The 72,089-nt window shown below is 35.2% G+C and overlaps 2 protein-coding genes and 1 long non-coding RNA gene across 5 annotated transcripts; 1 reads left to right on the top strand and 2 right to left on the bottom strand.

The window, feature by feature from the left end:
• Positions 1-10,592: 10,592 nt before the first annotated feature.
• LOC111992972 (xyloglucan galactosyltransferase XLT2) lies at positions 10,593-12,690 on the bottom strand. Its single transcript, XM_024024822.2, has one exon. The coding sequence runs from the start codon at positions 12,560-12,562 to the stop codon at positions 11,048-11,050; it is 1,515 nt and encodes a 504-aa protein (XP_023880590.2). The 5' UTR covers positions 12,563-12,690; the 3' UTR covers positions 10,593-11,047.
• A 21,585-nt stretch (positions 12,691-34,275) lies between these two features.
• On the bottom strand, positions 34,276-60,949 carry LOC136071548 (uncharacterized). Of its 3 annotated transcripts, none has more exons than XR_010632844.1 (4): positions 60,602-60,949; positions 60,015-60,111; positions 59,426-59,885; positions 34,276-34,333 (listed from the first exon to the last, which is right to left on the bottom strand). It is a non-coding gene; the product is annotated as an uncharacterized LOC136071548 (long non-coding RNA). The 3 variants fall into 3 exon arrangements; XR_010632845.1 differs by lacking the exon at positions 34,276-34,333 and having other exon boundaries at positions 59,381-59,693; positions 59,799-59,885; positions 60,602-60,868; XR_010632843.1 differs by lacking the exon at positions 34,276-34,333 and having other exon boundaries at positions 59,381-59,885; positions 60,602-60,857.
• Positions 60,950-70,136: 9,187 nt separating this feature from the next.
• On the top strand, positions 70,137-71,692 carry LOC112032814 (transcription factor MYB13). Its single transcript, XM_024065588.2, has 3 exons — positions 70,137-70,390; positions 70,788-70,917; positions 71,012-71,692. The coding sequence occupies exons 1-3, from the start codon at positions 70,234-70,236 to the stop codon at positions 71,550-71,552; spliced, it is 828 nt and encodes a 275-aa protein (XP_023921356.1). The 5' UTR covers positions 70,137-70,233; the 3' UTR covers positions 71,553-71,692.
• Positions 71,693-72,089: the final 397 nt, after the last annotated feature.

Raw genomic sequence — 72,089 nt, 5'->3', positions numbered from 1 at the left:
ACATATAACTCACTATAAATCACTATATCATAGTATGTTTAAATCACACTCTGGTTATCTTTCAATTTTGTCTATAAAATAAAATACTATAGAGTACAAATTTTTGCCAGAAAAATTATTGAAATATTGGAGAAAACTAATAACAAGCTTCCCACATTGTGCGGGAACTTGACTAATATTACTAAATTATTCAATCTTAAGCATTAACATTGATAAGTGCAAGAGTTTGACTCATATGCCACATGAAGGAGTATCATAGAACTAAACTTTTTCCGTGCCAAGATCGACTGCAACAACATTCCTAGGAGAAATTGGAGACTCAACTAAGACCAACCCATGTAGTTCAAGATGCAACACGTTTTCAAGATATTTTGAGTTCTTGTTTGGCCCATTCTTGTTGTTGAAACTGTCACAATTACACAAGAACTCAAGGAAAACGGCAGAGAAGAGCAACAAATAAAAAGGAAAAAGATAGCAGGTGGACTGAAGGAAAAGAATAAAATTAAGTTAAAAACGGCAGCGTATTGTTTAATGAAGGCACATGCAAATCATGTGAGTGGACGCAAGTTAGATTCAATTACAAGGAGTCTAGGTGTCATGCATCCAACGGTGCAGTTGAAAGTCAGTTAGATTAGGAAGTTAGTTAGGACTGTTTAAGCATTTTCTTGCCTTTGTTTGAGTATATATAGAAACAAAGCTTAATTAATTGTACACCTTTTCATTCTTCATTTTGTGAATCAATGAGAATTTTCTCTCTCTTCCAGAAACTTCATTCTTTTACACTTGTTCAACAGCACTCCATGATTGAGAATTAAGACTATAAGTCTGTGCGTACCCAAAATAGCTTTAATGGGGTGGGCCTGTATTGGAGCTCACAACTAATTTGTATAGTGGGCTTGGAGTTTCCTACTATGGGTGATCCCTTGCTCAGCAACCCCTTTACACCATCTGGTTTTGATTAACTCCTCTCTTTCTCCTCCCCAAATAACTCTTCGTACTACTGATGTTCTTGCTCTTTTCTCTCAATTTTCTCTTTCCAATTGCCAACCCCCACTCCTCACTCTCTTCTCCTATTTATAGCTTGAGATAAGTGGAGGTATTATGATTACTTCCCGATTTCACTCATGTGAAATAGGAGTCCAATTCCATCACCCCTAAGTGGATGTCTTGTCGAGAAAGGTGGCAGTGGCATTGAAACTAATTCTTGAAACTAATTCCCAACTCCAAAAGCCCACTCGGCAGCGATATTCCCAAAAGCACTACTGGGCAGCCAAGTACAGGGTATCTCCGAGCAATGATACCCTCGACCAAGTTAAAGATGATCGGGAGGTGCTTGCTTTGGGTATCCAAGACAGTGCAGTCTTATTTCAGCTCTTGGGCCTAGATTAGGCCCCAAGGTGTTCGGATCGAGGCTAAAAGGTCCAAAATAGGGACAATGTCATATAATGTATCGCAAGGCTTAGGCCCAAGGCTCGTGGGGCCTAGGGCCCAACCCCGTACAAGTCTTAATTCACAAGTTCGGTAACACTCAAAATCTTTTAATCATCTCAGGACATGTAACGTCCAAAACATAACTTCTTCATATAAGGGAACCAGAAAGTTATTTCACGGCTTCTTCAGGGAATTTCTTAAATTTTCCTAGTATCAATTTTCAAATTACAAACTCTTCAATATTATTACTATAAAGACAAACTAGACCTTCGCAATAGAACGAGTTGGTTGACCGCAGAAGAAAGTCGACATTTATAGCATTTTCAATGTAGGGAATTAACCCAAAATTCCCAAACCTCTGAGAAACAATATAGAGAAAACACACGCCAAAAATAATAATAATCAAACACACACACAAGACAATATTTACATGGTTCGGCAATTTGCCTACATCCACAGAGTTGCAGGAATTTCACTATTATCAGGAAAAAAAAAATACAAAGTGCGGCAATACAGTTTTTTTCTCTCTCAAAAACTACATCAAGGAACCCTAATAATCAAAACAACGGTTTCTATATTCTGCGCACAAAATTCACAACGGGCTACAAAATGGACTACCAAACGGGCTAAAAAATTTTCACAAGCCTCCACTCCATAAACTAAAGCCTCAAAAAATCTCCCATTAAAAATCACGCAACATCATTTCAACTCGGGTCATTATCCGAATCAAATACAACTAGACTCCACAAAGCCCAACATCCAAAAATCTAATCATTGAAACTAGCAGTATGTAACTTGAGGAAAATATTTAAGTACTCTACATCGTAAAGTAGAAGGCTGCAATCTTTATTGCTTTCCATGGATGGTCGGAGGTGATTATTGATAATATATGGCTATGTGATTAGACTATTCCATTCTTTCGAATTTGAGAGAAACCGCACTAGAGATTTGACGGACAGTTTAAAGAGAATGTTTCTGATTATATCTACCGGCTGAGAATCCGAGGTGGACTCTGAAGCCTCCATTCTTGGAGAGAGAAAACTCCAAGAATGAGAGAACCGATTTGCTTAAGTTATATAACTGTGTACTGTGTACTTGATAGTTTGGAATAACTCACCGTTAGTATATCAGAAAAGAGAATGAATAATACATTGATACTTACCGTTTGTCAGTGCTTCTTTATCCTTCTCAATACCCTTCAATAGCAACATCAAAAGCAATTTTTATGGTCCCCAAACCTTTTTGGGTGTCGCATATAAAATTTGAGGTATGATATTAATCACTCTCTCCCTCATCTTACTTACCTCTTCTCTACTATACTTCTCAAGCACGTTCCCTAGAGACATACTACCATTCTTAACCGCCTTGTTGTCAATCAAAACCGAGTAACTTGCGGGTTCACCCTATAAGAACCACTCATATTGATCATAAGCAGTTCGCTCCAAAAAGAAAACCAGAATTGAACTGGCCACAATGCAATCAAACACAGACCTCCTCGTGTATGTATCCCCTCTAGGTTGCAAGCAAAAATCCGAACCTAAAAACGTGTCCAAAATCGCTGAGGCACCATTGTAACACCATGGTCCCACTACAATCCACGACACGGCATGAGGCGTGTACGGATGTCCATAAATAAAATTAAAAATTAAAAAAAAAAAAAATCTGTTGGGCCTTGTTTAAATGAGGCATGTATGTCCATCAAAAAAAAATTGTAAATGAGGCACGCATGGATGGTACAGCCTACAGTGCAACTCAAGCACGACCCTTCCCACGTATAAAAATTAGAAGGACTGAGGCCACAAACAGCCCAAGATAGCCTATTGTGCGGTACAATATTGCGCATATATAATTAAAAGCCCACTTCACGGTCCAAACTCTTTCTCAACAAGAAGTAAGTTAAGTAACATAGCTTAATACTATTTGTGTGTGTAAACTAGTAATGCGCATTAACAAAGCGCTGAAGCTCACAAGAAGATATGGTGTCAAGAAGCGAGAGCTATACAATATATGAAGAAAGATTAATGAATCAATTAGTGCTTGATTCATTAGTGCTTACTTTCAAAGGATTAGGGAAGTCTGAGATAAATTGGCATCTGCGCCAGTCAACATAGAGGAATTGCTATCTATCACGATGAAGGAACTGCCTTGTGAATATCACTCATTCTGTTCCGTTATTCGAACCAGAAATGACCCAATGGCTTACCTTTATGCTTTTTTACTATTAGAGGAACAATCTCTGAAACAATATTGTCTAGAAGTAGACCAAAATGGACTTTATCTAAGTGCACAAAAATATATCAAAGTGAACCGAATTGTACCAAAAGGAACAAAGTGGACCGAATTGACAGAATAGGAATAGGGGGAACCAAATAAGAATTGACTTATTAGTACCAAAGTAGACCGAATGAATCAAACGGGACCAAATTAGACCGAAGTAGACTGAGTAGGACCGAAATAGACTAAATGGACTGAATAGAACCATTGTGGACCGAATGGAGCCAAAGTGGACAAAATGGACCTATTAAGACCAAATAGAACCAAAGTAGAAAAAATGGACCGATTAAGACCAAATAGAACCAAAGTAAATAGAATGGACCGAATAGAATCAAAGTAGAAAAAATTGACCGAATAGGACCGAAGTAGTTTGAATAGGACTAATGTGAACCAAATTAGCAAATGGACTGAAGTGGACCGAATAGAAATTTAGTGGATAGAATGAACTAAATACGACCAAATGGACTAATTACGACCTTATGGACCGAATAGGACCAAATTAGACCAAGGATGACATAATGGACCGAAAAAAACTTTTTAATATTTATTATTTTTATGGTTCATATTTCTAATTTCTAATGTCTATTTGCTTTGTATTTTTTAACTCAAAACTAAAGAGTTTAGCCCAAATATAATAAAATTTCATACTTTTCAACACAAAAATAAAAAAGAAAAAAGAAAAAGAAATTTTGAGCTAAACTTGAAAAGAAAACCTACAAAAAGAATCAACTTAAGGCCCAATTAGTCTAAAATGGACTGAAGGGGACCAAAATTGATGAAGTGGACTAAAGTAGACCTAATTCGACATTTACCTAAATCGACTGAGTGGACTGAAGTAAACTTAATTGGACCGAATAGAAATTGTTTAATTTTTAGGGAGAACACATTATCTTTAACAAATTTTAGGGAAAAAAATTATACATTATATTACAATACAAAATAATTATTTATTTCCACGCATCGCGTGAGTTTACAACCAGTTTTATTAAACCAAATTGCTAAAATTTATTGAACTAAATTGCTACAAAAAATAATAATAATAATAATTGGGGGTGGGGCCATTGGGCCCAAATGTCAATGAATACCTCCATTCCAGGCTACAAAGGTTGAGGTCGTGGTTTTAATAACAATTCCAACAACAATTTTCATGACGGTAATTAATATCAACATCATCCAACATGTGAGATATGTGGTAAAGCTGGCCTGGCCACATCACTCTAAATTGGATGGGCTATTCTTTACAAGGCAGATTGCCACCTGAAAAACTAGTTGCACTTGCATCCTTTACAACATCACAACAATCTTGGCTCAGCTAAACTACATGTTCTTCAAGTTCTCTACAGTCTATACTCGCTGCCATAGACAGAAGAGAAAGTTTATGGCCAAAACTTTTGTCACAACCTTGAAATGTGCGATTATGAATAATGGAAAAAAAGTAATGGTTCTATGTGAAAAGTGATGGTTCACCAAATCACAATCACATATATCATCAAGTTTTGGTAAACTGTGTAATCAAACAATTGAAGATAAAAACCAAGCCGGTGATGAAGTCTCTACATCGACTGATCGACATACAAATCCAGAAAAGCCACTATCATTAATGTTAATACTTAATAGTGTGTGTTTGTGTGTCGGTGTGCGGCACCTAAAGACTAAGATGTCAACTTCAATGAGAGACAATTTCACATGTAAATTACATGATGTAATCAAAGTGAGACCAACCTTGATTGTCGCCGACATTTCATGTACTTAAATTCTTTCAATTTGAAAAGGCATAACTGAGCGACAAAATTAGGACTAAGTTCAGGTTAGTCAATTTTAATACCAAGCCAAGAATAGACCTTTACCCAAGAGGGGAATGACCCATATGTCATAATTGGAAATATGTAAAAAATAGAGCCGTTGACAACAAATATAATCATTTCTTACTAGCAAATTGTGAATTCAAGCTCTTTTAGCTTTCTGGCTCTATAACATTGTACCCAATTGTTACAGTATTAATTTTGGAAAAGGAAGAAAAAGAAGTTGATTTCAAGCAAACTACCTTATTAGCCTAAAATTTAGGGCAATCTAGCATGCCATATATGCTCCTAGTGAAGAGATAAATCGCGTCAAAATTGTCTTTATTTTGAAAATACCTTCTGTGCTAATGACTTTAAAGTTAAATGACACTTCTCGATATTTCTAACATAAATGTATATATTCATATCTTCCATTCTCCCTTTGAAATGTGTCAAAAAATAGAAAATAATTTGTAGGAGCATTGGGCCTCGGAACCCATTATTTATGTATAGAAGGATCTAAGGTCCAAGCCGAGGACAAATGGCGTTTGAAGAGGGGAAATGTTGTTAAAAGAGCCCCTATTGACAAGTGAAGAAGTCAGTTTTGATTATAATAGTCCGGAGGGTTGTGCCGAGGATGAGAGACTCCTCTGCTAACCAAGGCCGAGGTCCGTAAAGGTGACCTGTCGTCCGGGGAAATGTTCCAAGAACACTCAGTTGATATGGATAGGCACTATGGAAACTCAGGACAAGGAAGTGTCCTAAAATATCTTAAGAAAAAGCTGCTGCCACCACATTAAATGCCCTGCAGCTAACTCTCTGGCCGCATTAATGTAGAGGTGATACATGAATAGTGGGTTTCAGCCTTATAGCTACTACATGGAGACTTATGGAAGGTGCTGATAAGACAAGTATCAACACCAACTATCTGACATGCACGTGGAAGGTGGAGATGAAAAGGAAAGACAGTATAAAAAAAGTGAGGAGGCAACGAGAAGGGAGATCGGAAAATTAAGAAAGAAACACTGTAGCAATCTAAAATAAGACTTGTAACCCTACTTAAGAACATTATATAAGAAACAATATCCTCGACAAAGTTCGAGGACATGTTTCTTCAATTCAAACTTATTTATTTTTACTCTTTTGTCATCAATACCTACTTAACTTGCTGTTTGATTAACTAGAGCCCGGTTTTTCAACCCACTCTCTATAAATTCATTGTTTTGAGTTTTTTGGGCCTAAGTCTATCCACTCGTTGGACTAGTAATTCAAATCTGGTTCTTACACAATTTATGCCATTTTTTTGATTCACGACAATGGATATTGGAAACTATAAAAAGTGGTATATTATTTTATTTTTTTTTTGCTAACCAAGTGGTATATTATATATATATATATATATATATATATATATGTGTGTGTGGTTTTGTAGAAATTGACAAATTCAATATATGTGATTGTTAAGTGCTTCCTCAATATTGCATATGATCGCTGTCAATACGGACATCAAGTCTCAAAAGACATATCATCTATGTTAAAACTAAAAATAGTGCAGGAAAATTCTTTTTTGAACGCCCAACTATCTCCTCTCTTTTTTTACCCCCTAGATAATGCCATTTTATTGATTCACTCGTAATTTTTAACTACTATTTTTTTTTTTCCTGTCCTAAACTTGCAGTTGCATCTAAATTATTGCTGCCAACAACAATGACCCTGACTCCTCGATGGAAGACAAAAGTTTGATCTATGTAGTTTTTCCTTACTTTTGAGGGTTTGGCTAACTATATGAATATGAGTAGAGTAGCCTTTTATTTATAATAAAGTATTCATATGAGAAAAAGTATACAAACGGATAAAAAAGATTCCATCAACTTTTATGGCTTTTCTGATAAGTAAACATGGCACCATTTGAAGTATTTTAGATTAACTTTTAATTTAAAATTATCTTTAATTTAACTTATTTTATGATTGAACGTAATTAATCGTAGGATAAGGAGAGTATTTGTTACATGTATCATTTTTTTTTTTTTTTTTGAGAAACTCATGTATCAAATCCTATATCCTGTTTGGATGGAGGGGGGAAGGAGAGAGAGTGAATGAGAGTAGAGTAGAGTTAGCTAAAAATAAGCTAATTTTGTACTAAATTTACTCTATTTTACTCTACTCTCTCTTCCTGTCCCTCAATCCAAACGGACCAAAAGTATGGAGTTTTGCTCATCAAAATATAAAGATTTCTTACATTTTCTTAAAGGTTGAGGAGGTTAGTAATTTACAAGAAATTATTCAATCTACCTGAAAGAACCACATTAGTAGTAAGTAATAACCAGCGTTCCACCCATCCAATAAAAAAATAAATAGTAATTTAAAAAAAAAAAAGACATAGTTGGGATTTAACCACTAATAGGAAGATGAGACGCGCCCATTATGTGCAATGTACATAACTCACTTGGTTAGTTAGATTAAATAAGTCATACATATTGCACATGACAAATACAAATATCATATTCCATTTGGTGGTTGGAGCTAAACTATACCCTAAAAAATTTCATATGTTATAAAGGAGCATAATCACACAACTTCTAAAAATCATAAAGACCAAAATACCCTGCCAATCTAAGCTTTGAACCTCTCAAGAACCACCTTCACAAGAAAACAACAGAGCGACGACGGCTTTCGACATCTCTGCATAGCAATATTCGGTAATTAACGACTATACCCTCGTCTCTATCCGCATTCACTTCCTCTAAATCCTCAATTTATCAACCTCATTTGGGAGGACCCTTAGACACCACCAAGATGGTCCTCCGAGTAAACTAAATAATTCCTTATGGTTTACATTAATTTTAATATCACATTATTTTAGTGAAAAGAAAAGGCATTAAACACATCAAATAAACAGATCCAATACAACTTTGCTAGAACTGTCCGAACGAGGAAAAAAATGGAACTTACATAGTTTAGGGGAGAATCAAAGGCCATAAGCTGTGTATGTTGTGTGCAACACATATTAGTAAGTGTATTTGCACTGGGGACAAAGGGAGACTTGGACCTTGTGGGCAATGGCACTCCTAATTTTTTTTCGTTTTAAATAGTGTATATATATATATATATATATGTATCAATTTTAGTAATTTTATTCTATAAAATTATTATTTGTCCCCTTAACAATATTATTGATTCTTTTAAGAGTAATACTATAGTCACAAATTTTTCTATAACATTTTTACAAACTGTTAAGGTAGTATTTTTTTTTTTTTTTTTGGTTTGCATTAGGACCCACCATTTACATTATTTTTTTTACTTATTATAACCATTCACTTCATTAGCTTTTTACAAACTGTTAAGGTAGTATTTTTTTTTTTTTTTTTGGTTTGCATTAGGACCCACCATTTACATTATTTTTTTTACTTATTATAACCATTCACTTCATTAGCAATTTGTTAAAAAGTTTGTAACTCTAACATTTTCCTTATTTTAAAGCCATAAAAAAAAAATTAAAGACCTAAAATCTAAAACAAAATTACAAGCCCAAAATAATTAGTCCGACAACAAAAATTACCAATAGTAAAGTTAAAAACAATTAAGCTCACTAAAGTCCGAAGCTGTTGCACGTAACAATTAACCAATGTGGGGGTAAGAACCCAAATTTGTATATTGGGCCTTGGGCCTTTTCTGGAGACGTGGGCGTGTCCGAGGATGAGTAAATGATTAGGAGAGGCCCCAAGTTGAGAGTCATATAAAGAAGAAATGGAGGAATATAGTTCGAAGAGGAACTCCTTCTCGGATATGATAAATACTGATCAAATCCATATTTCGACAATCTAAGTGACCTTCCAAGAAGTTTCAACGATAAGGATGAGCCTCATGCACATACAAGAGCGATAGGAACTTAGAAATATCTAAAGAAAAAGCTGCTACCACCGCATTAAATGTACTATAGCAACTTTTCTGACAGCATTTATGTGGAAAATACCCTTGAACAGTGTAGTCTCAGCTACCACAACTCACAGAAAACCAAAAAAGATGTCTGATAGGACATGTAGTCAAGTGAAGGCTTAGATGATTAACAAGTGTAGAGTTAAGATGGTTGGAAAGGAACTATGTATAAGAAAAGACCTCCCATGAGATAGGGGAGAGAAAAAACATGATAAGGAATACTGTAGCACTCCAAATTGTATTTGTAAACCTTCATATTGATTTATACCTAGAAAGATCTCCTCGGACAGTGAATTTATCCAGTCTTGTATATCTTGTTCTTAATTAATTATCTTCTAAATCCATATTAACTGTTATTAACTTCGTTAAGGTCTAACTCTTTAACTCATTCTCTATAAATTTATTGTATTGGGCTTACTGGGCCATCACCCAATTCTTCTTTAGGCTTGGGTTGCAAATTGTGTCCCTACAACTAATTTTATCCAAAACAAACAATCTAGCCCTTTAAAAAAAATTGTCTTTACCAAGCAGTAAATGCACACATCAAACACCCAAATAAATAATAAATAAATATATTTAAAAAATTTATAAAAACAAAAAAACAAAAAAAAACCCTTGGCGATTAAGTGGTAGAATTGGAAGCTGGAGTTACTACACGCAACTAGCAACAAAGCCGTCCTCTTTAACTTAACTTCAAGTTCCGACTCTCTATTAAAGTATTGTACCCTATTATGCTCCCTATTAAAGTGTTGTACCTTGCTTCATTAATAAGGAACATAGTAATGCTGCCAATTTACCCGGAGTTAGCTCCCTGATTAGTGGTTGACTTCTCTTCTCTGTCTCTCTATTGGCTAATTGATCTCCTAAGTCCTAATCTTCATTGAAACCACCAACATGAAGTATAATTGGTATTCATAGTTAACAACCAAAAAATAAAAAATAAAACCCAAAGTTTGGATTAGGATGAAAATAATTGAGAAAACAACAAATTTTAAAAAGAAAAAAAAAATAGGCTTCAGGCTGCACCACAAGTTAATAATTATTTCCCACAAGGTGGAAAATTTTCTTTGAAATTGAAACCTCATTGAATTGTAAATGACAAATTCTGCAATAACAAAATCTTTAAGCAAATTACAAAATGACATACAAAAAAATTGGACGGATTTAAACTAGCTCAAAAAATATATTTATTAATGCACATGATTTATTGATCAACTATAAATTATTCTCTTCTATCCATCCATATACATCAACATCATTGCCCATCAACACTAGCATGGGCCACCAACTTGTCATGCGATGGTCCTCACTCCTCCATCCACTTCCATTCAGTGAATTGGCACTCTCACTTGCACTTCCAAAAAAGTACCCCCAAATGACAAAACCCAGAAATTATATGAGACTCAAGAAAACTGAATCCCAAAGAATACATATTGTAATAAGCAATAAATTACTAACAATATCTATAACCGTATACAACATCATGGGATTTAGTAAAAGAATACATATATCAAATCCCCCAAAAACAAAAACCAAAAAAATAAATTTTAATAACTGGTCACTAATCACTATTACTAATTTCCCAGATTTTCTCTCTCTCTCTCTCTCTCTCTCTCTCTACTCTGTTACCACTTGAATCCCCACTCCTCTTGCTCCTTGAACCGTTGTAGCACACCATCAATGGCCACATCAAACGCGTCCTTTACACTCTCCAACCCTTCTAGGGGTTTCGCATACACTAACTTCGGTATATAATCGATCACTTTCTCTCTCATCTTCCTCACCTCCTCTTTACTATAACGCTTCAGCACGTGCTCCACTAGCGTACCGTTTTTAACCGCGTTACGGTCTATAAAAACCGAGTAACTCTCCGGTTCGCCCGGCAAAAACCACTCGTACTGGTAATAAGCGGATCGCTTCCAGAAAAAAACCGGGATCGAACCGGCCACCATGCAATCGAAAATCGACCTGCGGGTGAAGCTATCGCCTCTGGGCTGCAGGCAAAAATCGGACCTCAAAAACGTTTCGAGGATGGCCGACGTGCCGTTGGAGCATTTGACGCCGCCGCAATCGACGACCGTACACGTGTCGTTGGCGTTCCGGCACTGGGTCAGCAAAAGGCCTCTGAAGTCGTTCCTGATCGCGCCGCGCGTGGCGCCGGCGAAGCAGAAGAGGCTGGTGCGGCGGCGGTTTCGGACGAAGCTTTGCCATTCGGCGACGTCGGAGTCGGACCTGGGGTGGAATCCGGTGGGGTAGGGCACGCCGATGTCGAAGTAGTCCCACGGGTTCCGCTCGATCAGGAGGCGCGTGATGTTGCGCATGCCCGGCATGTAGATACAGCTGGAGCCCCAGTCTTTGTTTTTGGACCGCCGGAAGTCCCACGTGATGCGACCCATCGTGATGAAGTGATCCCAGCCGTTGGATCTTTTGAAATACGGCTGGTCCTGGACCCACTTCAGCATCATCCCGCAGTGACGATCGCGCTCCTCCTCGCTCGAATTCGACCACAGATACTTCCCCACCGCGAGTCCAGCGTAGAACGGAATGTAAAACGCCGTAGCCGATTCCGGCTCCATAACCCGGCATTTGTGCTTCAAGAGCCGGTTGTGAAAAACGATTTCCGAAACGAACTGATCCGTCCAGTACCACGCCGGAGCTAGGTTCTCCGGCACGATCCCGGCAAGTCCCGTTGCCACCGGACCTAGCCCGCCGTTTTCCAGAGCGTCGCAGCGTGAGGTCCACGGGTTTAACCGATCGCAATTCGCGAGAATCTTTGCGTTAAACGCTGCGGGGAGGTCGTACACGAAGACCCGACCCAACCCGCATTGGTCTTGCGGGTCGGGTGAGGTGGAATTGGAAGGTTGCGGCGGTTGGAAGTGGCGGTCGCCGTCGTGGGTGGTGTCGGTGTGGGTGTGGGGGTGGGGGAGAGAGAGCGAGAGAGGGACAGAGCGGAGAGTGAGGAGGAGGAGGACCTGAACGGAGAGGATTGAGAGGAGGAGCCATATGCGAGGGTGGTGGTGGAGAATGGGTTGGAGAATCGCTGAGTTGAACGTGTTCTTGCGGTCCAGTAACTCGGATTGTGTTTTGGGTTTTTTGTGAGGTAATGCTTCCGATAACGCGTTGTTCGAAATGGGAAGCATTAGCGGCAGCTTTTTCCGCTAAAAGAAGAGGAAAAAAAAAACGGTGGCTGTGTTGTTGCGTTTTGTATTGTGTGTCAGTGATAATTTTTGAGAGAGAGAGAAAGAGAGAGAGTGAGTTGGGGTTGAGAAATTGGGGGGTTTGTTTTAAGCTAAATTTAGAACTGGTTTCTAGAGAAAGAAGGTGAGAGGGAAGGACACGTGTACCGTGACATTACCGAAAGATTTGGGTGACCGACAGAAAATAGACTGCTTTTAAACTGACACGTGGCTTTTCGTTTTTCATGCGGGTCGTGGTCTCATGGGTACTTTGGTTCCTGTGCTTTTCACTTTTTTAATTTTTCTCCGTGTTGCGTGATTTTAATCGTTTTGATCGATTTATAGGGTTTTTTTTTTTAATTGAAAAATAATAATTAATTTCGTGAGGTCCACGGGTTTAACCGATCGCAATTCGCGAGAATCTTTGCGTTAAACGCTGCGGGGAGGTCGTACACGAAGACCCGACCCAACCCGCATTGGTCTTGCGGGTCGGGTGAGGTGGAATTGGAAGGTTGCGGCGGTTGGAAGTGGCGGTCGCTGTCGTGGGTGGTGTGGGGGTGGGGGTGGGGGAGAGAGAGCGAGAGAGGGACAGAGCGGAGAGTGAGGAGGAGGAGGACCTGAACGGAGAGGATTGAGAGGAGGAGCCATATGCGAGGGTGGTGGTGGAGAATGGGTTGGAGAATCGCTGAGTTGAACGTGTTCTTGCGGTCCACTAACTCGGGCGGGATTTTGGGTTTTTTGTGAGGTAATGCTTCCGATAACGCGTTGTTCGAAATGGGAAGCATTAGCGGCAGCTTTTTCCCCTAAAAGAAGAGGAAAAAAAAACGGTGGCTGTGTTGCTGCGTTTTGTATTGTGTGTTGGTGATAATTTTTGAGAGAGAGAGTGGGTTGGGGTTGAGAAATTGGGGGGTTTGTTTTAAGCTAAATTTAGAACTGGTTTCTAGAGAAAGAAGGTGAGAGGGAAGGACACGTGTACCGTGACATTACCGAAGGATTTGGGTGACCGACAGAAAATAGACTGCTTTTAAACTGACACGTGGCTTTTCGTTTTTCATGCGGGTCGTGGTCTCATGGGTACTTTGGTTCCTGTGTTTTTCACTTTTTTTAATTTTTCTCCGTATTGCGTGATTTTAATCGTTTTGATCGATTTATAGGGTTTTTTTTTTTTTAATTGAAAAATAATAATTAATTATTGTAGGTCTGTCTTGGGGTGGATTTAAAAAATGGAATATTTAAATCTTGATGGTTTCTAACTTATGGAGAAGACTCATAAACGTTATAAAAATCTGATAACTTAATACATAAATAAAAACATAATCACAAGGATTTGGATTGTATTATTGCTTTTTTTAATGAGCCTTTCATTTTTCATAATTATTAAAATATTTTCCGCAAATATTTCAATCAATGTGACATGTAAGCGAAATTCTTAAGAATAAATAAGGTTTAAAAAAAATTAAGAGCCACTTAAATATAAGATCTCCAATAAAAAAAGGTAACTTATATATATTTTTTTTATTGAATGTGATTTTCGACAAATCTACAATTTAAATTGTATTTTTTTTAGTATATTCTTTATGCGTGCAAATTTTCAAAAAAATCAATCAATATGTTATCAATCAAATATTTAAATTTCAATATTTTGTAATATTAAATTATACATAAAAATGTGTTTGTGGACTGAATAGTAACTAACTTCTGATTTGAATGAAATTTGACATGCATATTAAGAACATAAATAACATGCAATTCAATGATTAAAATTTCAAAATATATAATAATGTTAATTTTTTAATGGAAGTTTGAAAGGCTTTTATCAAAACTAGTTTGCAGAGAAATTTAATTTCAAAACTAGTTTTTAGAGAAATCTAATTGAGGGGGAGACAGTCTCTGAGTTGTGGTTTACAACATTGGTAACGATATCATGACTAAAGAGTATAGACATTTGTTAATTTAGCCAATAGAAGGAGATTGTTTCAAATAAATAAATAAAATTAGATGAAGACATAATATTCAAATGAAATAATGTACATAATTATTAGATATTGAGTGTCTTGAAAAATTGTTAGTTAAAATAAATAAATAAAATAAAAAAGTATGTTCTTATCATAAAATAGAGAGAAAGTTTTTTTTTTTTTTTTTTTTTTGCATAACCTAATATGAATAATCTCATATAAGTTATACATAAATTGTAATGTAATTACTTAATTAGCTACCTTAATTTTCAAAATAAGAGTAGTTGTGTTGATTATTTGTGAAAATAATTCAAGAGTTACAAATTACAATTATTAGTTGCAGGAAGTTTTTGTTTTCAGTGTGGTTAACAAAGCTACAGTGTCACATGATTCCAGAAGTCAGCAATGAGTGGTGAACACAAGTGTTCGCAACTGATCATTTGCTGGTATCTTGATTATCACCGCAAAAAAAGGGCCTCACAGTAGAAGGATCCACCATAGAAAAAGCTGTCCAATGACGCAAACTCCTACCACGTGGACACTAACTGTGGGCCAAAGGTCAAAACCTTAACACCTGTTACACTTTTTTTGTCGTAAACTAGTTCTGGCCCATGAAAATAAACTAAAGCGACATCGTTTACTTCTCAATGAACGTCATGCTTCCTTTACAAAATGCTGTCAAATTAGATGGCTGTAGTCTGTAGCTGACGGGCGCAGCTGTATTGATAGAGGAAGGTAGCTAGCGTACAACCGCTGATAATTGAAACAGTAATTATTTATATAATTTTTGTCATAATTCGTCGCGCAAATGTGAACAAATTGTGAGTATTAAATATATAAATCAAAATAAACTTATCATTTCTTTTAACCACGAATTATCACGCGTGAATTATGACAAAAATCATAAACTTTTTCGTAATATTAGTATTTTTCTTGAGAATTTTGGGGGTCATATCTATAATCTATCACAGTCCAAAGTCTCCAAGAGGAGTACCAATATATAAGAATAGCATATGGGTTTTAATTTAATTACCGACAAAATGGCTTCTAAGGGTTTGATTGAGATTCGCTTATTTTGTTGAAACTGAAAATTTTTTGTTGAAAGAACTATAGATAAAAGTAAAAGTTAACTGAAATAGTAAAGTAAGATTCATGAATATTACTAAAAAGTACGGTGAAATCTATAAATAATAGCAAAAATAAGCTAAATAGTAAAATAAGTTGGCAAAAATAATTTTTGCCAAACACACACTAATTCTATTGTGAAAGTTTGGGGTTTGTGCCAATAATTCTTTGAATATTGGTATATGGCAATGACTATGAGACGCGTTGAATTAACAATGGTTGAGGAAGTGAATCCCAATATTAGAAGGCTGAACATAATGTAGAGAATCAGTCTCTTGTAACTCTCTGTTGTTCGTTTGGTTAAAGGGGGGAATTGGAGGTTTCTGCTCTACTTTGAGATAGATTGCAGTTTAAGGTTGTTTGTTGCTGGTTTGCATGTGTTAATGTTATGCAGTTTTTGCTTCTTGGATAAGAATTATTCATTAAAAGAATTTGTTTTTGGGTCCAAGCAACGGGTGTTATTAGAGTATTTATTAGTAAACCATTTTAGAAAAAATTTGATACCATTTTATGAAAAATATAAAAAATTGTAAAAAAAATTGTCTGTCTACAATATTTTTACAACACTTTCGTGACAAATCCTAAGTTGTAAATTGCTAAAAAGTAATTTTAGTGGTGAATCAAAATTAGAATCAATAACAAACTTTCCTTTTTTTTAAAAAAAAAAAATCACACTTTTGATTCATTGCTTCTATAATCATAATTCACAACAATCATGAGAATTCGTATATGATTTAGTATATTTAAAGTAATGCTAGGACCACAATTTTTGCCACGTATCAAGACGTGAATGGAGGAATTGTGAACTCATCACTTCTACTCCACCATTCATGACTTAGTAAGTGAGCAAATTGTAACAAAAGTTATGATCCTAGCATTGTCTATACATTTATATCTATGTGCTTTTAAAGTTGGACTCTTACCATTTATGGGGTTGCCGGTGAAGGTTTATGAGAAAATGATACCTACAAGTTGTTTAATGATGCAATAAATTTGAGATCTAAAAGGGTGACTTCTAATTATGAGCACCACCATCAAAAATTAAACACATGCAGTTCACAAAATTTCCGGAATTTCTCCAATGGCTCTTATTCCCGTGTTTGTTTGAGAGTGGTTTTCTTGTTCTTGCTGCATCTTAGAGCAATTGTCTTCCATGCTGCCCAATGCCAGATTGGTTTATTGGACCCATGATGGTTCCATTAGAATATTAAACTAGGACTCTTGATAGGAACTTCTAACTAATCCTTTTAAAAATTATAAACCTTGTTATCTGATGTTGATAGTTTATTTGATAGGAACGCGCGGCACCACAATTGGCTTACATGTTTGCTTTGACATGTGTTTTGTAAGCTTATTCATGGTTACCAGTTAATGCAAGATCTACGATTCACATTTATTTTGAAATTAATTCTTTTTGACCACTTATTAAGGTAAACAATATGCTATTCTGTTCTATATTAATATATTCTTTCAATGGTACGCACGAATACTCATATTTGTTGGGTTAGATAGGAATATAAAATGGGTCATGCTAATGAGTGCTATTAATGTAGCGTTTGGTACGGGGTAATGTTTTAGGATTCCCGAGAATGTTTAAAGATTCCCATGTTTGGTTACAAATTACGTAAGGGAATCAGATGCCAGGGGAATCTGGATTCCCCCCTTAAACCCCTCTCAGTGGGAATGTGGATTCCCTTTGAAACAGGTGGGAATCCAGATTCCCAAGCTTAAAGGAAATTCTATTTTTTATAAATTGACAATTTTAACCTTTTTTTTCTTATCATTTAAGCAATTAAGATAAAATATAAAACAAATCATAAATATCTTTTCTCTTGTCTTTATCTTTTCCCGCCAAAACTTCTCTTGACTTTGATCACATTTGTTTCATTGTTGATGAACTACTTTTACTTTTATTGCTACTTTTGTGGTCTTATAGACCTAAACATTGTCAGTTGTTTTGTTATGGATTAAGCTATTTTAAAAATTATTATTTGTTGAAATGTTAGACTACAGTTTTAATGAATGTGTTGCTAATTAATAGTTTATATTTTGTTTTTCATTATTTATTTAGAGGAATAAATTTTTTTTAAAGACTTGGTATTTCACATTTAAATCTAAGGATAGAATGGGAAAAATAAATAATTCATTGAAGATTCCTGGGAATAAACCAAACACTATCATCTCACATTCCTAGGAATCTTAAAGAAATTCCCAATGAAACCAAACATAGGAATAGCTACATTCCTAGGAATCACATTCCTAGGAATCACATTCCTAGGAATCTGGATACCAAGAGTAATGTGGATTCTCCCGTACCAAACGCCACCTTAAGGTATTGGTTAATAATTCATTTTAAGAAACTTTTGACACAATTTTTATGAGAAATAAAAAAAGTTGTCAAAATATTAATTTTTTTTTTTCCATAAAACCTTTCTTTAAATGGATTATTAACTAATACCTTAAGGGCATTTATTAACATTCCCCTCTATATATATATATATATATAGATTCCTCATATTTAATAGAATGGGATTGTCAACATGTAGATGTTATTAATGTAAGGGAGATAATGGCTTCCTTAGGAAGCCTATGTGATCCAAGTAGGGTGTAGGACAAGGAAAATTATTAGGTACTCCCAGAGTATTATAAATGTGTACTTCCTTCTCTCACGTGAATGGTGAGTCCCACTATGAATTTAATTAGTAGAACCCACCATTCATATGAGATGAGGAAATACACATTTATGATACTCTGAGAGTACACAATAATTTCTCATGGGACAAGCTATTCGAAGCATTTTTTTCAGGGGTGGATTGACTCTTTTCTATGACATGATTGTTAGGTCGGCTTTGTGGACCATCATTCTGAGTCGTGGTGATCCCTTGGTCATCAAATATTTTGTACATATTTAGGACTAATTTATAAATTAGTCTTTTGTTTTCTAGTTTTTATGTATAATTTTTTAAAACCCCGTTCTTTTTAAACTATAATTATACTTTAACACACTTTCAAGAAAAAAAAAATCAACAAAAAACTAAATAAACTGATTCTAAACGGACACGAATGATTGCTTATAGGGAAGCCTTGATAGATTGAGCAGTGGTCCACACCCTAGTGGCCTTCTTTTAGGCCAAGGAAGGATTGTGAGGACTCCTTATATATATAAATATAGAGAAATTGCTAACGAATGCCTTTAGGGCATTGGTTAATAATCTATTTTATAAAAGTTTTGACATCACTTTTATGGAAAATAAAAAAAAAAAAAAAAAACTGTCAAAACATTAATTTTTTTTTCTTTTCCCATAAAAATTTTCTTTAACTAGATTGTTAACGAATGCTCTAGCCTCTAAGGGTATTCGTTAGCATGACATGTATATATATATATATATAAGCAAAATTAAGAGAAAATTCAATTAGATTTTAAATTAAAATTTAATTAGATTCTACAATTGAAGTCTAATTTGCACTATGTATTCTAAATTATTTCTTAATTTTTGTGTCAAATGTAGGACTACGTCATAAACATCCATCTAAGTGAATTATTGAGTACAAAAGTTAAGAAGATTAAGGTTAATGAACCTTGAAATTATCTAATCTATGTTGTGTCAATTCATTGAACCCAATAAGATCTTATTAATAAGGCTTTGGGGATTTTTTACTCAACGTGACTCACTAATATTTTTCTCCTGTCTTTTGTACCCGCAATTAGCTTTACCATTCGTTTCCTTCTTGGTAATTTTCTGAAATCTCTCTTCCGCCTCAATATTTTTCTTTTTAATTTCATTTGGATTCAGAGAACAATGCTTTTGTTCTTTCTCTGTTATATGATTATAATGGTTAATGATCAAACAATCATGCTTTCAAATGTGTAAAATTTATCAGATTTGCATTTCACATATTAATCAAATATCTTTAGATTAGGCGCTTTTTTAAGGACATGGTTTAAGTTTCTACCATGTAGGGAACTTAGCTTTCAAAATCAGGCAACTCGACTGATTTGATGAATTTTTCAACAAATGCATTTCTTTTCTTTTCTTTTTGGATTCATCCCAACTAAACTGAAGGCCAAGCTAGATGGGTAAGGCAAGAATTACAAATATCTAATATTTGCACTTCTCCAAATTGATTTAGGAAACTTTGAAAAAATACTTTTGGAATCCCATATTCAGGTTAAATATCTGAAAGCTAGATAGGAATGATGGTAAATGTGTTGAGAGATGTAAACACATGTTGCAATCAGTGGACCTTTAGATATCCTCAAATTTGAAGGTGCAATTTTTTTTTTTAATATATATAAAAAAAAAAAACACTTCTTTAAATTTTGTTATTTTTTAATTTTCTATTTTTATGGTTTTCTTCATCGCATGCGCTCCGCCCGTGCGATGGGGCTAGTATTATTATTATTATTTTTTAAATTAAAAAATTAAAAAAAAAAAAAAAAAAACTATCGGGTAGGGTATTACTCGTACCCAACCTGTCAAATTTAGATGCAAGAAATGCCCATTCCCAATGCCTGAATTTCCTATTGGGTAGGGTAAACCCAAAAACTTCGGGTTGAGTAGGGTAAGGTCCCTAGACCCTAACCCCTAAAGCTAGAATCAACAAGCACCATAGAGATATGAATTCCCCAATTACTAAATATTTGACCATATAATTAGAGAAAGAGTAGTGATGTGGAATCAACACTAATCATTAGAAATTGAAAGTAGTAATTGCATGATAATTAGCATTGTTGCACATGATCCAATGCATGAGACCTACTTCTTAATCATATCATATACAATACTATATAATAAAAGTTGGTTGTTTGTGTGCTGGGGTTATTCAAACTGTTCTTTTGCTTTGGAGTTCTTTTCTACCCTTAGTAGTGCCACCTAAGTTGCTTCTCTTATTCTATTTTCAGTTGTTTTTGTTTGCTGTTTTGTGTGTTCACCATCATGAACTCTTGTAATGGCTGTTTGTGTTGTTTCTTGTTGAATAATAGTCTTATTACTTATCAAAAAAAAAAAAAAAAAGTTGGTCTTAGACGTTGTGGTTGCGCCAAGTAGCTTTACCATATTGCAGAATTTTTTTTTTTAAATTTTAAAAAGAAAAAAAATTATATATAAAAAAAGTCTAATACCTCTTAAATTTCAGCAATGTAGATAGTGTGTAATCTAATTCTTCTTATTTTTTAGTTACTACACTAAAAAAAAAAAAAAGAGGTCTAATGAATCTTAAATAGCAGCAACGTAGACATAGTGTCATCTAATTCTTAAAGTAGTGACTTTTTTTTTAGTGTAGTATTCGGTGGATTTAAGAAAACATTTATATATTAAAAAAAAAAGTCTAATGCATCTTTTAGCAACGTAGTGAATTATAAAAAAAGTCTATTATAAAATTCTATACAACTAATCTATATATATATATATATTAATAGGCAAAATTGAGAGAAAATCCAATTAGATTTCAAATTGGAATTCAATTAAATTCTACAATTGAAGTCCAATTTATGTCGTGTGTTCTAAATTATTTCTTAATTTTTGATCCAAATGTAGTACAACATCATAAACATCCATCTAAGTGGGTGATTGAGTACAAAAGCCAAGAAGGTTATCGTTAATGAACCTTGAATTTATCTAATCTATATTGTGTCAATCAATTCATTGAACCCAATAAGATTTTATTAATCAGGCTTTGGGGACATTTTATTCAAAGTGGCTCACTAATACTTTTCTCTTGTCTTTTGTAACCACAATTAGCTTTACCATTCGTCTCCTTCTTAGTAATTTTCTGAAATCTCTCTTCTGCCTTAATATTTTTCTTTTTATTTCATATGGATTCAAAGAACAATGCATTTGTTCTTTATCTGTTATCTGATTATAATGGTTAATAATCAAATAACCATGCTTTCAAATGTGTAAAATTTATCAGATTTGTATTTCATATGTTAATCAAATATCTTAAGATTAGGTGCATTTTTAAGGACATGGTTTAAGTTTCTACCATGTAGGGAACTTAGCTTTCAAAATTAGGCAACTCGACTAATTTGATGAATTTTTCAACAAATGCATTTTTATTTTGGGGTTCATCCCAACTAAACTAAAGGCCAAGCTAGATAGGTAAGGCAAGAACTACAAATATCTAATATTTGCACTTCTCCAAATTGATTTAGGAAACTTTGAAAAATACTTTTGGAATCCCATATTCAGGTTAAATATCTAAAAGCTAGATAGGAATGATGGTAAATGTGTTGAGAAATGTAAGCACATGTTGCAATCAGTGGACCTTTAGATATCCTCAAATTTTAAGGTGCAATTTTTTTTTTAATTTTTAATTTTATAAAAAAATTACTTCTTTAAATTTTGTTATTTTTAATTTTCTATTTTCATGGTTTAGAATTACTATTTTTTGAATTATTAATATATCCTTCTGGATGTTTGACATTTCAAATATAGTCCTTGAACTTTTTTTTTTTTTTTTTTTTTTAATTTATTTAAACAATTAATCCTTGAACTATTAATATACACTTTTGGATGTTTCACATTTCAAATATAGTACTTGAATTTTTTTTTTATTTAAACAATTAATCCTTGAACATTAGATTTTTTTTTTTCCGGTCAAACACCATGTTGATGTTTTTGGTTAACACATTCATGATATAATTCGTAATGTTATACGGATATATTAACACCAGCCTCATTCAATGCGTGTAATTCAAAGTTTTTTTATTTTTTTTATTTTTTTTTATTTTTTTTTAATTTTTGTGCTACAATATTCCATTCATTTCAAATCAAGGTTTATGCGTTAGTTTAATGAGATTACATATTTGCCAATCACCAAAATAGCTAGGTGTGAGATTTGGTTTAACCCCAAAAACTTAATCTAAGATGTGTGTGTAAATTTAAATTTTTTTAATTGTACCCATGCATACACACGGGGTTATGGTCTAGTACTCCTCCCGTTCCAGTTTGTTTGTCCTCTATCTCCTTTTGAGATGTCTCAAAATATTGTCCTGTTTTTAAAAATAAAATGAATTAATTTACTAATGTTTCTATTATACTCCTATTTTACTTTCAAAACTATTTGAAAAGAAAACTAATAAATATTCAAAAAATCATTTTAATTGGGGCAACCTTTTTTTTTTTTGGAGAAAAAGGTAAGCAAAATTTCATTAAAAGAAACAGCGAACTACAAAAAAGTAACACAAACCAAACTCAAGGAAGATCCGACTGGAAAACGACATCCATGTCCTTGGGTAAGTCTTCTTCCCAAACCTCAAGATCTGCAGATAAAACTGCTTTTTTAGCTAAGTCTTATTCCCATCCCTCCTAACATGTTGGAACATACAACTTCATAGTACTCCACCAAGTCTTTTTATCTCATCAATAATATGGCCAAACAGCAATGGACAGGGGCCACAACACAGCAATGGACAGGGGCCACAACGCAGCAAAGCCTGAATAACAGTAAGACAATCACCTTCAACAATAATGTCGAATAAACTCATCTCCCTTGCAAAGATCATAGCCCTTTGACCCGCCAAAGCTTCAGCCATCTCAACTGACTGCACCTTGCCCAAATTTTGACACAATGCCGCAATAGCTTGCCCGGAATGATCTCGACAAACTACAGAAATACCTGCTAAACCCGATTCCTCAAAATAAGCTGCATCAAAATTTATTTTGTAATGGCCATCAATCGGAGGAGACCAGCAGACCACTAGATGAGGAATAGACGCACCATGGTCCTTAGAATTCACGTTCCAAAATTCATCAACAATCGTTAGTGTGATCACCTAGCTTATGAAGCTTCCAAGATGGTTGACGTTCCCTAATCCGGTTCCAACACTGCCACAAACACCATGCCACAATAGCGAACATAGCTACCTTCCTATTCGATTCAATTCTGAAAACTTCCTCCAATAATTCATAAAAGGTCTGAAACTTCTTATGAGCCAAAGAATGAAAATCCTGGAGCGACATCCATACTGACTGCACCTGATCACAGAGCCACAGACAGTGCACAATCGACTCTGTGCGCTCGCCACAACCATCACAATCCTCTCCAACAGGGATATGCTGAGCTTTTAAGTTCTGTTTCGTAGGCAAAGAGTCCTTTGCAACACGCCAAATAAAATGCCGAATCTTATTAGGAATTCTCATCTTCCAAATTTTCTTCCACACCAACCCATTACTACCCGAAATTGATGAACTCGGCAGAAGAATAGATTCGGCAGATACTAGCATACGGTAAGCACTCCTAACACTATAATCCCCATCACTGGTTAGAGGCCAAATCAAAGTATCTTTAGCCCCATCCTCACATACCTGAATCCTCTCCACCAAATCTGCCTCCCATGGAATTAAACAACTCTCAAGACGACCTGGGTCCCAAACTCTTGTATCAGGGAAGAACAAATCACAAACTCGATGGACTGAAGACTCAGTTCTAGGAGAGATAATCTTGCTATGATTAAGATTAGGCAGCCACCTATGTCGCCACACATCAATCAACTTTCCATCACCAACCCTCCAAATAGCCCCTTGTTCAATATCTCCTTGTGCTTGAAGAATACTCTGCCAAGCATAAGAGCATTTAGGATGAACCTCTGCCTCAAGTATATTACTCTGTGGGAAGTACTTTGCACTAAAAACTTTAAAAGAAGGGAGTCTCGATTATGAAAAAGACGCCGCACTTGTTTATCTAACAAAGCATTATTAAACTTCTAGAAGTCCCGAAACCCCATACCACCAATTGATTTTGATGAGCAAAGAGAACTCCACTTCACCCAATGAATCTTCTTCGCATTACCATAACCCCACCAAAATTTTCAAACCATGGCTTCAATATCTTTACAAAGGCTAACTGGAAGCTTGAATACACTCATTGAGTAGACTGTGATAGATTGGACCACTGCCTTAATCATAATCTCCCGGCCAGCTTGAGACAATAGCTTTTCCTTCCACCCTTGCATACGACCCCATATTCTCTCTTTTATTTGATTAAAGCACGCCTTCCTATTCCTTCCAATAAAAGAAGGTAAGCCCAAATATTTCTGATAATGCCTAATGGCAGGGACATCCAGGGCTACTTTTATGGCTTCCTGAGTTACTTCATCTGTATTCCTGTTGAAACAAAGAGTAGTCTTTTCCTTATTAATCACTTGGCCTAATGCTAACTCATAAAAAGCTAATAGCTCTTAAATTTTATTGCACTCATCTAAAGTAGACCTGTAAAAGATCAGACAATCATCTGCAAAGAATAAATGAGTTAGTTTCAGCCCATTTCGACAAAGTGAGAAACCTTGAATTTCACCATTCACTGCAGCACCTCGTAAGAGTGCATTCAACCCTTCAGCACAGAAAAGAAACAAATAAGGATAAAGAGGATCTCCTTGTCTTAAACCTCGAGAAGGGACTATCATACCCTTCGGCTCCCCATTCACAAGGATAGAGTATGAGATAGTGGTAATACACTCCATAATCAAAGCTAACCCATTTACATGGGAAACCCATCTTAAGAAGAATTTTTTCAAGAAACACCCATTCCACCCTATCATACGCCTTGCTCATATCTAATTTCATAGCTATAAAATCTTTCTTCCCTGTACAACTATTCTTCATATGATGCAAAGATTCAAAAGCAATTAAAATATTATCAGTTATCAATCTATTAGCAATAAATGCGCTTTGAGTCTCAGATATAATGGAATTAAGAATAGGCAAGAATAACTCTTTAAAAAAAAAAGCTAATAAATTTATTTAAGGGTAGTTTTGTAAACTTATACATTTTTATAAGACAGACAAAACAATAAATGATGTTTTCTTAAAAAGTTTGACTTTTCAAATAGGACAAACAAATTAGGACAGAGGAAGTATTAGATTAACATTAGACTTTCTTTTCATTTCAAATTCTTCAATGTGGAGTGCGCACACACACACACACACACACACACACACACACATATATATATATATATCTCAAATTATTCATAATTATTACCAACCAAATGGTTCTTTTGCTCTATTCTTTTCTTCTTCTACTTACAACCTTGCAAGTATGTATTTACTCAACCTTTTTTATTTTTTTATTTATTTTTATCAAATTGAATAGATTTTGTGTATTTTTTGTCAATTGTTTAAGCTAGTTCCCTTAAGTTTAATCCATTTAGAGAATTGTTACAGATTGCATACTTTTATTTTTGTTTGTATTTAATTTTTTATTATTAAAATGTTAGTTTGATTGTTGAGAAAATATATAAGAAATTAAACTTTCATGTCTAATTAACTAAGAAAATAATTTTTGGGTCCAAACACAATAAATCAACAAAATATACAGTCAATATTTTCTTTTTCTTTTTCTTTTCTAGGGTTTTCTTTTCTTCTTGGCTAGTAGAGCTAATATTTAGGCTTTTCTTTTCTTTTCTTTTCTACGTTTTGTGTGTATAGATGTTGAATGTTTAGGCTTTGTAGTGATGTGTATTAATTTATTTATTTTCTATGTTCTTTCGTATTGTGTTGTTTTATATTTTTAAAAATATATATAATATTTCTTCTCTTATAATTTTTAAGTTGATAAAAATCTTAATTTGATTACAATCCAAATTCTTCATCTAATCATTTTCTTATTATATATGTTGATAAAAGAAATATTAATTAAAAAAAAAAAAAAACATTGTACATATTAAAAAGGTCCATCTAATCCATATATTTTAAAAATATATGATAGAGTTCACTTTGATTACAATCCAAATTCTTCATCTAATCTTTCTCTTAGAATCCATTTGGGAATAGTTTATTTAGCTGAAACTGAAAATTTTTTGCTGAAAATACTATAGATAAAACTAAAAGGTAGCTAAAATAATACAATAGGACTCATGAATAGTACTAAAAGTGCAATGAGACCCATGAATAGTAGCAAAAATAAACTAAATAGTAAAAAACAGTTAGTTTATTAAGCCAATGCCAAACACACACTTAAAGTAAAGGTTTAAGTCCATCTAATCCTTATTTTTTTTTTATTACTACATGTTAAAAGATAGAAATAGATTCTTTTGTTTTTTGTTTTGTTTTTTTTTTTTTTTTGTTTTTTTTTTTTTACATTTATTTATCATCAATAAATTTTTTTTTTATTTTGTTTTCTAATAACTAATAAGTACAGAACTATTTTTTTTACACTATTAGTATTTTACTAGCCTTAGGTTTCTCTTCACTTCCAAGTCTATTTCCATACCTTCTCTGTATCTTATTATTTTTAAATTAATTAAAAATATTACTCTCATTATGATTTAAAATTCTAAATTCGTTAGACCTCTTTCAAGTTGATAGCTTGATATATCTTCTATTTTTTGGAGAAGAGAACTCATGCCAATATATAAAATCCTCAAATCCCCCAGTTGATAACTTGATATATCATCTATTTTTTTGGGAGAAGAGAAACTCACGCCAATATATAAATCCCCAAATTCCTAACACATGGCTGGTTTGCATTTCTCTTATTTATTTATTTATTTTTTCTTTTGTTTCTCAAGCTTCTTGTGGTTTTTAATTATAGAAAGTTTAATTTGTTTTGGCTTACCATTATGTTTTGATTTGGACAATTTGCACAATTAGATCTTATGGTAGTGGTTTGTTTAAAAGCTTTTTGTTGCTTGCTTTTGTAAATATTGTATTCTGATCTAATTTTTTGCTAAATACGCAGGTTGGATAAATCATTGTCTATAATGCTAAAGGTATGTTTTATCAATAGAAATAGATTAATTTATTAGAGTATTCCTAACAATGAATTTCTTGATTATTCCTAAATACTTTGTTAAATGATTGTTGCAACATCACATGATTATTTTGATACTTTGTTAAATGATTTTGCCGTCAACCTCACATGAATAACTAAAGAATTATTTGGATTAAACTCTTCACGGTTTACATATTTATTGCCACTATATATGTACATCTCACGTTTAATTAAAAATTTATGTTCTACACTTCTACTTTTATTATATGAGAAAATTTTGCTTTTTTGAATTTTTAGTATGCATCAAGTGATTACCGATTAGGTCATTTTTTTTGGTATGTTAGTATGCATCATGTTTAATTAAAAAACAAGTCTATTTTTTTTTCATATATTATGTCATTTTTTCATATATTATTTCTTGATTAAGCCATGCATTGCATGGGCATAATACTAGTTATATATAAATTGCATGCCTTACTAGTTTTATTATAATATATATATTTCCTTATTAAATATTTTGGTTTCAAACTCATTTTAATCCTTATATTTGGAAATTGTTATTTGAGAAGTGTCACGTTCATAACATTTTCACAACAAATCATTGGTGGTAAGTTGTTATTGATTCTAATTTGAATTCACAACTTAAATTACATTTTTGTCCTCTCATAATAACCAATATCATCCTACCCCTTAGGATTTGGTGGAAAAGTAATGTGAAAATATTGTGGACATAGCATTTTTCTTGTTGTTTACATTGATAATATATTACTAAGATTGACAAGTCTAACCTTCTAAAAACAAAAAAAGATTAACAAGTCAAAGTAAATGTTTACCATTGATTAGATATTTTTTTGGAAAGCACATTGTCCAAGAAGCAAAGAGATGGAAGTAAATACGCAAGATTGGCTCCGGAGCAATGCAACAACAGATAACATTATAATGCAGTTACAACTTCCTTGGCGTATTTACTTTCCTTTTTTTTTTTGTTGGAATTTATGGCTAGCTAGAAATGAAAGGATTTTCAAGCAACAATCCCGAACCCAACACAGTCCTATACACTCCTCAATACAAGTTGTGACTAAATTTCATTTCCTACCAGGTTTTATCAGCCGGCCCTAGGTTAGGATTCCCCACCTTATATATTGGACGAAGCCTCTGGCACCCTATATTAAGTTAAACATTGATGGTAGTCCTATAAATAATTTGAGGTTAGCCAGGGCTGGGGGTATTTTGCGTGACCAGTCGGGAGAATGGATCTCAGGTTTCTCCCTTCACTTGGGCCTCGCATCAAATAATATGGCTAAATTGGCTGCGGTCAGACAAGGTTTGGCACTAGCTTGGGATATGGGTTTTAAGTACTTACAGCTTGAACTTGATTCTAGTGTTGTGCAAAAGTGGTTAACTGATCAAAATGCTACTTATCCTCCTAATATGCTACCTTTAATATATGATTGCAAGAATCTTATGGCTCGGGAATGGGAGGTTCAGGTGTGTCACGTGTATCGTGAAGCAAATGCTTGTGCGGATGCATTGGCGAAGCGGGGAACTCATCAACAACACTTTTTGTCTGTTTATGGGTCATGTCCCAGTTTTGTATATGTGTACTATGTAAGGGATTTGGCTGGCCTCGGAGCAACTAGACTCTGTGCTCGACGGCCTAAAGTTGTGGATGTGTAAACTCTATATATTATAAATAAAACCCCCGTTTCCATAAAAAAAAAAAAGAAAAAAAAAGAAAAAAGAAAAAAAAAGATGGAAGTTATTTCTAATATTTAATCTCATTGAACATGACCTTTAAATCGGATTCCATAGTCTATATACAGCAATATGTCCACAAGTTGTTTCTTTTAAATTTACTTTTTAAAATCTTTCTCAAAAAAAGAAAAAGAAAAAAAGAAAAAAGAAAAAAGAAAAAAGACTTATAAAAATAGTAGTGATGTTTTACTCCCTAATTCAATGCTTTTTTCAGTACATTCGGGGCCTGCATAACATAATGCACCTTGAGAGCTCAGTCAAAGGGAATCATATGGTCATGGGAAGTAAACCAAAAAAAAATTAACTTTTACAGATAACAAAGACTTCAAGAAGAATTATAATCCAAACATAAGAGTGGTACATTCTATAATATAAGGAATAGAAACATAGTCATGGTTTTCCATAATGGTTTGTCAGTAATAATTTTTGTTCAGCACAGTTTTACAATTTTCTAACCTACGGAGTCATGGACATATATGGTTCTTAGGACCTCTACGAAAGCATGAATTTGGCTTTCACTTGTATGGAGAGAATTATTGCTACTTATTCATTTTTTGTAAAGTCAAATATTTTATATCATGATTTTGACTTTCGCTTGTATGAAAAGTATTGATATCACTAGTATAATTACTTTTCACAAAATAGATTAAAGTAATTTTCTCACAAAATTTACTTAAGAATTTATAAGGAAATACGTGAAATAATGTATTATATCAATCTTCCTATTAATTGATAATTGATTTTGTTTGTGCATGCCAACCTTCATATAAGATGCATATTGAAGTAATTGATTTTGCATATTATGGAAAATTTTTATATTTTGACTATGGGTTGAGTGCGCGTGTGTTCATGGCCAAGGATTGACGGGTGGCTTTTGGCAATTTTTTTTTTTTCTTTTTAATGACTTGGCGACGGTTTATGTTATGCTTTTATATATACATCGAGTTGTTTTTTCAACTTGTTCATTTTTTTTTTCTTGATTAGGTTAAACTAGTCATGTGTTCTTCAAAAACTGTTTTTAATGTGGTTGGGACAATAACAAAAGGGAAATCAATTAACTTTAGGTGAATATATAATGAAATTAAACTTTTATGTCAGAGGAGAAAAAAAAAAAAAAACTTTGGGTGAATATAATGAAATTAAACTTTTATGTCGGGAGAACAAAAAAAAAAAAAAAAAAAAAAAAAAAAAAAAAAAAAACTTCACATGTACTTTTGTTTATTATTTTTCCTCCCCTAAGATTGTGTTTTATTTTTTTGGACAGCATATTGCAAGGCTATTGGGCAACATTTTGGACAGTATTTTGGATAGAATTTTGGACTAGTATTTTTGGACAGGATAGATGACTTGGACAATTTTCGTAGTTAACAGTTTAGACAATTGATTGCCCAGCTTTGTAGCAACTCTTTTGGAAATCTTTTGTAACTAATGAAGTTACTCAAGCATGATAAATTCTCAGTGTATGCTTATAATACCTCTATTTAAACACTAAGCATATATGCAAATGATGAATTTTTTTTTTATGCAATGGTACATTTTGTTCCTATATATTAGCTTTTTTTATGTGCATGGAATGGTTATTCAAGCTGAATGATAGTTTTGAATGGTATGGTCAAGTTTAATTATGAATAGTTATATGGCCAACTTGTTCAGCAATTTCCGGCCATTCCCTTCTACCAATGTTGTAAGAGCATATTCAAGTTGAATGATAGTTTTGAGTGGGATGGTCAAGTTGAATTATGAATATTATATGGCCAACTTGTTTAGCAATTTCCATTCCCTTCTACCAATGTTGCAAGAGCATATTCAAGTTAAATTATAGTTTTGAGTGGTATGGACAAGTTCAATTATGAATATTATATGGCCAATTTGTTCAGCAATTTCCATTCCCTTCTACCAATGTTATAAGATTCCCTTCGAGTTGAATGATAGTTTTGAGTGGTATGGTCAAGTTTAATTATGAATATTGTATGGCCAACTTGTTCAGCAATTTCCATTCCCTTTTACCAATGTTATAAGAGCATTCCATGTGAAAATTGAACCCATCACCCCTGTTAAAACCCATCAACCCAAAATCCAACCCATCAATGCAAAATCAAACCTATTAATCAACCTTCTAAAAAAACCAATTAACGAAAAACCCAAAATCAAACACCACCGTGAAAACCCAACGTCACCACTAGCACCATCACAAAAACACCATTGGCACCACCACGAAAACCTAGCTTTACCCCAAAATGTTAGATAAAAAATAATTGACCCAGCAACCACAGTTAAAATAATCGACTAGCAACACCAATATTGGCCCCCACAAAGACCCAAAAAAAGAGAGTGAACCATCAATGTGACAACGAAACCATTTAATGTGACTAAATAAAATAAATGAATTACTGAATGTGACAATATGATCATTTGTGATATTTGTACTAGTTAATGTGACATTGGCACTATCCAATGTGACTAAAAAAAAGAGAATTGCCGAATGTAACAAAAGTATGACCGTGTGTGATTTTGGTATTGTCCAATGTAACGATGGAATCATCTAATATAAGTAAAAAAATTAGGGAACAATTGAATATAAGAAAGGACAAAATTTAGATACAGTACCTTAAGTACTGTTCTTTAGGTTTTCCTCTTAAGATTCATCCATGTAGCTACGTAACTAAAAGTATGGTCATATGTGATATTTGTATTGCTTAATGCGATGATGGAACCGTTAAATGTGAGTAAAAAAATAAAAGAACCACCAAATATGACAACAATAGGATCACATGTAATGTTAGTACTATTAAATGTGACGATAAAACCATTAAATATGAGTAAAAAAAAGCGAACTAACAAATCTAACAAAGTATGGTCATATGTAATGTTGGTACTGCTGAATATGTCAATGAAACTATTAGACATGAGAGGAAAAAAAAAGAACCACTAAATGTGACAATAGTATAGTTATATGTAATGTTCGTACTGTTGAATATAACGATAAAACCATCAAATATGAGTAAAAAAGGAGAACTACCGAATGTAATTAAAATACGGTCATATGTGGTGCTGGTATTGCTTAACATGATGATGGAACTGTCAAATGTGAGAAAAAAAGGAACCACAAAATATGACAAAAGTTCCATCACATGTGATGTTAGTACTAGCCAATGTGCTGAAAGAACTGTCAAATGTGAGAGAGAGAAAAAAGAAGAAGAAGAAAGAATCATTGAATGTGACAAAAGTACCGCTACATATAATGTTGGCACTACCGAGTGACAATTTAACCATCAAATATCAGTAAAAATTAAAGGAACCACTGAATGTTACAAAAGTAAGGTTATTTGTGATGTTAGTACTGCTTAATGTGTCGATGGAATTATCAAATGTGAGAGAAAAAAATGAGGGAACTATTGAATGTGTCAAAAGTACCATCAAATGTGATGATGGTACTACCTAATGTGATAATAAAATCGTTAAATGTGAAAAAAAAAAAAAACCACCTAAAAATATTGTCATATGTGATGTTGGTGCTATTCAATATGACGATTGAATCCTCAAATGTGATGTTTTGATAGCCTGGTATAATAAGTTGACTACTTATAAGTACATTACCCAAAAAAAAAAAAAAAAAATGAAGATACCCTAGAATTACCTTATCTCTATGTATATATTGGTTATGGGAGGGGACCATATATGTAAGCCAGCTTTTATTTTTTATTTTTTTTGGATTTCTTTGAAGTTTGGACCAATTTACTTTTTGAAAGGGAATTAAATATACTTTTTGAAAGTTAAATTTCATATTTTAATTATGTATACCATAAAATAATAAGGTATGAGTCTATTTAGATAGGCTTTTGCGAAAACATGTGTTTTCGATAAAGTCAGTTGTGAAAACATGAGTTATGTTTAAAAAAGGTGTTTGAAGAAAAGTAGCTACTTCGTTCATTGTTAAAATCAAGGGAGTCAATACTGTACCGGAGGCTGTACCGGTTTGGCTAGCGGTACGATATATTTCGGATACCGGTCAATACCGGTGTACCGTTTTGGGTTTACCGCTATTTTTTATATTTATAAATAATATATATATATATATTATAATAAATATAAAATTTTAGCATAAAACATTTCCTCAATTCAGAACTAATTATTCATGGTTTTAGACTTTAGTATCAACTAGTCGCTAACCTGTGTGACGCATGGGATAATCAGTTAAATAACTATTAAAAATAGTTATAAAAAAAAAGCATGTTCTTTGATTACAAATGTAGGATATTCCACATAACACATAAAGGCCACACCTTGGTTGCTTTATGGCAATCAAAACATTATTACCGACATTCCAATAGCTCATAAGTCATAGCTTCAAACCCAGATTTGGGCACAAGATGAGAGTAGGACCTGTAAAATAAGTATTATTAAGTTATTAATATGTAAAGGGAATAATTTATAACAATAATAGTTTTATACTGAATATATATATATATATATATATTTTTGGTTTAGCAGTTATTAGTAGAATGTAATTAGTTTAAATTTCTTTATTAGTTCTATCATTTCAGTAAAAAAAAATCCTTATTAGTTGATTAGATTTCTTTATTAGATAAGAAAAGAAAAGTGAGAGTTATATATTAATCTAAACTCTGTGATTGGTTTTATATAGAATAATTTAAAATATGAACAATAGTAAAAGCCTTAATATTGTTCACATTTATTTCTTTTCTAGTACAATTCCAACAACAAATGAAGCATCAAATTAATAACCTTTACACACATTTTTAACTATTTAGTTTGATCCTTAAAAAAAAAAGGTGGAGTAACATTGAAAGCAAATTTTTACATTGCAAATATTTTGAAGGGATAAGCATAAGTTTAAACGTGATAACTGATAAGTTTACCAAGCATAAAATTTAAAATAAGAACAATAGTAAAAGCCTTAATATTGTTCACATTTATTTCTTTTCCAGTACAATTCTAGCAACAAATGAAGCATCAAATTAATAAGGTTAACAGTTTTATTGATCAGTATAGGGCTAAACTTGTTGCAAAGTAGTTTGATCAGGTCAATGACCTTGTTCACGATAAGTATGGCTACTATCTGAAGCCAAAACAAAATAAAATCATCATTGCATCATCACATCATGTTCACAACAGATAAGTGAATAGAAGGAAAAAAGAATAATTTTTTATAATATTTTGTTTTCTGCATCAAATAGGGAAACAAACACTATTAGAAATACTGAATTGAAGTATTGTATTTCATAATCAAGGAATATACATGTGATGCCTTTATATAGGAGGCATATGTGTGCGGTACAAGTAAGCATATGTGTGTGGTACAAGTAAAGTCTAGTACAAGTGTGCTATACAAGTAAACCAGCTGGGCCTAAAGCCTATAATATACATTAACAGCCCCCCTCAAGCTCAAGGTGGATGTGAGACCAGCTTGAGGTTGTCAACCAAATCACGAGTGCGTCCCTTAGGAAGTGCCTTGGTGAAGATATCTGCAAGTTGATCTTTGGAGGAGACGGAGAAAAGCTTGAGAGCACCATGGACAAGATGAGAACGGATAAAATGACAATCAATCTCGATGTGTTTAGTCCGTTCATGGAAGACGTCATTATGAGCAATATGAATGGCACTCTGGTTGTCACAATAAAGGGGAGTAGCAGAGGATGTGGACACACCCAAATCCTTAAGAAGCCGTCATAACCAAAGGAGCTTAGATGTGGTGTCAGCAAGAGCACGATATTCTGCTTCAGTACTGGAGTGGGGCACGAAAGTTTGTTTCTTATTTCGCCAAGAAATCAAAGAAGAACCAAGGAGAAAGCAATAACTTGTAGTGGACCTATGATCAGTGGGATCTCCTGCCCAATCAGCATTAGAGAATGCACGGAGTACAAGAGGAGACTGAGCTGAGTAGAAAAGGCCATGGAAGAGAGTGCCATTCAAGTATCGTAGAATGCGCAGAACAGCAGCATAGTGAGTCGATCATAGAGCAGACAGGTACTGGCTCACCTGATGAACAGCATAAGAAATGTTTGGACGAGTAACTGTGAGATAAACTAGGCTGCCAACCAATCGTCTGTAAAGAGAGGGATTAGACAATGGTTTTCCCCCCAAGGGTGTCAGATGCGCATTAAGTTCAACTGGAGTGTCAACAGTCTTGCTGTCAGTGAGTCCAGCTCGAGATAAAAGGTCAGATGCATACTTGGATTGAGTAATATAAAGACCATCTGTGGAACGAGTGATCTCAAGACCCAAGAAATAGCTGAGATGTCCAAGGTCTTTCATCTCAAACTGCTGACTAAGAAAATCCTTGAGTTCTTGAATGCCACTGAGGTCATCACCAGTTATGATCATATCATCCACATATAGGAGAAGCAAAATGGTGCCTTTATCATTGCGACGAAGAAATAAGGCAGAATCATAAGGACTGGCAGTGTAACCCAAGCGAAAGATGGTGGAGCTGAACTTGGCAAACCAAGCTTGTGGAGCTTGTTTAAGGCCATAAAGTGCACGTCGAAGGCGACAAACCTTGTTTGTTTCAACAGAAAGACCAGGAGGAGGTTGCATATAGACTTCTTCATGCAGATCCCCATTAAGGAAGGCATTTTTAACATCCATCTGAAAAAGATCCCATTTACTAGCAGTAGCAACAGCTAAAAGGGCACGAACAGAGGAGATACGGGCAACTGGAGCAAAAGTCTCTTCATAATCAATCCCATACTCCTGTGTAAAACCTTTTGCAACAAGACGAGCCTTGTAGCGCTCGATGGACCCATTGGAGCGAGTCTTGATCTTATAGATCCACTTACAACCAACCACAGACTGACTAGGAGGGAGAGTAACCAGATCCCAAGTATGGTTTTTGGTTAATGCATCAATTTCCTCTTTCATTGCTATCTGCCATAAAGAGTCAGTAGAGGCCTCACGATAGGTTTGGGGCTCATGGAGTGTAGCAAGGGCAATGTAACAATGATAGTCAAGTAAATGTGCAGGAATGGATCTTACCCGGGTTGAGTGGCGAGGTGGAATGTCTTGTGGAGGATCTTCAGGCGGAGCAGGAGCAGGGGACCTAGGCTCAAGGTGGGTAGCTCGTCATCAACCTGTTCATCTACAACCTGTCTAGGAGAATCATCAAAAATATCTGGAGATGGAATAGAGAAGTCCAAAGGAGGATTAAGAGTATCTGTAGAAGGAACAGGAGACTCATCTGGAAAGATTTCTAAAACAAAAGAGTTAGTTAGGGAAGAACGAAAATGAGAGAGTTCAATAAACAAGCGGTGTTCCCAAAAGACAACATTACGAGAAACACGAAGACGATGAGAGACAGGATCATAGTACCGATACCCTTTTTGAGTTTCACCATAACCAAGGAAACAACAAAGTCTAGATCGAGGCTCGAGTTTGTTGTGCTCATGAGGCTGAAGAAGAACGAAACAAGCAGATCCAAAAGAGCGAAGGTAATAATAGTCAGGGGGTGACCCAAAAAGGCGCTCATACGGAGTCTGATTATGGATGACAGTGCTTGGAATGCGATTAATGGCATGAATAACATGAAGAGCGGCTTCACCCCAAAATGGGGCAGGAACTTTAGCAGAAAGAAGAAGAGCACGGACAATGTCAAGAATATGACGAAGTTTTCTTTCTGCTCGACCATTTTGTTGAGAGGTGCCTGGATAGGTTAGATGATGTACAGTGCCATAGGAATGTAACAGAGCTTGAAAAGCATATTGAGTATATTCAAGAGCATTATCAGAACGAAAAGTTTTGATATGTTTGGAGAATTGTGTTTCAACCATTTTTGCAAAGTTACTATATATTGGTAAGATTTCAGAACGAGATTTCATAGGAAAGATCCAACTATAACGAGAATAATCATCAATAAAAACAACAAAATAACGAGATCCACCAATACTAGTAACAGGAGAAGGTTCCCAAACATCAGAATGAATTAACTCAAAAGTACTATTAGAGATAGATTCACTATTATTGAAAGGTAAAGCTGGCTGTTTTCTTAACTGGCATGAAGTACAATCAAAATTGTCTTTGGACATAGAACCCAACAGACCCTTAGAAGCTAACTCTTGTACCCGAGAAGATGAGGCATGACCAAGACGAGAATGCCAAAGTGCGAGAGAAGGTAAGGAAGAAACTGCAGCAGCTGCAGTAGCAACAAAGACAGGAGCAACAGGTGGAAGATGAAGATTGTCCACGGGAAACATACGCCCAACCCTAGGACTGGTCCCAAGCTCTTGCCCCATCCTCGAATCCTGCATAATACACCCAGAATAGTAAAAAATAAGGCAATATCCTAGTTCAGCTAATTGTCCCACAGAGCACAAATTATAGGATAGGTTAGGTACATGGAAGACCCCAGGAACAGAGAGGTTAGAGATTGAAACAAAACCTAGACTATTCCCATGCATGGTGGAACCATCAGCTATATGAATATTAAGAGGATGTGGTGCAGGGTCAAGTTTGGAGAATAAGGATGAGTGAGGTGTCATGTGATTGCAACAGGCAGAATCAAAAAGCTAAGTTTGAGACTTACCGGGCAGAACTGAGAGAACAGTGGAAAGATATGCATTACCAGCCATACGAATAGCCTGAGCTATGATCTCCTGTAGTTCAGTAAGGGAGAGGTTGATAGATCCAGAAGACTGGGACTCAGCTGAAATGGAAGGCATCGGCTGAGTAGGCTCAGTATTAGCAACAGCAGCAGTAAATTTGTTGTGACAGTAACAAGTCTCAATGGTGTGGCTAGGACGCTTGCAATAATTGCAGAACTTCTTGTTGGTCTGCTTGCGACAATTGCTAGAGCCAGAAGAATCACTTGATTGCTGAGGTTGCTCAATGAAAGGAGCAGAAGGAGTAATAGCCAAAACATTGAACTTATTCTGGGCTTGAAGGGTTGCAAGCCGAGCTTCTTCTCTAACCAACTCATTTACAGCAGTGTCAAGAGAGGGAGGAGGACTACGATTAAGAAACTGACCTCGGATGGGCTCAAAGTCCTTGTGAAGTGACATCAGGAACTCATAGAGACGAAATTCATCTCTAACTGTAGCATATTGCTGAGCATCTTGTGAGCATGCCCAAATCGGATCAGAAAGGTCAATTTGGTCCCAAATGAAGCGAAACTGATCATAGTAGTCATTGATGGATTGCCCTGGTTCTTGTCGAAGTTGATGCAATTCAACTACCAACTGATATTTCATGGATCCGTGAGTAGTGGAGTACCTTTTGGCCAACATATCCCATGCTGATTTTGCATCATCAAAGCTGCCCAACAGATTGGAGATGGAGGGAATGGAAGTATTCCGAATCCATGTGAGGATCATATGGTTGTGACTATCCCATTCAATCATGCGACCAAGGAAGGCAGCATCTTCTTCACTTGCTCCCTTGACAGGAATGGTAATTGAATCAGTACAGTAATGCCAGAGCATGCGACCCTTAAGAAAACTGCGCATAGCTTGAGACCAAGATAAGTAATTCTTGTTCCCCTCCAATACAGTATTGATGGGGCGAGGAAGAAAAACATCCTTTTTATTCATTTAGAAACACAATATGCAAAAACATACTGTAAAAATGAAATCTACGCGAAAAACTGGGTAAGGAGAACCTGAACTGTAAAAGTCAACTCTGGCAAAAAGTCAACGGTCAACGGTCTGGAATGATGACGTAATCACTGCTGAGTGCTGACGTAAGCAAGCTGACGTGTTGCTGACGTAAGCACTGATGATGTCACTAAGGCTGACGTGGCAAGATGATGATGTCAGCAGACCGTGTCTGGCGCGTGAGGCGTGTGTTCGGCGCGTGAAGGCGCATGCAGGCACGTGGAGGAGCGTGTCCGGCGCGTGAAGGCGCGTGGGGGCGCGTGAAGGATCTTGGCGGCGCGTGGCAGTGACGCCGAGAATTGTAGTGGCGCGTGGAGGCGCGTGTGTGGTCCGATGACGATGAAATTTCACAGAAAAGTAGATCGGAGATATTTCTTTCTGATGGTACAATCTGTGGTCTGATCGGAGAGGCGAAAGCGATGGTGGCGGCAAGGCAGTAGTCTTTGATGTACTGGAGTCGCGGTGGAGGCAGTGGTGCTGCTCACAACAACGGCTGCAGATGACACCCAAGAAGACAAGACTGCTTAAGAGCGGCACACCAAAGGATTAGAGCAGTGGCTCTGATACCATGTTAGAAATACTGAATCGTAGTATTGTATTTCATAATTAAGAAATATACATGTGATGCCTTTATATAGGAGGCATATGTGTGCGGTACAAGTAAGCATATGTATGCGATACAAGTAAAGTGTAGTACAAGTACAAGTGTGCTATACAAGTAAACTAGCTGGGCCTAAAGCCCATAACATAATATACATTAACAAAAATAAAGAATAGCAGAACGTTTAGGTTAGTTTTTGGGCCTTCCTCTTATTTCACATATGGACCCTGATTGTATTGAGAGCCTTTTTGTCCTCTGGAAATTTCTGGGCTCACTGTAAATTTTTAATTTCCTTTCACCTCAAATACTACCTACATCCTACAGAAATTACAAATATCCAGATAGTGTTACCCATCTAAGTTTAAGTTACTAAGTCTTTTATTTAGCCAAGAAAAAAAAAAAAGTTCCTAGTCTTTTATTTATTTAACTGAAACTTTCATTAATCAGCAAAATAAATATCATACATTAAGAATAAGAAAACTCCCAAGAAAAGTTGTTAGGGAGTAATAAAACTGCAAGAGACCTTGAAAATTAGAAACATTAAACAAGAGCCCATTTACAGCAATTGTGGGTTGTCGTATTATAACATCTATTAAGAACTTGAACAAACGAGTTAGTCTATTATCATAATAATTTTCACAACTTTGATAGGACGATGTGGGTTCACAATTTCACTACTCACAAATCGCTACGTGAACAAGTTGTAACAAAATTGTGGAAATAATTATGGTACTGGACTTACTCTAAAGAAAGTAGATTTATCTCTTTAAAGTCTTCAAGATAGACTAAGAGACCGTTTGCCTGGCGCGTTGGCGTTGCACGTTTACGTTTTCAACTCTTTTTTTTTTTTTTTTNATATACAAACTATCAAAAGAAAAAAAAAACACAAAAAATATAATCTATTTAGAAACAACCAGGAACTACCCAACATTGCGAAAGGGCATATACTAGTATTGACAAAGACTTGAACTAAAAAAAGTCAATAACTTCGATTTTTTTCGGGAGTGGTGTAGGTAAGAGAAAATGAAACAAAGATTAATTATCTGATCCCACAGGTAAAGGCAATTCCAATAATGAAACTTCCTACAACTTTCCTTAACTCTCCAACATAAAATTATAATACTTTTCCTCTTCAATTATTGTCTCTCTATTTTTTTCTCTTTCTCAAACTGAGCGCACGGACAGTATTTTTTATACCACCAATCGTTCAAGCCAATTCACATCCTCAAGGTCCTCTCTCATCTCCTATGCATGGTTTTGTGTGAATTCTCTGTTTTTTTTTTTTTTTTTAATATTTATTATAGGGCAAATCACAATATTTATTTCTTTCTTTTGTATTTTTTTTTTTTCATTTGTGTCTTTCGTAAAAAGCTAGAATTTGTTATTTGTTAACTAGTTTGTTAGTATTGTTTATTTAGTTTTAGTTGTATCTCCTGTCTCCTTTTTTCCCTTTTTTTTTCATGGCTTAAATACTATTATGGAGGCCTATTTGCTAAAGTTCTAAATTCCCAATCAAAATTTCATTAGTTATTTGAATGAATCATCTTTTCCTAACCTCATTATGCTTCTTGAATAAATTACTCACTGCAATTTCCATGATTATGTTATAATAGTTTTATGTAATTGTGGCCAAATTCCATCACCAATAAATAATTAATTTGTGAGTAATGTTAGAGAGTAGAGATAAAAGTTTTTGACTTTGGTCATAACTTGATAAAATGGTAAGTTGTGGGAGTTCACTTTAACCTAACATTAATACCACTTTTATTATACATCAACCATAACAAGTCACATATTCCATAAGTAATTATGAAAAAAATTGTCATTAGATTTATTTTTAATTTACTAGTATTTACCATGAAATGTGATGGTAAGGCCAACATCGATCTTAGAGTCTAAAAAAAATGACATTTTAACAGTTGTTAATTAAATTTAGTGCCACTAGCTATTTAAAAGTAGGTGAAAATGCACTTTTAGTCCCTACATTTTGGACCAATTCTCGATTTGGTCCCTAAATTGATTCACTCCTAGATCAGTCCCTAATTTCAGAAAATCATTTTTTATTTTGGTCCCTGCCGTCAACCCAGTAACAAAAAATACATACATGGCAAACACAATGCACTGTATGTATATTAGATGCTGATGTGGCTAATAAAATAAAATAAAAAACCACTTCACCATGCCATGTCATCATCTGATTTAAAATTTTTTTTTTATCAATTTGAAAAAAAATTAAAAACATAAAAATACATAGTTTCAGATTTGAACGTGAATACACAAGAACTTAAGAACATGAACCCAGATCACAAGAACTTAAGAACACAAAATTCCTGGGCATTCAATATCTTTCCCAGAAAATTTCACCAAACATTGAAAAATTCACATCTAAAAGGCCAATGCCTAAGATTTTCATCACAACATTTTATTTCCAGCCAAAACCAGAAATTTTCTAATGAAACAAACACACACAAACCTAGCCAATTCGGCTCACAATAACAACAAACCCAACCAACCTCATATATTTTCCTTAAACAATCATCAACATTTTCCCAAGAAAATCAAGATTTTCTTTCAAACCAAACATTAAAATAGCTCACATTTAATAAACCGATGCTTAAAATGCATACAAAATCCCTATCCTCCATCGAAACCTCCAACAAATCAAACCTATAAACCCAGAAAAACCATCGAATCCACATGAAAAAAGACAAACCCAGAAATTTAAAATAAACACAGCAACAAGTGAACAGCAACAAACACTAAAATAGCTCACATTTAATAAACCGATGCTTAAAATGCATACAAAATCCCTATCCTCCATTGAAACCTCCAACAAATCAAACCCATAAACTCAGAAAAACCATCAAATCCACATGAAAAAAGACAAACCCAGAAATTTAAAATAAACACAGCAACAAGTGAACAGATCAGAAACCCACCGATCAAGCCACATCAAGCCACCGATCCTACAATCCGAAACCCACATGAACAGATCAGACCACCAATCAAAAACAATGGCGGTGACACCCTCGGCTCATGAAGAGAACGTGTACATGGTGAAGCTTGCCAAGCAAGCCTAGCGGTACGAGGAGATGGTGGAGTTCATGGAGAAGGTCTTGGTGGTGGTGGAGAGGGAGGAGCTCACTGTTGAGGAGCGAAACCTTCTCTCCGTGGCGTACAAGATCATGATCGGCGCGAGGCAATCCTCGTGGCGCATCATCTCCTCGATCAAGCAGAAGGAGGAGAGCCACAGCAATGAGGACCACGTGTCCATGATCCAGGACTACAAATCCAAGATCGAGTCGGAGCTCTCCAACATCCGCGACGGAATCCTCAAGTTCCTTGACACCAGACTCATCCCTTCTGCCACCACCGGTGACTCCAAGGTCTTCTACCTCAAGATGAAGGGCGAGTGAGCTCTGGCCATGGACAATATAGAGTGAGAGATTCTATCCATTGAGCGTGAAGAGAGTGAGAGAATTTGAGATTATTCTTTCAGTATAGAGATTTTTTCTTAAAGCTGATGAGGTTAAAGAAAAATAAAAACAAAATCAAAAAGAATTAAAAAGATAATTGTGGGGCCAGCTATATAAGGTGGTACTGGTAAGTTTGTAGGGAATGGGCCTGCGGCCCAATGGCCCAATCTGAGGACAGCAATCCGTTAATAAAAGCATGATACGACTAATATAAGAAGAAGAGCCGAGGATTGCACATGAGAATCCAAAATGTGTTCGAGGATAAGATTCACCTTAGAACGATAGTCTGAGGTGGATGTAACTATCTGATTACCCTAGGTAGTCCATAAGGTTGGATTATAATTGAGAAACGGATATGGGATAGTGGAGGCAACAAATATCTTTTGACGTTGCTACCTCCACATTAAATGCTTCTCAGCTAACTCTCTGGCCGCATTAATGTGGAGGTGATGCCTTAACAGTGATCAAGTAGTCTTATAGTGGCTAGTTTAGGATTCTAGAGAGGGGGGGAGGATGGGACAGAAAGGAGTTCCTAGGATAGAACCTACACGTGTACGGCGAAAATAAGGGGAGGAACGTAGTATATAACATAAAAAGGAATAACATTGTGGGAGGGACAGAAAAAAAAAAGAAACCAGAGAAAGAGAGGCTTTTCCTATCATTTAGAGCTAGTTCTTTCACCCACTCTCTAAAAAATTTATTGTTTGGACTTGTTGGACAATTTTTCCTTTTCATTTTAGAAGACTTTTCCAAATTGAGTCCCTACAATAATGATTTTTGATTTTTTAAGAAATGATTTTAGTTTAAATTGGATTTAAATTTTTTTTTTTTTAATTTAATTGACTTTTTTTTATAATTTTCTGAGTTGACTTTTTTTATTAATTTAAATGCTGATGTGCATTTAAAAAATGCTTAATATAATTTATTATTATTATTCTATTAGCTACATCAGCAAACAGTGTATTCCGTTTGTCATGTATGCATTTTCTGTTACTGGGATGACGGCAGAGACCAAAATAAAAACGATTTTTTGAAATCAAGGACTGACCTAAGAGTGAAATCAATTTAAGGACCAAATCAAGAATCGTTCCAAGGAGACCAAAAGTGCATTTTCACCTTAAAAGTATAATTAAACAGTAAAATAAGATAGGGACAAGATCTTCAATTATCTTTAAAGCATTTCCAAGTGCCACTACCTATATAAAAGCATAGTTGAACGGTGAAATAAGATTTACAAAAGTCAAGAAAAGTGAGCATAATAATAGTGGTGGGGGGGGAGGAACACAAACCAAAGTTAAAAACTAAGGTGAGGATACACATGAAGAAAAATATTCTCTCTTTCAATATATGCAAATCTGACACTATGTGACCCATAAACAGTTGCATAAGTAGAGAAAATATTTACACATTGATTATCCATCATATCTCTTAAAAAAAATATTTTCTACAGTTCACACATAAAAAAAAAAAGGCATATACTAGAAAATACATAGCTCAAAAATTAATTAATCAATTGTTTGATCAAATTGAGTACCCAATGTAGCAAAGTGTATGCATGTTATGTGTGAAAACAATGAGATATATGACTGCAAAGCTACAAGATGGATACAAAAACAATGCAATGCATGTGAATCCTAAACATAAATGATGCATGAAAAAAATACGTCATGATGCATGCTCTAATGCAGTGAAACTAAGTTCAATATAAGTTCAAATTCACAAAATTGGCTTGAACATAGGGTTTCTAATAAAAACCCTAAAATTGAAAACAACTTGTTAAGATTTTGGAAATATTTGACTAATTGATAATCACACAAGCTAGAATACATAATATAATGATCAATTACATCAATTCAACAAGCCAGTTGCATCAATTGAACCTAATTTGAACAAATCCCCAATTCGGATACATTCAAGCTCTAGAATTTCCAATTTCTCAAATATTAAACACATTTTGCATTAAGATCAAGGAATATTTAATCTTGGATGGCCACAGCAAGATCATACACAATAAAATGTACCAAGTTTAACAAAGAGTAACTTGTGTAGTGTGTGCAACTAGTAAAAGTTTGAAATACATGTGAAGTGATATGTGAATAGCAATCAATCACAAAGTCTACAAAATCCATCACATATAATTCAAAAGAGACTATCACCTAAAGAGTTACATCATATAACTCTCACATCTCCTAGATCATAAGCGTTCAATCATGTAAGTTTCTTAAATTTTGCCTCATAATATACACATAAACTTTAGTTATGTGATTTGGCATCAAGCCTAATAGTACACACCAATTTTAAGCATTAAGCATTTAAACCGAAGCTACACCTTATGTTCTTTTTGTGCATGTGCTACACTTTTTCGAGCACAGAATCTTACGATATGCACTAAAGTGTTCATGATTAGCTAGTGAATAGTGGTGAGATGGTTATTTATGCCTTTCTCAAAAGGATCAAGTCCGACAATCAAAGGCATGTGACTTCAAGTTCAAGACAAAGTGATCAAAAACTATAAACATCTTTCCCACACAACATGCACTACAAAGCTTCAGCTAGTAAAATGCAATAAACAAGCTCATCAAAGCTAAACAAGGTACATAAACTTGTTATGTAAAAATAATATGGCCAATCCTTGATTATAAATCCAAGATGTGAAATACAAAACACAAAAATCTTTTTGGTTTTAAAAACTATATGACCAAAAACAAAAAGGCACATATTATGCTAAATGAACAATGCAAATGCAATACATGATAGTGCTTAAATAAGCTATAGAGGGTATACAAACAAGAAATATCAATTTCTTAATTAACCCTTGAGTACATGTACAAATTTGTACATACTCACCAAAAATCAGAAATAGCTTAGCACTTATATAACACATACTATTCAAGTTTCTCCACAATGTCAAGCATGTTCTAAATCAAGAGAGAGATATCATAATTCATGTAATCCTCAAGAAAAATAAAACAAGACTCAAAATAAAATATTTTTGTCCTTTTGAAAATTTTTCAATGTTTTTAGATTTTTTTTTATTAAAAAAAAAAAAAAAACTAAAATCAACAAAACAACCAAAAACAGAAACAAAACATGTCCACAATTAATTAAAAGAATTAAATTAGGGATAAGTTAGCAACACTCACCTTAGAGAATCTTTTCTCACCCATTTAGCACGAGTCTTCGGCTTTGTAGGTGAAAATCCATGTGAAGCAGAGTGTATTTGAGGAGTTACACCAATCTTCTGAGAAAGACTAAAATCCTGCAATTTCTTTTCACAAGCCAACAAGCTTAAATTTTTTAAAAGCATATGAAACAATTTATTTGGACTTATGGTAGGAGAAATATCATCACATAGCCTAGATTGAAACACAAAATGCTTAAAATTCAATTTATGACAATTAGGATGAATGTGACCATGGACACCACAAAAATGACACATAGGAATAAATTTAGGAACATCAGTATTCCTAACAACAAATCTAGTCTCAAATTTTGGTTTTTGCCTCAACAAAGAACAATTTTGTCTAATATGACCAACAACACCACAAAGATGACAGGTAGGGACAAAAACAAATTTATTATGCTCTCTAACAGTAGGTTTAGACATAAGTTTAGAAACTTCAGCGTCTACATCAGAACTTTTACTTTTGTCTAACCTAGCAAAATAAGCCTTTTTTTTTTATTATTCCTCTTGAAAGGAGGGATATAAACTTTCTCAGTTTTAGGCTTAAGAGAAACAAAAACACTTCTGTTATCAACAACAGCCTTGGTACTAGTCAAATTTTCAATTTTAGCTTTAGATTCAACTAACTCTTATTCCAAGCTTTTTATCTTCTTATCTTGAGAGGAAATTTTATTTCCCAAAAATTCATTCTTTTTATTTGATTCATCTAATCTAACAACCAATTCCTCTTTTTCAAGATTAGCCAATTTTTAACTCTTCTTTGAATTTCTTACAAATTTTCAAAGATTTAGATAATTCCTTACGAAGAGTTTCACAGACATCAATAAAATCAACAGAAGCATGAGCAGAAACATGATCAGAAAGACACTTCAAATTATCCATGATAACAGGGGTCAAGGATCAGCTCTTAGATCAAAAAATCTAAAACAGAAGAGCTACCTACTCTGATACCACTTGAATGGTTTTTAGACCCCTTAACCCAACCAGATTAACCTAGTTAATTAACCAAGTGATTAACTTAGTCAAATTATGCAAATTTAGGTTATCCCAATCAAACAATCATATTAAAAATATAAAGCAGCGAAAAAGTAAATAACACAATGATATGATGACCTAGGAAACCACACGGTAAAAACCTAGGGAGGATTTGACCTAGCTATTCTCAAGGTAAACTTGAATCCACTATATGAAAGAATCGAAGTTCATACAAAAGGACTTACAAGCTCCCTCGCTTGACTTCCTAATGCTACCCACCAGTAGAACTTACTAACACGACCATGTGCAAGCTCCGAATTCACGACCTCCTTCTTTCTTGGATTTTCCACAAGATACAAGCACTCTCGCTTGTTTTTCTTTAAGCTTCAATGGCAGCAACTGAGTTGATCATCAAGATGTTGATATTAACTCTATCTTGAAAACTCTAAGTATATGTGAAGGAAAGCTCCTCAAGGATCTCACAAGAGATTCACACAAACTGCAAAGTATGAGCAACAATACAACCAGAGCAACTCTCAAAAATATGGCTAAGGTTTTGCCTTATATACCTAGGGCAAAAACATAAAACCCAAAATGTTTAATGAGATAGGGCTGAGTTGGAAATTCTGCAGAAAAACATTCTGACCGACTTTTGATCGCTTTTGATCGATTAAGCCAGGCCGAAATGCACCAATGCATCGCAGCCTCTCGATTCCAACTTTACATGAATTACACAACTTTGAGCAAGCCTAAACAAGACTAAACATATTGTTTTGATCATGATTTGCCAACATTACACATTAGAGTTCTAAATACACCAAATCCTAAGTCTTTAGAACCTAACAAGTGTGTTCAAAAATTCAAAAACCCATAAAAAGTTGAAAAATCTTCAAAAAGTTTGATCACTTGTTTTATGTATATCACATGTGAGTTTGGCTTAGTACCTTCATACTAATGGCATAGTGCATTTACGAGCTTAGCTTGTTTCTATATGCACATTTATCTATGTGGAAGAAATCTTGAAAACTATGTGTAATTGTTGTAAATAGATCTTCAAGCTTGTCATGAATGATTAGTTAATAGTCTTGATGGTCTTGATACTTGCATAGACTTATTCCTATATCTCTTCCCACTTTATTATTATTATTATTATTATTATTATTTTGTTTTGCAAAAAAGCTCACCAAATGTAAATCTCCAAATGAAAAAAGATATTGAGCTACAAAAACCTATCGCACATACTAGTATTTGACTAGGAAAAAGGGAAAACGACTTTTGTTTTGAAATGTATGGTGCTAAAAAAGCCAAAGGCTAATTCTCAATGTTGAAATATAAAAAATTTCAAGCACCGATCTCAAAAAGAGATGTATTATCCAAAAATGGATCAAATGTCATGATTTATGTAGAAGCCAAATGAAAAGCTTCTAAGTTGTGTACTCAATTTGTGGGAGGTTATATATGTTCATTTCTATAATTGAGATAGACCACTTGATTTAGTACCAGTTGTATATGACTTGATTAAATTGATCATTGAATCTTCATTTTGCAGATTTTAACTTAGGGTTTTGTAAATTGGTGATTTTTTCGAAAAGGGGTTGGGTTCTTCATTTTGTGAAATATTTTCCAAAATTTTTTATTAGGCTGAGTCCCATTTGGTGTTTGTGCATCTGTGTTGGCCCCTTGTAGCATTTTATCATGTATTGAGGCATATTTTCACTATGTTCATGCATGTTACATCATTTTTGTGCTTTATTGCATGTTAGTTGTTTGACAAAATGTCCTAGTGACATTCGTGTGCTAAATTGGATTCAAGTAAATTCCAATCTCTAGGTTTACACTTGTTTGACCTCGTTTAACTTGTTTTGGTCACTATTTATGTGTTTCACACACTTTGCCCATGTTGCACGCACTGGGCACACACCTAGGCACCAAGCACACCCTATGCATCTCATGTTGCATTTTCATGCATCAGCACATGCACACATATGGACACACATGCACAGCATATGCACAGACTGTTACACTCACTTCATTCATGCATTATGTCTATGTTCACTTATTTTATCTGTTTAGCATGTTATTTTGAGTCTATGTGCTTTGTTTTGAGTTGTTTATACTCTGTTTTCGGTTATTATTACCGTGCTTTGAACTAACTTGAATCTAATCAAGTTCTATGTTATGTTTTGTGTTTTTGTACATGTTTTTGGTTTGTTCTGTGGTCATGTGTGCAGATGTCTCCATTCAAAAGCTTCGCAGTGAAAGGAGGCAGCAGCAAAGGGAAAGAGCCGATAATTGATGTTGATGAACCGTCACCTAGTTCAAAAAGGACATGTTTTTCAACCGAAATTTATGACCCTGACCTGTTCAGATCTTATGCTGCATTTCAGACCTATAGGAACTATTTTCAAGATGCTTCCTTGCTGGTTGAAAGGGCTGTTGACCAACCATCTCTCCGTGAAACTAATATTCCAATTTGGTTTGCAACTAAAGATTGAAACTTTTTGCTTTCAATTCTTGAGGATGCATATGAGAACATGGTAAAAGAGTTCTATGCCAATGCCATTGTAGAAGGAAAAGAGTTAAAATGTTGGGTTTGAGGAAAAAGTTTCTTAGTGACAACAGTTTATTTGGCAAAAATCTTACACATTAACCGGCCAATACTTCCCATACCACCGGTATATGATAAGCTAAATTCAAATGAAAAGGTTCTTAAAGAAACTTTAGGAGCTAATTTAGAATTCTCCTCAAATAGGAAATCAATTAGTGCGGCATCCCTTTCTCCAGAATTGCGACTGCTCACAATGATCATGTGTAGCAACCTCTATCCTCTGTCAAGCACCGGGTATATGAATCTCAGTAGAGCATTATTCTTGCATGATCTAATCACTGATGAAGAGATTGATGTGTGCTCTCATATCTTCCACATCTTGGCCAAAATGGTTGACCAAACTGCTTCCAGGAATTGTATTCCTTTCTGTCGCCTTATCTCAAAAATTTTAAAGCTCAAAGGTGTCCATCCCTCGGAAGATGAGCGCCCATACCCAACGCCAAGTCCAATTAACATTCGTACTCTCTATGCAAGTATGAGTCACACCAAAAAGAATACTGTAAAGTTGTGATTTACAACTATGTTTTATATTGGCTTTATTCTATGACAAAATGTGTTGTAATTACTTTAATTCATTTTCTTGTATTTTGTGGGATTTAATTGTATTGGGTTTAGTATCAAGTTGGTGAAGACTCAAACTTTATTGAAGATCAGTGGATCTCGCGGGTGTGTCGCTGGAAGCTAACCCGCGAAAGATCCATGTGAGAAGAACATGACTGGAAGCTGAAGAGTCGTGCCAGGCTGTCATTTTCGCAAGTGTCTCGCAGGTAAGGCCTTCCCACGAGATAGTAGCGAAACATTCTGCCTGGAGGTTTTTTAAGAGTGACTTTCTTACCCTTCACCCATACTATATATACCCTCATTACTCACAAATGTATGAAAGGCTATTCAGAGAGAAAAACCCTAGAGAGGTTTCCTAAAACACACACGCCCATCTTTTGAGAGAGAGCTACTCATCCTTAGTGAGAAATCACTGTAGCCTCTTCTCCGCCCCTCTCCCATTATCATACCTTGAGAGGAGATTTGTACCCAAACACAACCCACACATATTCAAAGTGTAGAGAGTGTTTTGGAGCTGTTGGGAAGCATTGGAAGAAGCCGATGATGGCAAGTGCAACATGGAGCTTATTGCAGGATCCAGAGAGCTAGACAAGACACGGTTCCTAGAAGCCTTGTTGGAGTAGGAGCTTGGAGGGCTTAGGTACATTAGGTAGATTAGGCTTGGAGGGTCTCTTACTAACCCATGTATCCCAACTGATTGTCTAGTGGATCGATTTCCGCTTGGAGGGCGACGGAGAGATTTTTCGCCGAGTTCTTCGGTTTCCTCTTCGAAAACACGTCTCAGTATTTTCTGTTTTTGCATCTTTCTTCCCTACTCTTTTATATTCCATTATACTGCTGTGTTGCTTAATTTATGGATTAAAGTAGGTTATTTGTTCATCCGCTCGCATTTACACTGTTCTGCACTTAGTATTAAGTTAATGTAAAATCTATTGAGCCATAATTTTAATTGGGGTTCTAAATTGCTTTTGTGTTTTCAACACATTTTCGAGGTTTCAATTAGTATCAGAGCCGGTACACTTGTTTTGGTTTAAATACCTAAGTATGATCCTTGACCCCTTATGTCTATTTGCCATGGATTGTGCTTTGTATGCCTCTTTGTATGATTTGGTTGGTGATGAATATAATATGCCATGTGTTTGCGATAATACCTCTATGAGTGTTAATCCTCATAATTGTGATGACATGTTACTTGAATCTATGGGTCTTGTTGACAAACTCTTGAAGAAAGAAGCTAAGAAGTTTCAAAAGAATTTGAGCAAGTTCATTTGTGAAAAGGATGATTTGATTGCTATGCTCAATGAATCCAATAAATTGGTTGAAGAATATAAGAAGCTTGCTAAAAATTCTCTTGAAAAAATGAAAGAGTTTAAATGTTTAAATATGGACTTGGATGCTAAACTTGTTTTGTCTAACAAACTTGTTGATGATCTTAAATGTGAAAATGAATCTCTTAAGATGCATGCCAAGTGTTTAATTACTGAACTTATTGTTAAAAAGGTTGAAAATATATGTTGCAATCATGTTGTGGTACCCGATTTTGTGCCTATTGTGTGTTCTACCTCAAAGGACAAATCGGTGTACATTCTTCCACATAAAAAAAAATCAAAAAGTGGAGAGAAAGGCTGTTAAGTCAAAGCCTCCGTTTAAGTCTCAACCTAAGGCTTTGGATGGATCTAAGTTTGTTCCAACTTGCCACCATTGCGGTGTGATTGGTCATATAAGGCCTCAATGTTCTAAGTTGAAGAGAGAACAAAACCAAGTTGCTAGATCCATTCCCAAAAAGCCTAATGGACCTAAACACATTGTTTGTCACCATTGTGGTGCCCTTGGTCATCTTAGACCTCATTGCTCTCAGTTTCAAGCTCTTAAAAGAATCAAAAGTAAAGAGAAACTTGAGCTTCTTAGAAGTTGTGGTAAAAATAATAAACCGAATTTGAGTGAAAATAGCATGTTGTTAACGAAAGTGTTTAATGCTCTTAACTCCTTGACTATATGCATCTCCAGTTCTCATTCTCCTAACCATCGTCTCACTTCTCTTGAGACACTTATTCCAAACAATCATTCCATTTGGATGAGGAAGGGTTTCTATGGTTGAGCTTTTGCTCCTTTGGTCTTTGATCTAATTCTTTCGATCTTTGTAAGACCCTTCATACATTGAATGTCATATCTTCATGCATTTGTGCATTTTGCATTTATTTGTGTGCATTGCTTTTGTTTTGATCTTACTTTTTTGTCTTTGTTTTGTGTGAGTAAAAAATCCAAAACCACATAAAAAGTGAAAATTTTTAAAAATTTGATCGTATATGTTTGAGCACATATCTCATGTGAGTTTGGCCTTGTACCTTCGTACTAATGGCGTAGTTCATTTACGAGCTTAGCTTGTTCTGTATGCACCTATTTCTGTGTGGAAGAAATCTCGAAAACTATGTGTGATTGTTGTAAATAGATCTTCAAGATTGTCATGAATGATTGGTCAATAGTCTTGTTGGTCTTGATACTTGCATAGACTTGTGTCTATATCTCTTTCTACTTTATTTTTATGTTTTTGAAAAAAAATAGCTCACCAAATGTAAATCTCCAAATGAAAAGAGATATTGAGTTGCAAAAACCTGTCGCACATACTAGTACTTAACTAGGAAAAAGGGAAAGCGACTCTTTTAATGTAATTTGTACGGTGCTCAAAAGCCAAAGGCTAAGTCTAAATGTTGAAATATCAAAAATTTCAAGCACCAATCTAAAAAATGAGATGTATTATCTAAAAAGGATCAAATGTCATGATTTATGCAGAAGCCAAATGAAAAGCTTCTAAGTTTTATAATCATTTTCTTGTGGGAGGTCATATATGCTCATTTCTATAATTGAGATAGTCCACTTGTCTTAGTACTAGTTGTGTATGACTTGATTGAATTGATCATTGAAGCTTCACTCTAGTCTAAGGACTATTCCACACTTGATCCTCACACACAACACACAAGATTTTTGTTCAATGAATGTCTATTTCATTTGTGTGATTGTACATGTTCAAATGTGATGTGTGTGTGCTTAACCATACGTGGATCAAACCAAAAAGATTTTTGTTCTTTTTGTTTGCCTTTGGAGGTGATTTGTATCACCTATTTTTTTCAAATTTTTCAAATTTTTTTTTGTGTGAAAAACATGTTTTCTGGGTGTTTTCGTGACTTATTTCATGTTTAAGTTCAGTCACGAATGAAAGGGTCCATTTCTCAAGTTTTCCAGTTTTGGACAGAGAGTTTCGCGGCTATTTCGCGAGTAAGGCTTACCTACGAGATACCTGCAAGATACCAGCGAAAGTTTCGCGGGATTCTAAGTAGCAAGATTCCAGTGAAAATTTTCAGATCAGCTTTTTAAAGGGCATTTCGTGGGTCATTTGTTTTAAACGTCTCCCATCCTCTCCCAAAGCCCTAGTTTAATGTTTCTAAATCAAAACCCAACTAAATTCAAGTATTTTTCATTCCATAAACATCTCTAAGGTAATCTTTAACTCTTTTCATTGATTTTGATCCTCAGATTACGTTTTTGGGGGTTTTATGTTCATAGTTAGGATTTTCTCAAATGGGAGTTGGAAAACTTATTTTCTGTCAATCTTTTTGATTGGGTTTTGTTTTGAATGATGATTTGCTTTGGATTTTGGCCCCTTGTGGCAAAAATAACATGTATTTAGGCAAGATTTTCATATGTTCTTGCATTGTTTATCATACATGTGTAGTGTGTGCACTCTAAGTGTTTGATAAAATGCTCAAATGACATTTTCTCATTGTTTTGGACTCTGATGAGTCCCAAACTTTGGGGATCACCATAATTATTCATATTTATCATGTTTTGATCTTTGGTGGTGTGTTTTGTACACTTTGCCCCTTGAGTGCCTTGCTCATGCATTGGTTATGCATCTCACATGCTAGATGCACACACTTTAACACTTGACATGTTTTTGCTTTCACTCATGCTAGTTAAGTTCTTTTAGACCTTTTAGCACATATAACATTTTCTTGTGTCCATGTCATGTCTAGGTTTACATCATGTTCCATCATCCTTAGCATGTCATGTTCTTTATGTTTTATAGCATTATTTTAAAATGTTTATCTTATGTTTGAGTTTCATTTTCTCATTCATCTTGCACCTCACATGCATCATCTTTTACCTTTGGTCATATCTTCTTTTCTTTCCATCCTTCCTCTTGATTAATTTGTCTATTCGTGACAAAAAATGGGAGAGTATCGTCATTTCTATATGACTAATGTGCACACTCTTAGGGGGAGAAATTCTACCTTGTGCATATTCGTAGAGGGAGAAAGCCATAGGGAAGATGCATATACCAAGGGGGAGAAGACATTGTTTTTGAGAAAACCTTGATTTACTTTATGCTTGCTTTCTCGTTGCTTTATGATGCTTTGTGTTACTTTTAGTATCTATGCTTTGCATCATGTTCAAATGATGAACACTTTTGTGCCCATGTTGCTTTTGTAAGCTTTTAGGGTTTGCTTCTTTGCACTTTGTAGGCTTTGTGGTGTGTACCTTGTTTATGCAGCCTTTGTACTTTGTTAAATCAGTACTTCTAACTAAATATTATGCATTTCCTTCTAAGTACTATCACTCTTGTGCCCTTGTAGGATTTTTCCTAGATGCGCATACTTCTTGTACTATGCATTGGTTGAGTGTTGGTCCTTCAAGTGATTTGCCTTGTGTTTGTCAACTTGAATGTTCGGATGTTCATTCCAAGTGTGAATGAGCATTGTGATCACTTAGTTATAGTGATTGCCAATTTGGTTAAGCCATGGTCTATTGCTTTATTCCATTTTGCTTGATCGCATTTTACTTGTTGCATTGTACTTGTCTTTTTATCACCTGATTTACCTTGAGGGTCTAATGTGTTTTGTGCAAGTGTTTCAGGTTACAGGTATACATATTCCAAGTTCATTACAGCTTCTAGATTTAGGTGTGAGTGAGTTTTGCCATTGTTCCCAAACTCATATTTAAGTCTAGAGTCTGTTATAGGGTGTTTTGTCATGGAATAGCCAAATGGGGAGATTGTAAAGTTGTGATTTACAAGTATATTTTATATTGGCTTTATTCCGTGACAAAATATGTTGTAATTACTTTTATTCATTTCCTTGTATTTTGTGGGATTTAATTGTATTGGGTTTAGTATCAAGTTGGTGAAGACTCAAGCTTTATTGAAGATCAGTAGATCTCGCGGGTGTATCACTGGAAGCTAACCCGCGAAAGAGCCATGTGAGAAGCACATGACTGGAAGTTGAAGAGTCGTGTCAGGCTGTCGTTTTCATGAGTGTCTCGCGGGTAAGGCCTTCTTGCGAGATAGTCGCAAAACATTCTGCCTGGAGGTTTTTTAAGAGTGACTTTCTTACCCTTCACCCATATTATATATACCCTCATTACCCACAAATGTATGGAAGACTATTTAGAGAGAAAAAACCCTAAAGAGGTTTTCTAAAACACACACACCCATCTTTTGAGAGAGAGCTACTCATCCTTAGTGAGAAATTACTATAGTCTCTTCTCCATCCCTCTCCCATTATCATACCTTGAGAGGAGATTTGTACCCAAACACAGCCCACACATATTCAAAGTGTAGAGAGTGTTTTGGAGCTGCTGGGAAGCATTGGAAAAAGCCAATGATGGCAAGTGCAACATGGAGCTTGTTACGGGATCCGAAGAGCTAGACAAGACACGGTTCCGAGAAGCTTTGTTGGAGTAGGAGCTTGGAGGGCTTAGGTACGTCAGGTAAATTAGGCTTGGAGGGTCTCTTGCTAACCTATGTATCCCAACTGATTCTCTAGTAGATTGATTTCCGCTTAGAGGGCGGCGGAGAGGTTTTTCGCCGAGTTCTTCGGTTTCCTCTTTAAAAACACGTCTCAGTGTTTTCTGTGTTTGCATCCTTCTTCCCTACTCTTTTATATTCCATTATATTGCTGTGTTGCTTAGTTTATGGATTAGAGTAGCTTATTTGTTCATCCGCTCACATTTACACTGTTCCACACTTAGTATTAAGTTAGTGTAAAATCTATTAAGTCTAATTTTAATTGGGGGTCTAAATTGCTTTTGTGTTTTCAACACATTTTCAAGCTTTCAAATACCAAACAAGAAAGTCATACAACTTCAGGAAGCTCAAGTTCTACCCCTCATGCCTTTGATGAACAGTTAGGAGACATCATGGCTACACTTCAAGAGATTAATACCACAATTTCAAGACTATCTACTATCATGTATTCCCAGCATATTCGCTTTGATGCAAAGTTCACATCTCTCTAAACTCAGATGGACAAAATTCAACGGAAGCTAGAAGAAAATGGAGACTAGCTGTTCCATGACAAAAAGGGGGAGATGGTGTCCATGTTGTAAAGGAGGAGAAAATGGTGTCATTGATATGGAGGAGTGCAGTGATAGGGAGAGGAGAAGCTAGAACACCTGTTTTTGTTTACAGTTTTTACTGTTATTGCTTTTGTTTAAAGCTTTGATACTCTGTTTTTAATTTCAGTTTATTTTCAGTATTTGTGATTTATCTCTATGCTTTGTAGCATTTTCTTTTTGTACTTTGAAGATATTGCTGATATGTCTTAAGTACTTCACTCTTGTGCCCTAGTAGGATCTTGTATTCTAGATGCAAGTACTTCGTGTATTTTGCATTGGTTGAGTGTTGGACATGCAATTGATCCTTTGAATTGTTCTTAATTGCATTACGTGTTCAGATGAGCATTTACTTGCCAAACGTTCATTGTAGTCATTCTTTAATGACTGTTTTTGTTTGATCAAGATATGCTTACATGTTTTACATTATTTAAAAACTTGATCGCACTTTACTTGTTCATGTACTTACCTTGTGTTCTACTTGTCATAAGCTTAATGAAAATTTTGTTTGTGTGTAAGTGTTTCAGGTAACAGGTATATACATGCAAGTGCTTCACAGCTTCTAGATTAGGTATGAATGAGTTTTGCGACTATTCCTAAACTCACGTTTAAGTCTAGAGTCTGTTTTAGGGGTTTTGTCACGGAATAGCCAAAGAGGGAGATTGTAAAGTTGTTATTTACAACTATGTGTTTTGTTGGCTTATATTCTGTGCCAAATTTGATTGTAATTTTATTCAATCTTTTGTACCCTATATTTATTGTGGGATTTCATTGTAAGGGTTGTGTGATAGAGAGAGTAGTGGGAAGACTCAAGCATTTGAAGACTGAAGAAGTTTCATGGGTAGCTCGCAACTTAACATCCCACGAAGTATCTCATGTGCCTTGCACATGCTGGAATTCGAAGAGTCAGGCCAAATGGAGACAGCTGTGTCTCGCGAGTAAAGCTTACCCGCGAGACATTCTGTTCTGCCAGCCTGTCCAGTCTGATACACACTTTCTGTGCCTACACTATTTATACCCACATTACTCACAAATGTTGAGGAGTGCTTCTGAGAGAAAAGCCCTAGCCAAACACCTTAAGAGTTGGAGATTGTTATACCCACAATCCTCTACACATTTGTTTTGGAAATTTCCTCAATTCTTACCTCTCTATTTCCATACCATTGAGAGGTTTGTAAAGTTGTGATTTACAACTATGTGTTTTGTTGGCTTTTATTCCGTACCAAATTTGATTGTAATTTCTATCAATCGTTTATACCCTGTATTTGTTGTGGGAATTGTTGTAAGGGGTGTGTGATAGAGAGTGTGTGAAGACTCAAGCAAGTTGGAAGCTGATGGAATCTCGCGGGTATCTCGCGACTAAGCTTCCCGCGAATTCCAGCATGTGCCCTGCACATGCTGGAATGCGAAGAGTCATGACAGATGGAGACAGCTGTCTCTCGCGAGTATCTCGCGGGTAAGGCCTTCCCGCGAGACACCCGCGAGACACCCGCGAGACATGCTGTTCTGCCAGCCTGTACTGACTGACTCACACATTTTGCACCTATCCTATATAAACCCCCATTACCCACAAATGTTGAGGTATGCTTCAGAGAGAAAACCCTAGCCAAACACATTTGTAATTAGAGATTGTCATCCCCACCTTTCTCTATACACTTGCTTGTGGTATCTCCTCAACCCTTCCCTATCCATTTCCACACCATTGAGAGGTTGATAGCCCAAACACTTACCACACCTTTGGAGAGTGTTGTGTGACATTTTGGTTCTGCTGGGAAGCATTGGAAGAAGCCTGGAATGACAGATGCAACATGGAGCTTGTTGCGAGATCTGGATAACTAAGACAAGACACGGTTCCGAGAAGCCTTGTTGGAGTAGGAGCTTGGAGGGCTTAGGTACATCGGGTAGATTAGGCTTGGAGGGTCTCTTGCTTACTCATGTATCCCAACTGATTGTCTAGTGGATCGATTTCCGCTTGGAGGGCGGCGGAGAGGTTTTTCGCCGAGTTCTTCGTTTTCCTCTTCGAAAACACGTCTTGGTGTTTTCTGTGTTTGCATCTCTCTTCCTTACTCTTTTATATTCCATTATACTGCTGTGTTGTTTAGTTATGGATTAGAGTAGCTATATTGTTCATCCGCTCGCTTTTACACTATTCCGCACTTTATATTAAAGTTGTGTAAAATCTATCGAGCCGTAATTTTAATCGGGGGTCTAAACAGCTCTTGTGTTTTTCAACACGTTTTCGAGCTTTCAATTGGTATCAGAGCGGGTACACTTGCTTGGTTTAAATACCTTAGTGTGATCCTAGACCCCTTGGTGTGTTTTTGAAAAGTGTGTTTGATTATGAAGGATTTGAAAAGTGTTTGTGAAAATGACTCAATGAGCATATTTAAAGATTGTTCCAGCAATGCTGTCTTAGAGTTATTTAAATCCAAGAAACATGCTAGAATTTTTTGTCATATGNCAAGACTGCTAAAAGAAAAGGTCAGAGCAGTGGCTCTGATACCATGTTAGAAATACTGAATTGAAGTATTGTATTTCATAATCAAAGAATATACATGTGATGCCTTTATATAGGAGGCATATGTGTACGGTACAAGTAATAATATGTGTGTGGTACAAGTAAAGTGTAGTACAAGTGTGCTATACAAGTAAACCAGCTGGGCCTAAAGCCCATAATATACAATAACACCAAACATCAAATTTATTTTACAAAACAACAAAGCTTTCTACATCAAATAGGGAAATTAACACCAAACAACAAATTTATTTTAGAAAACAACAAAAGTAATGTGAAAAATGTTAAGGAAATTGATATATGTTATTTAAAAAAAAAAAAAAAAAAAAAAAAAAACCCACATAAACAAAGAGGGAAAGGCTTACCTAACACCAATATGCAGGATTTGTTACAGAAAGAAGACTCTCATTGGAGTTCTCTTCGAGAAATCTTCTCTTAAGGTATTCTTTACTTGATCTTCAAGATGTAGAACTTAAATGAGGTTTATTTGAAGCAGCAACGGTAATAGCAAAATTTCAAAATTGTCTAAATGCTTATACAACTTAATAAGGATAACAATATGTTTAAATGCTTACGTGCCAGATTGGTATAGCTTTTTTTTTAGCTTTTGGAAAAAGGGGTTATTTGAAAAGGCTATTCCTAAAGAAAAAGTATTCTAAAAAGGTTACCGCACAGGCACATGGCTTAATAATGATAAGAATATATCTAAACATATCAGAAAGTGGTAGACCCTCTGACCTCATTGATCACTTGAATATCCAATATACATTATATGTTGCTCTCATTTAAATTCACATAATCACCATTGCAGCTTTCTTTGGCTGACTACAAAGGCATGAAACATTACTTTGATTTAGAATGATTTAATTCAAATTAAAAGATAATCTATATGCTGGCTTAAGTATGTGCAGTAGAATGAACAGAACAAATGAAGCAAGATGAGACGTGGCATACCTTATGGAGTTCATCTAATATAAGTATCCACTGGCCGAATGAGATTCTTGAATTATCATCAACAAAATCATCCATCTTTGGGTTCCCAGGCACGTCCCTGATAAAATGTTGAAATGCACATCTTTAATTTGAATACAAATAGCAATCTAAAAACATTAAGATTAGAAGATTGCATTTTCCTTTGCCTATTCTGAGACTTAACAGAACAAATAAATTTCTACCACAAACCTTAACAATAAATGCTGTAAGTTTGCAAATTAGTGTATATGTGATTTGATAGACCTGCTGCAAGGTATTCATTTAGTTTTCATGTTTTTGTTTCAAATGCTAATGAAGATGAGTTGAATAAAGTGAAGCAAGCGGTACAGTATGGAGTTTCATCATGTATTACTTGGCCGTAGAGACTTATTTTCTTCAGTGAACTGTGAAGATCCAAAAAATGTCCCTATTTTAGATTTTCCTTCATCACTCAGCTATACACAAACTTGCTTACAAAATGGTTTCTAAAAATAAATAAATAAATTGCTGACTGTAATAAGTCAAACTCATTGGACATATTAAAAAAGGTTCTTTAATAGGAATTATACCCTCATATTCAAATTCAGCTCCAGCTGCATTACTTGCATCAAAACCAGGCTTGGCTCAATAGACAGATAACATAATACATTACACATTGACTGAAGGAACTTTCAAAATAGGCCAACTAATACAATAGAGTTTGGTCAGTATAAGTAAAGCAGCAAATAGTTTTAAGTCCCTACCAAGTGAGCAAAAACAACCTTACCATGTGGCTGAGGACCATTCTAAGCAGTAGGAAGTAAAAAAGAAATAAACAAACCAAAATTTAATGGTCTTTTTGTAAAAGAATCAAGATGCAAACAAACACCAAAGTTGACAGTCATCAGGTTTTAGTGTGTGAACTGTACAAACCTTACCATAACTAACAAATAAAATTTGTAGACTAAAAATCAAGATTAGAATTACCATAACTTACAGTGGTGTACCTATTACCATTTTTGACATTCGTCAGGTCTTTTCCATTTATATCCTGTGGGTTTTTTAATAAGATTTAAGCTTTCCCACTCTCCTCTCATTCACCAGGGGCTGTTCACTAAGCTATCCTTAGCAATGGGTTTCAAATTATGACAATGATACCCAGGAGTCTTCCCATATATATATATATATATATATTAAAAAGACAGTTTTATATATGATCCTTGAAAGTTCAATATGTGTCTAAAACACCCCTGAACGTTTAAACCCCAAATTATAAAATATCAATTCAAGTTTATAATCAAACAATTAATGTGCGGAACATGAACATAAGCCAATCACAGAATTGATAACAAATCTATGCCAAATATAAACACATCTACAACAGTAAATATAAGGCAAAGATAAAGGGAAGGAAGATGCAAACACATGGATAACACACGATGTGTTATCGAAGAGGAAACCGAAGTCCTCGGCGTAAAACCTCTCCGCCGCCCTCCAAGCGGTCAAATAATCCACTAAAGAATGTAGTTGGGATACATAAATAGCAGAAGACCCTCCAAGCCTAATCTACCCAAATACCTAAGTCTTGTAAGCTTCTTGCTCCAACGAGGTTACGCCGAACCTATTTCTTCTTTAGCTTCCCAGATTCTGCTACTAGATCATAACATCAACCAATATATATTGTTTTCTTCCAAACTGCTTTCCTTAGCACCAAATGAACCTTCTCACAGACGTGGGTGTGGTGAAAAAAGGATTTGGTCAATAACCTCTCAAGGATGTGACAATGGAGAGGAAGAGAGTAAAGGAATTTGTAGAGACTCTAAGGTAAAGATTGGGGATGAGGCAATCTTGTTTTTCTCTAGGGTTTCACTCACAAAATTCTCTCTGGAAGCTCTTTGAATTTAGTGGGTATAAGGGTCTATATATAGTGGTGTGTGTTTGGAATACGAAGAGTTAGTTTTTGCCAAACAAGGCTGATTGGCAGCTTGACCTTGCGCCTTGTCCAAGTTGCGAGTTCAAGTCACGACGTAACGGCTTGGCCAGCCTGGGACTTTTGTCCTGTAATGCGATAGCTGGCGTGACCCTTCAGCTTCCCTGTGTGCTTCTCACATGCCTGCATTTGGCAACTTACCAGTCGCGAGTCAGCCGCGAGTCCTAGCCGCGAAACTCTGCTTCTTGCACATACTTGAGCTTTGTTTCACACTCTCTTCACACACTACCCTTACATGAATCCCACCTAAATACAAGGTTACTAAGTGCTTAAATTACAAGCAAATTGGCACGGAATAAAGCCAACAAGACGGTTGATAAATTTCAACCTTACAATTAATTAAGCACTTTAAGATTCATGATGCACAAATAATTCTTGATAGTTAAAAACCAATCAAATTAGACCCAAATTCACAAACTCTAATCTCAATGCACAAACCGACTTCTCAATATCCCTTAAATTTTCAAATTGATAATCTCAGAGACCATTGTGATTCAATTAATCTCCTTTCTACTATATAAACCTATCTCACCATCAATACCAATCCCAATATCTAACATATAAATCATAAAAAATTCAAACCCATAGCTCAATTTCCACTAAAATCAATGCCTACAGAGAAACTATACACTAAAATCAAGTCTCTAAATGGTAGCCACATGAACCTAGATAAGAATTCACAAAATTAAATCAAAAAAAAAAAAAAAAAAAAAGATGGATGAGGATGAGTCCTTTGACTCTTTTTACAGTAAGCTAAACAAGGTGGTCGTCGGCAAATTTAATTTGAGAAAAGACGAGGAGTCTAAAGTTGTAAGGAAGATCCTTTGGTCACTACCAGAAAGTTTTCGAGCCAAAGTTACAGCCATTGAAGAGAGCAAAGATCTTGACGAAATCAAGGTTCAAGAGCTGGTTGGTTCTCTACAGACATATGAGTTGTCTATTCCTTCAGCGAAGAAGAGCAAATCCCTTGCTCTTAAGACAATTGATGAGAGGATAGTGTCTCATGACTCTTCGGAAGAGGATACGGTAGATAAAGATGTGGTGTATCTTGTAAAGAACTTTCGGAAATTCCTAAAGCTCAAGAATAGTGGAAAATTTGGTGACAAAGGAAAATTCCAGAGTGCCGAAAAAGAGAAGAAAGACTTCCGAAGAAAAGACAGTAAAGATTCCCAATCCTCACAAGGAATTACATGTTTTGAATGTAATGGGCATGGGCATTTTAAAAGGAATGTCCAAATTACTTGAAGTCGAAGGGAAAGGCCTATGCCACTACTTTAAGTGATTCGAACTCATCAACTTTTGATTCTGACGAGAGCTGTGACGGAGAAGGAAATTTCTCCGCATTCATGACCATTGCTCATGTGGAATCCTCAGATGACTTGGATACACTTGTGAAGGAGCTTGGTGAGCATTCTGATTTGGAGTCTATTAGAGTTGTTGAAGAATCGGAAGCTGAAGAGGATGAAGGTACATTGAGTATTCAAGAGAATTACACTTTACTCCTTGAGAAATCAGGTGAGTATGCAAGGGTTGCAAAGGCGGCTGTGAAGAAGATGAAAAGGCTAAAGAGGACTACAAAAGTCTACTGGCTAGATATAAGGAGGCTAAATGTGAGATTGAGACACTAAATGGAGAGTTATCGGAAGCTTATACCAAAGTAAGATTCCTTAAGCAAGAGGTTGTGCAAGCGCAAGCCAAGATAGAAAGGGTCTCCTCCAGAAAGCTGGAAGATGTTATCTCATCTCAAAAACATTTCTCAGATAAGTCCGGATTGGGGTATACCGGAGGAAGTAGCTCATCAGCCAAAGTTACCAAAGAAGTGAAATTTGTGAAGGCCATAGAGCCTACTGTAGAAGAAACTATCCCTGAGAATGTTAAGGCTGAGAAGAAGAATGTGAGTGAGCAACGGATGGTGAATAAGCCCGAAATCAATCTATGGGCAAACACGAAACCAGAGCAAGATCTCTCCAAGACAGCAGCAGGGTCCTAGAATAAACTATATTTGTCACTGTTGCAGACTGCAAGGACACACTAGACCCACCTGTCAAAAGCTAAGAGCAGACAACAATGCGAGTGTACCTCGGTCCCAAGGAAGAAGAAATGACTTGAGGTCTTAGGGTGGTGAGCAATCAAGGAGCCAAAACCATGATTCTGGAATGACGGACGTGATGAAAATGATTGGCGCCTTCACCACTTGCTTGGAGAGCTTCAACAGGAGGTTTGAAAGTCCTAACTCTCGTACCCGATCCGTCAAGGATATCACCCCAAACGTACGTGACATGTGGGTGACAAAGGGTACTCATGCATAAGCATTATAACATGTCCATGCATCAATTCTTTCTATGCTTTATGGATATGATTGGTTATTTGCGTTGTGTTTTTGAGTATCTGTTTAATTTGTGGTTTGTTTGTGTTTAAAATGCTTTTACATTTTTCTTGTTTTTGATTATTCTTCTACTGCTTTCATGTCAAAAATCCAAAAACTCATAAAAAGTTGAAAATCCAAAAAGTTTGATCACTTTGTTGAGTTTTGTCTCAAAGCATGTTTAGCCTTGTACCTTTGTACTAATGGCTCTGTGCATTTAACGAGCTTAGCTTGTTTCTCATGCACTCATATCATTGTGGAAGAAATTCTGAAATCTATGTGATTGTTGTAAATAGATTTTCCAACTGTTCCCAACTCACGTTTAAATCTAGAGTCTGTTGTAGTGTTTTGTCACGGAATAGCCAAAGGGGGAGATTGTAAGGTTGAATTTAATCAACCATTAATTGGCTTTATTCCGTGACCAATTTGCTTTAATTTAGCACTTAGTAACCCTGTATTTAGGTGGGAAAATTGTAAGGGTAGTTGTGAGAAGATGTGAGAAAAGCTCAAGAGTGTGCAAGAAAAACAGAGGTTCGCGGCTAGGGCTCACGGGTGGATCGCGACTGGCAAGCCGCCAAAAGCTAGCACGTGAGAGGCACACTAGGAAGCTGAAGGGTCGTGCCAGCTGCCATGCTACAAGACAAAAGTCCCAGGCTAGCCAGGCCGTTACGACGCGACTTGAACTCGCGACTTGGACAAGCCGCGAGACCAAGTCGCCAATTTGCCCTGTTTGGCAAAAACTGACGTTTTGCATTCCCTTCTCACCCTACTATATATACACCCTTATACCCATCATAATGAGAGAGCTTTCAGAGAGAATTTTGTGAGAGAAAACCCTAAAGAAAAATAAGATTGCCTCATCCCTAATCTTCATCTAAGAGACTCTACAAATTCCTTTACTCTCTTCCTCTCCATTGTCATACCCTTGAGAGGTTATTTACCAAACCCTTATCTCACCACACCCATGTTTGTGAGAAGGTTCATTTGGTGCTTAGGGAAGCAGTTTGGGAAGGAACCAATATACATTGGTTGATGCTATGGTCAAGTAGCGGAATCCAGGAAGCTAAAGAAGAAATAGGTTCGGTGTAACCATGTTGGAGCAAGAAGCTTGGAGGGATTAGGTACTTGGGTAGATTAGGCTTGGAGGGTCTTCTGCTGTTCATGTATCCCAACTATATTTTTTAGTGGATTTTATCACCGCTTGGAGGGCGGCGGAGAGGTTTTACGCCGAGGACTTCAGTTTCCTCTTCGATAACACATCGTGTGTTATCCGTGTGTTTGCATCTCTCTTTCCTTTATCTTTGCCTTATATTTACTGCTGTGGATGTGTTTATATTTGGCTTAGATTGTTTTATCAATTCTGTTATAAGCTTGTTATCATATTCCGCATATTAATTGTTTGATATAAAGCTTGAATTGGTATTTTTGTAATTTGGGGGTCTAAACGTTCAAGGGTGTTTCATACCCATTTTGAACTTTCATATATATATATAACCGAAGCTTTTGAAGCTCCTACAATTTTCCACGTCAACACAACACAATATTTAAAAAATTAAAAATTAAATTAAAAACACTATTTTCAAAACCTAATACTTACCCTTTTTTTTTTGAAACCTTATACTTATCTCTCTCTTCACGCTGCCCCTCATTCGTTTCTCTTTGGCTTAAACACAGAGCATCCCTCTTCTCTCAGCCATATTAAAAAAAAAAAAAAAAACTATTTCTAATTAAATTTTTTGCTTCTGTTTCCCCAATAAGCCTCTTTGCCTTTGCCTCTCTCAATTATCAAAACCCTAAAAGTCTAAAATTTACCGTTCTCTCTGCCTTTCTAAGCCATTCTCTCTATATCCCTGATAGTCTACCATAGCCATCTCTCCCACCCATGACTGAGCCGCTACCCATCATAGCCATCACAAAATCTCCAATGTCGCAGGCCCAGTTACGCAGGTGAGATGCTCTTAATATCATGTATCTAATCTTTCCCTCTCTCTTTCTCTTTCTAAATATTTTTTTTTTAATGTTCATTGGCTTTGCTTCTTTTTGTTGATTCCTAGACTGAATTACTGTTGTTGCGTAAGTAATATTTTGATTTTCTATTCAGTTCTTTTGCTAATATTGTTGTTGGGTATTGTTAGGTTTTTTTTTTTTTTTTTTTTNTATTTGCTTTTGATAAATTATTATGAAAATATTAAGTATGTTCAAGTAATAGCCTAGTAATAGTGACATTTTTTTGTAGAGCCTTATGTACGTGGTTTGAACTCCACCTCCCCCTCCCCACTATCTAACTATTAAAACAAAAAACAAAAAACCAAAACAAGACAACAAAAAATAAATAAATAAACAAACCTAAATTCAAATCCCTCTCCTCTACTTATCCTCTACTTATTGTAAGGAAAAAAAAAGTAATATTTACTACTAGAAAAGGACATAAATAGTGTTTTATTTATTTTTTTAAAGTTGCCATTATTGATTTGAACATCCTCTTCTCTTTTGAAAAAAAAGAAAAAAGAAAAAAAGAAAACCCTTTTCTTTTTAGTTTTGACTCACCGAACCAAAAACTATAACATTATTAAAATGTTTCTATATTTCCCAAGCTAGGTAAGAACTAGGACAATGCTTCACACGCATTTCCTTTATTTTTGGATTAACAACTACAAGACACTATAGATATCAACTAAAAGTATTTTCAATAATTGAATACTTTTTCTTTTTCTAAAATTATATGCCTTTTTACAAAAGGAAGTCCTAGTGTGCATGTTTTCAAGTTTCATTTGATACTATGTTTTTCTGTTGAGCAAAAAAGTTTCATTTGAAGATTACACTTCCCCTTTTCTTAACCCCCAAACTCCATATCCCCATATTCATGATCACTTGAATCCCAAATACTCTGCTTTAAAAAAAAAAAAAAAAAAAAAGAGGGAGAGAGAAGAAATATCACTAGATTATATAAGATAAGATTATCGATAATTGGAGAAGGAATATAAAAGGTTAAATTGAGATTAAGAGCAGATAAGGTTGAAAACTAAATATTGAAGTAGTTTAAAATAAAAATTGATCACCCAAAAAAAAAAAAAAAATGGAACTGATTTTGAAGGGGGAGATCACCAAAAAGATATATATCAGCTCATTAATTAGCATTAAAACTTTAATTAATTTTTGTTTCGTTTTATTTTACATTAAATTAAAACGACTGAACAAGACCCCTTGAAATAGAGAAATCTATTAGAAATTTAATACTTTTAAGTGGTTTGATCATGTTTGCCAAATAAAAATGAGGAAGAGACCACTTTGGACCATTCATTTGCCCTTATCTTCTTGCAAATGTGCGTGTAACGTCCTTAATATTTTTGTAGTTATCAAATTAAACCTCATTGCACGGAAGATCTGTACTCCGATAGTCATTGTATCATTTTGAAAGTTTATGGAATTAATTAGTACTACTAGACACCGCTAATCCGTGTTAGTACGGAAAACCAAAAAAGTGAAACCATAAAATACTTGTACTAGAAAAAGCTTGTCTAACAGCTAAGCATGTGTGATTAAAGGTACAAAAGGTAGAAGATTTCATGTTCTTATTCTACACTTTTGTTTAATTTGTTTTGTAGTGTTATCAAAATAGATTAGGATAGGCAAATAAAAAAATGTTTAACTTTTTTGCTTTTTTTTTTTTTTTTTTTTGTTTTGAGAATCAACTTTTTTGCTTAATCTTAGCACATTCTTATTAAGTTCGATGGACACTTATGTACCAATTTTTTTTCCCTCTGATAGACACTTTTTTTTTTTATTCATCTACTGGTTTATCAAATACTTTATTTGTATTATGCTTATAATTTTTTCGATACCATTATATACAACATATTATATAGTATTTTAGAGAAATTACACTTTGTCCTTCTAAACTATACCCCTTATTATACTTTGCACTCTAAACTTTATAAATAGATTTTTTGCACCCTAAACTATAACATTTGTTACACTTTGTACTCAGACGTCAAGTTTGATATTAACTTGGAAGGAAATTCAAAATTTAAGGTACAAAGTGTAATTGAGAATATAATATTTAGGGTGGTAAAGTATAATTTTTTCTTTATTTTTAAGGAATTGAAAAGATGGACAATTGAGTCTTTTTACTTGGTGCCATGTTTTTCTATCCAAGTTAATAGCAAACTTGATGTCATGATGCAAAAGGTAACGGAAGGTCATAAGTTTATAGTACAAAACATGCATTAAAAATGTTTAGAGTGCAAATTGTACATTCAAAAAGTTAAGGAAGCAAAGTTTTATTAGGAGGATAGTTTTGACTTTAAGGTGATAAAGTGTAAATTCTACCTTACTTTAACTTGACTCCCTTACAACAAATAAATTCTCTGCTCTTTGATTGGTCATGACATAATTAAATGTGCAGCCCATAAACCATATGTCTTTTTATTTTACATTAACAAAATATCCCCCCTTAACTCATCACCACCAACTCACAATTTGCAGTTTTGAGTTAGATTTTATTTTGATCTCCAAATGCTGTGGCACCCAATTAGTTCGATCCCAAGCTTAAATAAAGCAAGAATTTCCCAATTATGTATACTCCACTGTCACCATTAAAATAAAGAAAATAAAAGTAGCTCCCCAGGCTCAAGCCTGTCCTAGTCCAATCCATTACCATCACCATTACTACTATAAACTAGTTTCTTATGTCACAGCGTGAGCATGTCCTGGCCAGTGGCCACTCAAGCTCTATAGCAACGAAATTTGATACATCCTTTGTCTGCAGAAACACTTCCTTTCCAGATATAGGACCCGCCAGAACCACCACGTGTCCTCTAGGTGACGTGCCAAGATCATCAATACCCTTAATATTTTAATACCGCAATACTCAAAATGGTATCCAACAAATTCCATTTTATAAATATTTACTGGAGATTGCATGTATCAATCTCCTTAAGAAGTAAGCTAATCCAACAGCTGCTGTAAGCCTATTGGTGTTCCAGTAATTTTCAAGTTTTAAAATTCCACCACCCAGCTATATTTTATGTTTAATTTCCTAGCTTATGCTTTATAGCTAATAATTTTTATATTTTCTAAATGCATAAGGTCTTATCAAAACAAAAACAAAAATGCATAAGGCCTATTACACGTGTCCTATGGCCATCCGACTCCTATTTCTCTTTTGTCTCACTTTAACATCGACACATATAATCTATCTAATTGATTTGGATCCTTATTAGAGGATGTCACCCAATCCCTGAGCAGATCTTTGGATTCCTCAAATGACCTTCTATGTAACAAAATTATAATTATTGTCATCAATATCCCAAGTTCTTACTGCTTGATGTAAACATTATGGTTGCTTGATTGGCATGATAAATTTGGATTAGTAATAAATCATGGGGTTTCAACTACACATGAACAATACTAGGGATTTGTGAACAAAACACTCTTTCTTTATTAAAGTGGTATGTTGTGATTAGAGTAATACAATCACTTAACATGGATCCATTATTGACACAATTTTTATTATGCACTAATCACACTAGACTAACCTGATAGTTATGAGAAATATTATAACTTACACCCCCTACACCCCTCCCCCTCCCGAAAAAACACAAAAACAAAAAACGGATAAGGGTATTTTGGTCATTTTATAGGTGATGACGCCCTACTCTTAAAGATCACCGGCACCTTTAAACAGTGGCTGAAAGGATTTGGATGATTTGAAAACGACTTCAAATTGACTGATGGAATGAAGCAGGGGGCCTTGGGGCATATATAAATATGCCACAAGCACTAACCCCATGTGCCACAGAATTTGGAAGACAAAGCATTAAGTTAAGCGTCATAAAAACAAAGCATTTGCTCTCTTTTAACATTACATGAACTGGGAGGTCATGGCAGGCCAATTGGGATGGGGTATTATGGAAGATGAGGGCTGGAGGAAGGGACCTTGGACCTCTGAGGAAGATAGATTGCTTATTGAGTATGTAAGGTTGCATGGTGAAGGAAGATGGAACTCTGTGGCTAGGCTTGCAGGTAACAACTCTGCTCTGTTAAACATCTTATTAAGCAACTTGTTAATATTACCCCAAAATTCTGTCACTTTTTGCATTTCTACCTAGCTACTACATATTATATGGGCATGGAAGAAAGTGACAGGGTCTCAGCTTCATACCCCTGTCAATGATGTCAATTTTTTTTATCAAGTTCATGTGGTTAAACAAATATTAGACCCCCAAGTTGCAGCAACTTAAACTGTGAAAGGACTATTCTTTTCTACTGTCACAGTGGATGCTCTTGTAAAGTTTCATTTCTGTTTGGTTTTTTGGATTTTTCTTGTTACCTACTTACTGCTGTTGTAATCCCATTATCTAGGCCTATTTTACTCTATTTTGGATTGATTGACAATATATCTCTGTTTTTTCCTATGCAGGGTTGAAAAGGAATGGGAAGAGCTGTAGATTGAGGTGGGTGAATTATTTGAGGCCAGACCTCAAGAGGGGGCAGATAACACCTCATGAAGAGAGTATAATTCTAGAGCTACATGCTAGATGGGGAAACAGGTAAATTCTTACACTAAGCTTTATGATCTTCAAATTTCTCATCTTATTAACTTGTTTTTTTCTCATAGTTTGATTACTGAATCATGAAACTCAGGTGGTCAACAATTGCGCGAAGCTTGCCAGGAAGAACTGACAATGAGATCAAGAACTACTGGAGGACTCACTTCAAGAAAAAGGTTAAAGTCACTTCTGAAGCCTCTGAAAAGGCGAAAAATCGCATTCTGAGGAGGCAACAATTTCATCATCATCAGCAACAACAACAGCAGCAGCACCAACAACTACAGCAGCAGCAGCATCAACAACAACAACAACACCAACAGCAACAACATCAACAACAATTTCAACTTAATCAAGTGGACTTGAAAAGGATCATGGCCTTGTTTGATGAAAATGACAATCAGGACACGTGTGTACCTCAAGTGAGGCAAGAAATGACCACCATGTATCCCAACACCAACGAGGAGCAAGGATACTTTTATTCCTTGCTTAACAGCAGTGTGTCTGTGCCTGAGGCCGCAAACGAGGACATAGTATGGGATGGATTATGGAACTTGGATGATGTGCATGGCAATTTCAATGCAGCCAGTGTGACAAGCAGAGCTACTCTGCACAATCTAGTGGCTCCTTTTTGTTAAATTTTAACTTAGTTTCAATTTTCTTAGCAAACTAGTCTGCACAATCTAGTTTCCATCTAAATGTGAAGGTTCTCAAGTCTGTACTAGGTTGTTCCAGTCGATGCACTTGTCCTGTACTCTGGGTTGTTAATGATGCAATCCAGGTAACCTATTATCTATTATGTCAATAAAGTGGTCCAATTTTTACCCTTAAAAATGACGTGTGTATTTTTAAATTGATTTAGGGTTTTTATTTAATTAGTTGTCTGATATTAGATGTGCTTCTAAGAAAGTTCAAATGTCATGAATCAGCTAGTAGTACCGTGTTGAATTTGATCATGAACACTGTATGTTGATTTCCACACAAGTACCAAAAAAAATATTATTTTGCTTCTTTTTCTTTTTCTTTTTCTTTTTTTAAGTTTATTTTGCCAAAATAAAAAATTAATTTTCTTAAGATTCAAAATTCATTGCTATTTTGCCTTTTTTATTTTTTCTGCTCTGCACATACTCTTCTGGAATTACATGGAGGAAAAACATGAGTTAAAAGGGAGGAAA

The sequence above is a fragment of the Quercus suber genome, unplaced genomic scaffold (genome assembly GCF_002906115.3).
Source record: "Quercus suber isolate HL8 unplaced genomic scaffold, Cork oak 2.0 scaffold_324, whole genome shotgun sequence".
In the NCBI taxonomy this organism is placed as follows: Eukaryota; Viridiplantae; Streptophyta; class Magnoliopsida; order Fagales; family Fagaceae; genus Quercus; species Quercus suber.
The sequence above is the reverse complement of the archived record's forward strand: the minus strand, read 5'-3'. Positions and strand labels throughout refer to the sequence as shown.

Excerpts from the sequence above, each read along its gene's own strand:
- LOC112032814 (XM_024065588.2), top strand. The coding sequence starts at position 70,234 with ATGAACTGGGAGGTCATGGCAGGCCAATTGGGATGGGGTATTATGGAA. Across the intron at positions 70,391-70,787 it reads CTCTGTGGCTAGGCTTGCAG|GGTTGAAAAGGAATGGGAAG; the intron begins GTAACAACTCTG and ends TTTCCTATGCAG. Across the intron at positions 70,918-71,011 it reads CATGCTAGATGGGGAAACAG|GTGGTCAACAATTGCGCGAA; the intron begins GTAAATTCTTAC and ends CATGAAACTCAG.
- LOC111992972 (XM_024024822.2), bottom strand. The coding sequence starts at position 12,562 with ATGCTTCCCATTTCGAACAACGCGTTATCGGAAGCATTACCTCACAAA.